This window comes from Antechinus flavipes, chromosome 3 (genome assembly GCF_016432865.1).
Source record: "Antechinus flavipes isolate AdamAnt ecotype Samford, QLD, Australia chromosome 3, AdamAnt_v2, whole genome shotgun sequence".
Classification (NCBI taxonomy): Eukaryota; Metazoa; Chordata; class Mammalia; order Dasyuromorphia; family Dasyuridae; genus Antechinus; species Antechinus flavipes.
In genome coordinates this window covers 602,158,319-602,230,407 of record NC_067400.1, presented here as the reverse complement: position 1 = coordinate 602,230,407, position 72,089 = coordinate 602,158,319, and the positions used below count along the sequence as shown (strand labels likewise).

Sequence of the window (72,089 nt, the reverse complement as noted above, 5' to 3'; positions counted from 1 at the left end):
AGTGTTATTTAATCCAAAATCCAATATTCTATTCACTGAACCACATCGCAAATCCAAAACTCCAGTAAATAACCCTTGCCTTTTCCCACTCCAGGATGTAAACAATATGAGGTAAGTAAGAGTCAATAAACAGATAATAAATAAATAAAAGCAAATGATTTTTTAAAAAAGACTAAAGATTGGTGAGTCCTGACAAAGAAGAAATTTAGTGGGAGATTTTTGGAGTTTGGAAGCCAATAGTCCCCACATATGTAAAATAAACACAATCAGAAAATATGAATTAGAAGTAAACTATTAGGCTTATGGATAATTCTCCCAAGAAAAAAGTTCTAGGGTTATTTTTTTTTTTTTATGTAGAGGTAGGGGTGACAGAGACACTAGAAGGATCTCAAGATATCTGTGTCATCTCTTCTTGTGAGACACTCTCAAGCTTTTCTTTGAAACTTAGATAACAAAGTCCAGATTCAATATATATATCATTTGTACATACTCTTTAATGGATGGACTTTCATCTTAAAATAACACTCACATGCACGTAAATGATGTACCTTTTCTCTGGAAGAAAGAGTTTTCTGTGTAAAGAGAGTAGTACTAAAGGAAGGGTATCAACACATTTTCAGTCTTTCCACTCCTATTAAATGGAGTTGTAATGTCATCACCATAACATTAGTGCTAGCTGCCAGAGGTAAGAATGAGGTCCATAACAAGCCAGGTATCAAATAGGCTTGGAGGAGGTAACAGACAAGGTGAAGAAAAGATACCAAAAAGATTTGATTTCTTGCTGAGCTAGATGGACTTGGTTTAGCTTGTTTTAAAAGGGAGGGGAAGGAAAAAAAGAAAGCTGAAGTTTTCTTAAGAAAATTACCACTTCTTAAAAGAGTAGCCCTAAGTAACAAGGAAAAAGTAGAATGTAAAAAGAAGTGAGGGAAAGAGGATGAAAAGTGGAGGAAGGGGAGTGTTGCAGAGTATATCTTGAGCATACTTGTACATAAACTTTGTTTACTAAGATTTTCCTTTGAGATAATTACTTAATATTTAATTTATGATTAGTCAAAGCTATGATTTTTCCAGTATCAATGTATGGTTGGGAGAGTTAGATTATAAGGAAAACTGAGTATTGTAGAATCTCAGATTCTGTAGAATTTCAAATTGTGATGCTGAAGAAGACTTTTGAGAGTCCTTGAATAACAAGGAGATCAAATTAGTCAGTACTTAAAAATGTTAATTCAGACTATTCACTCGAAGACCAAATATTAAAGTTGAAGCTTAAATACTTTAACCACGTGATGAGAACTCATTTGGGAAAACCCTGATCTTGAAAAAGATTGAAGGCAAAAGGAAAGGGTGAAGGCAGAGGATGAGATAGAGAGAAGCTGTCACGGAAGCTGTGATCATGAGCTTGGACAGATTTCAAGAAATAATAAAAGAGAGAAGGGCCTGGAGTTCTATGGTTCACCTGAACAATAACAAGAAGTTTTTATTCTGAAGATAGAAGAAGGTCTCTAGAAAAGTCCTTAGTAAAATCTTGATTTCCTGTTTCTTTCACTTAAATTAATATCTAGCCAGTATAGATTCTTACTCTATTTTGTGTACCAGGGTCCATAGTGTGAATGGGAGTTTAAAGAGTAATAATGTAATAATAATGATGATGATGATGATAGTCATGATAGTAATAATAATAACTACACTTATATAATTCTTTAAGATTTACACATCACTTTCCATAGATTAACCATTTTTGTCCTCAGAACAAGCCTATAGAAGAGATATTATTATCCCCATTTTACAGTTGAGGAAATTGAACAGAGTGAGGTTTAGAGATTCATCTAGGATCACTAACTAGCTCAAAGTAGTAGTAATAATAATAATTGCTTATTTATATAGCATTTACTATGTGTTCAGAACTTTACAATTATTATCTCGTCTGATTTTTACAATACTGGAAGGTAAGTACCATTAACATTCCTATTTTACAGATGAGGAAACTGAAGAATTCAAAGGTTAAATGAATTTCCCAGAATTATGCAACTAGTAAGTATCTGAGACAAGATTTACATTCAAATTTCCCTAATTCCAGACCAGAGCTCTATCCACTGAACTACCTAAAGCCATGTAGACAACAGGACTTGAAAAATGTGTAATTTATTAAATCAAAAAAAACAATCAAATTAGTAACAACCTCAAAAATCATCTCATCCAATTTGCTCATTACATAGAGGATAAAGATGTCTAGCTCACTCTTCAAATTAATTGCAAAAGTAGCAGAATAGATGCTGAGGAACTACAGTTGGAGTCTTAACCAACTTGCTAGGTGACCTTGATCTTTCTCTGAGCCTCCTTATCTGTCAAAGGAAAGAGGCATGAAGAATAAACTCAATGTTCTCTTTGATATCTTCCAGCTCTAAAACTTCTTCAACTGGAGCCAATCCAGTGATCTTTTCCACACTCCACTGTCTCTCCTATTTAATCCATTCTCTCCAAATAGGCTGATACTATGAAAAGTACAGAAAATATGACTCGCGTTCCCTGATTTTAAATGAAATTTAAACCATATTATGAGGATCATGTTTACTGCAGGCAGCTTTACTCAAATTCTAATATCATCCCTATTATCCTAATATTACTCTTCTTAAAAAGAAAAGTAGTAATTATCCTTTTCTTTAAAAAAAAAATAAAAGTAATAATGCTACTTTCTCTTTTGTTCTAATGCATATTATGTTTGTACTGCTCATGACAATTCAGAATAGAGGTTTCATCCATTGTCATCTGAAGAGAATTATGTAGGACACTAGATTTTGTATATACTTATGCAACTATCAATCAGTTGCTAAGCACTACTCAAGCATTTCAGATGTATTGGCCATTAGAAAGGGAATTAGAAGGAATTAAATAGGGAATTTCAAAGACAAAACAAATTCCTTACTCTCAAAGAGTTTATGTTCGATTTTGACATAGACATAGATATGTATACACACACACACACACACATACACACATATATATATATACATACATATATACATGAGAAGCTCTTTTTGTGTTGACAAAGAATTGGAAAATGAATATATTGGGAAATATCAATCAATTGGGGAATAGACGAATAAGTTATAATATATGAAGGTAATGGAATATTGTTGTTCTATTAAAAAATGATGAACAAGCTGATTTTAGAAAGGTCTGGAAATATTTACATGAATTGATGCTGACAAAACAAGTAAAACCAGGAGTACAGTTTACATAGTAACAGGAAATTTGTGTAATGATCAACTATGAAAGACTTGGTTCTTCTCAGCGGTTCAGTGATCCAAGGCATTTTGGATAGAAAATGCCATCCGCATCCAGAGAGAGAATTATGAAGAATGAATGTAAAGCAACACAAGTCATGTTCACTTTTTATTTTTCTTCTTTTTTTTCTCTCATGGTTTTCCCTTTTGTTCTAATTTTTTCTTTCAAAATGATTTATAAAGAAATATGAATTAAAAAATTAATATAGATGTGTAATCAGAAAAAGAAAACAACATATATACATATCTTTCAAAATATGTATATATACATATATATTATAGTAATACATAATTAAAATATATAGGATAAATACACATTATAGATGAGATATTTAATTATACAATTATGAGGGAGAAAGAACACTAACAATAGTTGGGAGGAGGGGAATTCAAGTAAGATTTCTTGAAGAACAGAGCTGTCAAACACTAACCAATAACATGCTCAAGCACTTCCTGAATGAGGTCAAAATATAGTTCCTATTTGATATTTGTGTGTTGCTGTATTGATTTTTAAAAATATATAAACATGAGTGATCTTCCAAGTCAATATGTGAACCATAGGCAACCTTATGTACAATTTAGTTGACTTTATTTCTATTTGAGTTTGATAGCACTGCTCTAGAAGATTATGTTAGAGGTGAAGAATATGGAAAGAAAGAATTCTGGGAATAAGGGACAATAAGTAATGAAAAAACAGAGATGGAAGATGGAATATTATGTAGGTGGACAAAAAAAGTGAGTAGAGTGAGTGAAGAGAGGAGTAATTTATAAAGAGACTGTTATGATTGGCTGAGGTAAGGTTGTAAAGTATTTCAAAATCTAAGCAATACACTCTTTAATGGATTTTAGAGATAATAAGAAGGTATCAGAGTTAACTGAGTTGATGACTGATATGGTCTAATCTGCACTTAAGGAAAATTGTTTTGGCAGCTGAGTACAGGACAGATTGAACTGGAGAGAGCTTAATGTGGTAAGACCAATTGGGAGGTCATACTTAGTCTACAGAAGAAGCAATGGTGACTGAACCATGACAATGAGTAGGAAAAAATGGCATCGATTCTAGAGATTCTGGCAAGATTTATCTACTGATGAGATAATTAGGATAAGGGAGAGTTGGGAATTGATAGTAACACTGAAGTTGACAATGTGGGAGACTGGAAGAATAATGGTGCCCTTAGAAGATATAAGTTTTATTGGTAGGGGAGTTTAGGAAACTAGATAATGAATTTTGTGTTAGATATGTTGAATCTATATCTCAGGCAGGACTTGAACCCATTCTGAGGCTAGGGCCCTATTTAGTATAAAACGTTGCCTCTGCTAATAAACCCTACTTCTAATAACTTGTAACTATGGATCTGGACATTCTCCAGGCCTGAGCTTCCTCATCTGTAAAACATGAGAATTAAACCAAGAGATTTCTTTCTGATTTTTGGATATAGTCCTAAGATCTTATACCTCTAGCTGATTCCACAGAACTTATCTCTTGGAGCCTAGGGAGCCGTGGTTTTCATTAGGAATGGGAAGTTGCCTCATAAGGAGCTCTCCATACTGACAAAATCAGAGATAAAAAATATGGACCCAAAGTATACACGAATGACATTTGCTGGCAGTTAATAGAAAAAGACAAAAACAGCAACAAATGGATTCATGGGAAGTCTGCTGGTTTGTTTCTGACTTGTCTCCTTGGAAATGATTATGACTGAAACATGGACCCTGAATTTGTCATCTTGCACACAATAGCAAAAACAATCCTTCTGCAGTTTACGGAAAGCCACCAATTTTAATCATCTTTTATGGCCCAACTTAATTGTATATCATGTTTAATGACAGTTTAAAAAATAAGTTATTCCCACTGACATCTTTATGACCTACTTAATATCACAGATCAGGAGTTTTATTGGGTTGCATTCTGGGTATCATATACAAACTTAGAAATCAAAAGGGGGAAAATTACCCCTATACAGCTATGGATTGTAGCATAGGAAAATGCTGATAATAGGCTTACAGGAGAATTGTTCCTGATTATATGGGTTAGCCTGGGCTTTTATTTCTGCATCTGGATAATAATTGCTGTTTTAATGCAAAAGCTGAGTGTTGGATAAAGACTTCCCTTAAGGAGTAATTTAATTTTACAATAAAAAAAAATAAAGCTCTGCCCAGGGTCAGTATTATGGAAGAGCAAGGAATATTTGGAGAAATTCTCTCCCACCTCCAACAGTCCCAGAGGGCTACTCTGCTGGATTCAGCCTTCTATTTGAGGATCTTATTTCTTAATACATTGTAGGAATAAAAGCTATGGGAGGGAGGCTATGAAAGGCTTGCTAATTATTAAATCAACAGTGCTATTGCACATGGTTTGAAAAATAAGTTACAAAACAAAGAAAAAAAGAAAGAAAGCTTAGAAATCACTTAATGAATGGTATATACACCATGAATCCAGTACTTATTCCAAAGCAATGTTCCTCTGGGAGTTGGAAAGGAAGCATGGGTCCTCAGTCAGAACACTTCCATTCCTTAAATATAATTTTAATTCATATATACATATATGTATGTATATATATATATATATATACAATATAAAAATAATTTACAATTTATATAAATAAAAATATAATTCAATTAAATTTAACAAATAATCATTAAATACCGGCTTGGGATACAAAGCCAAAAGAACATTGGCTCTAGACTTAGAAGTCCTAAATTCAAATCTTACCTTTGATGTTTCCTACCTGTGCAGCCCTGGCTATTTAGTCTCCCTGGGCTTCACTTTCCTCAACTACAAAATGGTATATTTAAATGGGATTTTCTCCAAGGTTCCTTCTAGCTCAAGAGTTAGTATCTTATGAAGAATCCCTGACTTCATGGAATTTACATTCTTTATAGAATATAAAGTGCAACCTTGAAACTTGGTACTCAGAGTTAATTGGCAAATCAGTTCCCTTTTTCAAGCCTGATTTACCTCTAAATAAAATGAGGAACTGAATGAAAAAATGTCAAAAATCCCCTGTATCTTTTAATTCCCTATCTGATAGTATCTTTTGAAGTTCACAGAACCTAGCTAAGCCCTTAGAACATAGCAGGCATTTAATGAATTCTAAGTGATTGCTTGAGGTTCCTTCCATTAAAAAAAAAATTCCATAAAAAGTTTCTTAAATTGTAGCTTGGGACCCAACATGGGGTTGTATAATTGAATATAAAGATCACAAAATTATGATTTATTATCAGGAAACATTTGATTTGTATGCCTGTTTTATAGATCTTTATACCTGGGGTTATGTAAAAATTTCTTGGGTGAAAAGGGGCAATGAGTGGAAAAAGTTTAAGAAGTCCTTTGTCCTCTATTTGGCTATTAGGGAACATGGCTGTTGAAGTTTGTACCATTCTGCAACTCACACTGTACTTATTAGCATAAGAAGTCCTACATTCAAAACCATACTTTATTACACTTAATTAGATACTCTCAGTTTAATAAACATTTATGAAGCATTCAACATATCCCTTATTTTAATGGTTGTTGTTGTTTATGAGGAACAATAATATTATGGGAGATGTCTCAATAACACCACAAATGATGTCTTGATTGGAGCATGAATTGGATTTACATAAGGCAGAGTTGCACTAAGTTGTCAGTTTTACTTTTCCAGAATCATTCAAGTCTAGTGTCAAAATAGTCAAGAGCTTGGGATTCAGTCCCTGACTTTGATTCTGGTACACACAACTCAAAGCCATGAAAAAGAACAAAAACAACTTACAATCCATTATATAGAAAAGCCTAGTGTGGTTGATAGAAACCAGAATCTGGGATCAAAATATACTGATGCTCAATTTTCATGTCTAATCCTTACTAAGTAAGAAAGGGGAAGTCATTACTTCTCTGTTCCTCAGTTTCATAATAAGTCAAATGAAGATAATAATGCCTGTAATGCTTGTTTCATGAAATTTTCCCAACCCATCACTGGAAGGAAACCAGAAGCTTCAGCCCTAGGGACGTATGAAGCCACTATCACCTATGAAGGAAGATTGGGACAATCTCCCTTTTGTTCTAAGAGCAGACCTCAACCTTTAAAAATGAGGGGAAAAAAAGCAAAACAAAAGCTCTGACCATGGATAGCTTTTATGGAAAAGGGGAAAAACAGAAGATGGCGGAGAGGAGGCTCACAGCTGTGTAGCTCCACACTTTCTCTCACTATCCATTTCATTACAAGCCTCTGAATTAATGCTTGACTGAAAAAAAACCCACAAATAGTTACCAAGAGAAGCCATCCTTGAGATTCGCCAAGAAAGGTCTGTCTTTACTGGAGGGCTGGGACGGTTTTAGATCGGGCGCAGGCGGCAGGCAGCAGCAGTGAGAGCACGGGAGCAGACTGGAGAGGGGGTGGGGAGTGATTGCAGCCGTCTCTGCAGGGAGAGCTTCGCTACAGGACTGGATACTTTGCTCCGGCAGCAAGTCAGCAGCCCAGCACAGAAGCTAAAAACACCGGGGGTGAAGAATACAACCCCAAACAGCTGGAGTCTCTAGGGACCTGGCCGCCTCCCCCTTCCCCTCCCCCCCCCACAGTGACTCAGCACGCTCTGGGATCTCAGAGCGCAGGCGCAGCACAGTAGGACTAGTGCCTCACTGCTGCCCCTCGCAGTCTGTAGAGAAAGCTCGGTAACACCACCCAGCCCCTCCCCCAAAGAAAGACTCCATTTTTTTCTGTTTTTCTTTGCTAGTTTGTCTTTGATTATTAGACAGAATGAGCAAGAAACTGAAGAGGACTTTAACCCTTGACAGCTTCTATACAGATAGAGAGCAAACTCTAAATCCTGAGGAGACTAAAAACAGACTCTCTCCAGGTGAATCCCCAAAGGAGGAGATCATCTGTTCCTCAGCACAGATGAACCTCATAGAAGTGATTAAAAAGGCTCTCACAAGGGAGCTAGAAGAAAAATGGGAAAAGCAGAGTGAGGCTTGGCAAAAGGAAAGGGAAGCTTAGGAAAAGGAGAGGGAGGTTTGGCAAAAGAGCCTGGAGAAGTCAGTTAAAGAGAGAGTGGATAAAGAAGTAAAATCCTTGAAAAATAGGATTGGTGAACTGGAAACAGAAAACAGCTCTCTAAAAAACAAAATTGGCGAAATGGAAAAAAATTCCACAGAACAAAAGAACTCAATGGGACAATTAGAAAAAGATTTTTAAAAAGTGAGTGAAGAAAATACTTCACTGAAAATCAGAATTGAACAATTGGAATTGAATGACTTGAGGAGACAAGAAGAATCAGTCAAGCAAATCCAAAAAAATCAAACAATGGAAAAGAATGTGAAATACCTTCTGGGGAAGACAACAGACCTGGAAAACAGATCCAGGAGAGATAATCTGAAAATCATTGGACTCCCAGAAAAGAATGATGAAAAAAAGAGCCTGGACACTATTTTCCAGGAAATTATCAAAGAGAACTGCCCAGAAGTCATAGGAACAGAGGAAAAAATAAACATTGCAAGGATTCATCGATCACCCCCTGAAAGGGATCCTAAAATCAAAACACCAAGGAATATAGTGGCCAAATGCCAGAACCCTCAGACGAAGGAAAAAATATTGCAAGTGGCTAGAAAAACCCAATTCAAGTATCGAGGAGCCACAATAAGGATCACCCAGGATCTGGCAGCATCCACATTAAAAGATCGAAGGGCCTGGAATATGATATTCCGAAAGGCTAAGGAACTTGGTATGCAACCAAAAATAACTTACCCAGCGAGAATGAGCATCTTTTTCCAGGGAAGAAGATGGACATTCAATGAAGTAAGCGAATTTCATCTATTTCTGATGAAAAAGCCAGAACTTAACAAAAAGTTTGATCTACAAATATAGAACTCAAGAGAAATCTAAAAAGGTAAAGATTAATCTTGGGAACTATATTTCGACTATATAGATGTATAAAGAATACATGTATACCTTGTTCTAGAAATTGATGTGGAAAGGACATTGTACCAGAAAAAGGGTAAAGTGGGGGTAGTACATCTCATGAAGAGGCATAGGAAACCTATTATATCTGAGAGAAAGAATGGAGGGGGATGAATATAGTGGGTATCTTACTGCCTTCAGAATTGGCTTTAAGTGAAAAATCTTAAGACGTATTCAATCTATGGTGAAACTTCTCCCACCTCATTGAAAAGTGAGAAGGGAAAAGTGAAAAGGGAAGCTAAGAGGAAGGGAATACGGAAACTGGGAGGGAAAGGGGTAAGATAGGAGGAGGAACTCTAAGGCGGGGGGAGGGATACTAAAAAGGGAAGGCTGTGAGAAGCAAGTGGTGCTCACAAGCTTAATACTGAAAAGGGGGGAAAGGGGAAAAAAGGGAGAAAAGCATAAACCGGGGTTAACAAGATGGCAAGTAATACAGAATTGGTCATTCTAACCATAAATGTGAACGGGGTAAACTCCCCCATAAAGAGGAAGCGATTAGCAGAATGGATTAAAAGCCAGAATCCTACAATATGTTGTTTACAGGAAACACACCTGAAGCGGGGAGATACATGCAGGTTAAAGGTAAAAGGTTGAAGCAAAATCTACTATGCTTCAGGTGAAGTCAAAAAAGCGGGGGTAGCCATCCTGATCTCAGATCAAGCTAAAGCAAAAATTGATCTAATCAAAAGAGATAAGGAAGGGCACTATATCTTGCTAAAGGGTAGCATGGATAATGAAGCACTATCTATATTAAACATATATGCACCAAGTGGTGTAGCATCTAAATTCTTAAAAGATAAATTAAGAGAACTGCAAGAAGAAATAGACAGTAAAACTATAATAGTGGGAGATCTTAACCTTGCACTCTCAGAATTAGATAAATCAAACCACAAAATAAATAAGAAAGAACTCAAAGAGGTAAAGAGAATACTAGAAAAGTTAGATATAATAGATCTCTGGAGAAAATGTAATGCTAGAAAAAAATGCTAGAAAAGGAACAAATTAAAAACCCCCAGTCAAACACTAAACTTGAAATTCTAAAAATAAAAGGAGAGATCAATAAAATTGAAAGTAAAAAAAACTATTGAATTGATTAATAAAACTAAGAGTTGGTTCTATGAAAAAACCAACAAAATAGACAAATCCTTAGTAAATCTGATTAAAAAAAGGAACGAGGAAAATCAAATTGTTAGTCTTAAAAATGAAAAGGGAGAACTCCCCACTAACGAAGAGGAAATTAGAGCAATAATTAGGAGTTACTTTGCCCAACTTTATGCCAATAAATTCGACAACTTAAATGAAATAGAAAAATACCTCCAAAAATATAGCTTGCCCAAACTAACAGAGGAAGAAGTAAATATCCTAAACAGTCCCATCTCAGAAAAAGAAATAGAACAAGCTATCAATCAACTCCCTAAGAAAAATCCCCAGGACTAGATGGATTTACATGTGAATTCTACCAAACATTTAAAGAACAATTAACTCCAATGCTAAATAAACTATTTGAAAAAATAGGGATCGAAGGAGTCCTACCAAACTCCTTTTATGACACAGACATGGTACTGATACCTAAACCAGGTAGGCTGAAAACAGAGAAAGAAAATTATAGACCAATCTCCCTAATGAATATTGATGCTAAAATCTTAAATAAAACATTAGCAAAAAGATTACAGAAAATCATCCCCAGGATAATACACTATGACCAAGTAGGATTTATACCAGGAATGCAAGGCTGGTTCAATATTAGGAAAACTTTTAGCATAATTGACTATATCAATAACCAAACAAACAAAAACCATATGATCATCTCAATAGATGCAGAAAAAGCATTTGATAAAATCCAACATCCATTCCTAATAAAAACACTTGAGAGCATAGGAATAAATGGACTTTTCCTTAAAATAGTCAGGAGCATATATTTAAAACCATCAGTAAGCATCATATGCAATGGGGAAAAACTGGAACCTTTCCCAGTAAGATCTGGAGTGAATCAAGGTTGCCCTCTATCACCATTATTATTTAATATCGTATTAGAAACACTAGCCTCGGCAATAAGAGTCGAGAAAGATATTAAAGGAATTAGAGTAGGCAATGAAGAAACCAAACTATCACTCTTTGCAGATGATATGATGGTATACCTAGAGAACCCCAGAGATTCTACTAAAAAGCTATTGGAAATAATTCATAATTTTAGCAAAGTAGCTGGCTACAAAATAAATCCCCATAAATCCTCAGCATTTTTATACATCACCAACAAAACCCAATAGCATGAGATACAAAGAGAAATTCCATTCAGAATAACTGTTGATACCATAAAATATTTGGGAATCTATCTACCAAAGGAAAGTCAGGAACTATATGAGCAAAATTATAAAAAAGTCTCCACACAAATAAAGTCAGACTTAAATAATTGGAAAAATATTAAGTGCTCTTGGATCGGCCGAGCGAACATAATAAAGATGACAATACTCCCTAAACTAATCTATTTATTTAGTGCTATACCAATCAGACTTCCAAGAAAATATTTTAATGATCTAGAAAAAATAACAACAAAATTCATATGGAACAATAAAAAGTCAAGAATCTCAAGGGAATTAATGAAAAAAAAAATCAAATGAAGGTGGCCTAGCTGTACCTGATCTCAAATTATATTATAAAGCAGCAGTCACCAAAACCATTGGTATTAGCTAAGAAATAGATTAGTGGATCAGTGGAAAAGGTTAGGTTCACAAGACAGAATAGTCAACTATAGCAATCTAGTGTTTGACAAACCCAAAGCCCCTAACTTCTGGGAAAAGAATTCATTATTTGATAAAAACTGCTGGGATAATTGGAAATTAGTATGGCAGAAATTAGGCATGGACCTACACTTAACACCACATACCAAGATAAGATCAAAATGGGTCCATGACCTAGGCATAAAGAACAAGATTATAAATAAATTAGAGGAACATAGAATAGTTTATCTCTCAGATTTGTGGAAGAGAAAGAAATTTGTGACCAAAGATGAACTAGAGACCATTACTGATCACAAAATAGAAAATTTTGATTACATCAAATTAAAAAGCCTTTGTACAAACAAAACTAATGCAAACAAGATTAGAAGGGAAGCAACAAACTGGGAAAACATCTTCACAGTTAAAGGTTCTGATAAAGGCCTCATTTCCAAAATATATAGAGAACTGACTCAAATTTATAAGAAATCAAGCCATTCTCCAATTGATAAATGGTCAAAGGATATGAACAGACAATTTTCAGAGGATGAAATTGAAACTATTACCACTCATATGAGTGTATGAAAGAGTGTTCCAAATCATTATTGATCAGAGAAATGCAAATTAAGACAACTCTGAGATATCACTACACACCTGTCAGATTGGCTAAGATGACAGGAAAAAATAATGATGAATGTTGGAGGGGATGCGGGAAAACTGGGACACTAATGCACTGTTGGTGGAGTTGTGAACGAATCCAACCATTCTGGAGAGCAATCTGGAATTATGCCCAAAAAATTATCAAATTGTGCATACCCTTTGATCCAGCAGTGTTTCTATTGGGCTTATATCCCAAAGAAATACTAAAGAAGGCAAAGGGACCTGTATGTGCCAAAATGTTTGTAGCAGCCCTATTTGTAGTGGCTAGAAACTGGAAAATGAATGGATGCCCATCAATTGGAGAATGGCTGGGTAAATTGTGGTATATGAATGTTATGGAATATTATTGTTCTGTAAGAAATGACCAGCAGGATTAATACAGAGAGGACTGGCGAGACTTACATGAACTGATGCTAAGTGAAATGAGCAGAACCAGGAGATCATTATACACTTCGACAACGATATTGTATGAGGACATGTTTTGATGGAAGTGGATTTCTTTGACAAAGAGACCTAACTGAGTTTCAATTGATAAATGACGGACAAAAGCAGCTACACCCAAAGAAAGAACACTGGGAAACGAATGTGAACTATCTGCATTTTTGTTTTTCTTCCCGGGTTATTTATACCTTCTGAATCCAATTCTCCCTATGCAACAAGAGAACTGTTCGGTTCTGCAAACATATATTGTATCTAGGATATACTGCAACATATCCAACATATAAAGGACTGCTTGCCATCTAGGGGAGGGGGTGGAGGGAGGGAGGGGAAAAAATTTGGAACAGAAATGAGTGCAAGGGATAATGTTGTAAAAAAATTACCCTGGCATGGATTCTGTCAATATAAAGTAATTATTAAATAAAAATTAAAAAAAAAAGAAAAAGGGAAAAACAAATCTCAAACCCTGAGGAAACTAAGGGCAAAAACCTCTCCAGATGAAGCCTCAAAGTGTGATATAATTTTGTCTCTATCTCAACAAGGCTGTCTGAGAAGAACTCAAAAAGGATGCTAAAAGAAATTTTTTTAAAATGGAGAAAGGAAAAGAGAGCTCAGAGAAAGGAAACACAAAAACTGTACAAAGAAAACCACTCCTTAAAGATTACTTTTGGTAAAATGGAAAAATAAAATTCCTTGAAAAACAAAATTTGTGAAATGGAAAAGAATTCATTTAACAAAATAATTCATTTAAAAGTTCAATTGGCCAAATCAAAAGGAGATAAAAAGCTAGCTGAAGAAAATAATTCACTAAAAATTAGAATTGAACAAATAGAAGTGAATGATTCAATAAGACATCATGAGTCAGTCAAACGAAATAAAACAAAAAGAAAAAAATAGAAGAAAATTAAAATACCTCCTTGGGGGGGGAAAAAAACTGACTTGCAAAATAGATTCAGGAGAGACAATTTAAGAATTATTGAACTACCTGAAAATGACACTAAAAAAAAAAGAACCTAAACAATATATTTCAAGAAATCATCAAGAAAAACTGCCCTACAGTCCTAGAACCAGAAGATAACAGAGTCATTGAAAGAATTGACTGATCACTTCCTGAAAGAGACCCCAAAAATAAAACTCCAAGAAATATTGTATCTAAATTTCAGAATTATTGGATCAAGAAGAAAATACTGCAAGCAGCCAGAAAGAAATAATTCAAATATTGATTAGCCATAATCAAGATTATCCAGGACCTAGCAGCTTTTACTTTAAAAGATCAAAGGACATGGGATATGATAATCCAGAGGGTAAAGGAAATTGGACTGTAGACAAGAATCAACTATTCAGCAAAATTAAGCATTATCTTTCGGGGGAAAAGATGGATATTCAATAAAATAAGGGATTTTCATTTATTTTTGATGAAAAGACCAAAGCTGAACAGAAAATTGGATCTTCAAATACAGAACTCAAGAGAAGCATAAAAAGGGAAAAAAAATTGAAGAAAAAACTATGTTTTTTAAAGGTTAAAATGTTTACATCCCTACATGGGAAGGTGTTCAACTCTTGAAAACTATATTTTTGTTAGGGCTATACTTAGCGAGTATAGGTATAATTTGATTTTATTTTGATGATAAAAAGAAAACTAGAGGAAGAAAAAGGATTGCATTGGAAGAAGAGGAAAGGGGAGGTAAAATGGGATAAATTACAGCACTTGAAGAGGCAAAAGAGGCCTATTACATTTGAGGAAAAAAAGTGAGGGGGATGACTATTGTGTGAAGTTTAATTTCATTGGATTTGGCTCAAAGAGAGAATGTCAAACATGTTTAGTTTAATATAGAAATGTCTCATTCTTTAGGGAAGTAGAAGGAACGGAGGGAAAGAAGAGGTATATAGAAGGGAGAACAAAAGTAGAAGGGGAAAAATAAGAAAAGGGGAGAGGCTGTAAAAAGGAAAGGCAGATTGAGGGAGGTGGTGGTCAGAAGCAAAACCCTGGGGAGGAGGGAAAGGGGGAAAGAAAAGAGAAAAATGTAACTTGAGGAAAATAAGATGGCAGGAGAACTGTTAATGTAAATTGGATGAACTCTACAATAAAATGGAAGCAGATAACAGACTGGGTTAAAAACCAGAATCCCACAATAGGCTATTTACAAGAGTGATACATACAGAATAAAGGTAAAAGGCTGGAGCAGAATCCATTATGCTTCAGCTGAAGTAAAAAAAAAAGAAATGCAAGAAGAGTGATCCTGATCTCAGGTAAAGCAAAAGTAAAAATAGATCTAATTGAAAGAGATAAAGAAGGAAACTACATGTTACTAATGTATACCATAGTTAATGAAGAGCTATCAATACTAAACATATATGTACCAAATGGCATAGCATCCAAATTCCTAAAGGAGAAGTTAAGAGAGCTGCCAGAAGAAATACACAGCAAAATTACTAGTGGGGGATCTCAACTTTGCTCTCTCTCAGAGTTAGATAAATCTAACTACAAAATAAATATGAAAGAAATTAAGGAGGTAAATAGAATTTTAGAATAATTAGGTATGATAGACTTTTGAGAAAATTGAATGGGGACAAAAAGAATATCCTTTTTTTTTCTTGGTGATACATGGACCCTACACAAAAATTGACCCTGTATAAGGACATAAAAACCTCAAAATCAAATGCAGAAAGGCAGAAATAGCAAGTGCATGATACAATTAAATTTTCAGATTTAATCAATTGGAAATATATCAAGTGCTCATGGGTAGGTTGAACTAATATAATAAAAATGACAATTCTACCTAAATTAATCTACTTATCCAGTGCCATACCAATTAAAGTTCCAAGAAAGTATCTTACAGATGCAGAAAAAAAAATAACAACAAAGTTCACCTGGAGGAACAAAAGGTAAAGAATTTCAAGGAAATTAATGAAAAAATGCAAATGAAGGTGGCCTAGTTGTACCAGACCTAAAACTATATTATATGTCAGGGGTCATCAAAACCATTTGATATTGGCTAAGAAATAGAAGAGTTGATCAGTGGTATAGTTTAGGTTCATAAGATACAGTAGTCAATGACTATAGTAATCTAGTTTGATAAACACAAAGACCCTAGCTTCTGGGATAAGAATTCAGTATGTGACAAAAATTGCTGGGGAAATTAGAAAATAGTATGGCAGAAACTAGGCACTGACTCATACTTAGCACACTATAACAAAATAAAGTTGAAATGGGGTTAATGCTTTAGACATAAAGAATGGTACTATAAGTAAATTAGAGAAACAAAGGATAGTTTTCCTCTCAGATCTGTGAAGAAGGAAGGAATTCGTGACCAATGAACTAGAGTATATTATGGAATGTAAAATGGATAATTTTGATTATGTTAAGATAAAAAAATTTGTACAAACAAAACCAATGCAGACAAATTTAGAAGGTAAGCAGTAAGCTGGGGGGAAATTATATCCAGGGGTTCTTATAAAGGTCTCATTTCTAAAATATATAGAGAATTTACTCAGATTTATAAGAATACAAGCCATTCTCTGTTGGAATCTTTACAAACTGCTAACTAATTAGAGTTGATCTGATCTTACAAGAAGATGTTTTGGGCCAGAACCTGAAACAAGGTACTAAGTAGAACTAATTAGTACAATGCTTGTGTTTACACCTTTACTCATCGGAGTTCACAAGTATGCCAGATTCACAAAGTAAACTTTGTAACTTTGTGAATTCACACCTCCCTTAAAGCTCTTAAGGCCAGAGAGCACTATGGGAGAAAACCCATAATCCCTCTCTCTCGTATCCCACAATTCCTCCCTCTTGTATAAAAGAAATAGACAGAGGCTCTCGAGGGGGTTTTCAGCAGAATTACACCAGAAGCCCTCTCTCCAAGGCAAGACAGATTCAACTTGGTGCTGGCTCTGGAGGCTGAAAAAAAGCAGAGGCAGAAGCAAAGGACAAAGTGGCAAGAGCTCTTGGAACCAAGCAGAGAGATAGACCTCTAAGTTAACTGGGCTATATTGGAGATAATAAAAGAACTGAACTTTTATCACCTGGCTGCATTTGGGGTAATTATTGATCCAAACTGATACTAAAGCTGCCTCCAAGAAAACCTCCCCCAGAGAGAACTGTTCTACTTATTTTAAAAGAAGAAGATCACCACAATTCTCCAATTGATAAATGGTCAAAAGATATGAACAAACAATTTTCAGATGAAGAAATTAAAACTATTTCTAGTCGTGAAAAATGCACCAAATCACTATTGATCAGAGAAATGCAAATAAAGACAACTCTGAGTTACCACTATACACCTCTCAAGATGGCAGAAAAAGATAATAATGAATGTTGGAGGGGATGTGCAAAAACTGGGACACTGATACATTGTTGGTGAAACTGTGAGTGGATTCAACCATTCTGGAGAGCAGTTTGGAACTGTGCTCAAAAGTTTATCTATCAAACTATGCTTATTCTTTGATCTAACAGTTTTTCTACTGGGCTTATATCCTAGAAATCTTAAAGGAGGGAAAGCGACCCACATTCATTTAAGGTCCTTTTTATCAAGGACAATGTTTACATACATCCCCAGTGCCCACTTCTGGTAAGGGATAAGTAGCCATGATTTGGTCCTTCCTTCTTTCTTCTGAGATAGCTTTAATAAAGCTAATTTTCAGGAAAATGTCTCTCCCCATTTAGGCCAAACTTGAGCTGAAGTTTAAGTCACCACCCCTTACTCCCATCCTGACCTCCAATAGATGGTATACAAATGGCAAATATAAAACTTTTATTTTATTTTATTTTATTTTTTGGTGAATCTGAGTTCCAAATACTCTGGACACTGGGAATCTAGATTATCTTCCCCAGACCTCCTTTCACAACAGCCCCCTAAGCTGACATAAATAAAGGTAATGGGGTGGGATGCTGAGTTCACTTTACAGTTACAAATTGCCCACTGAGTCAAAAAAAGTTGCAATGGAATATTTAATTGCAAAAGAGATTACAGGCTACTAGCAGTCCCTGCCTCAGCCAATCTTTGGACAACCTGAACACCAGAGAGGCTTTTTTGAAAAACAGGCCTTTAAGAAGTGGTAGCTCAAACGTTTCCCAAAGCTCCACGGGGAGGAACCAATTAGATCAAAGCTTACAAGTGGAGAAGACTGAATAACAGTTGACCTGAGTAGATTAAATTGACAGCTATTAATTATTCACTTTAAAACATGTGAACTTCAATGTCTAACTAGATACTAGACACTTAGAGTAGGTCTTTAGAGTGTTTTCAGCCATAAATGTGTTGCTTGAGGGAATGGAAGGTATGGCAGAAGAAAATTTGAGCTCAAAATCAGGAAGACCCTGATCCAAATTCAGACTCTCATTCTTACTATGTTTTTGACCACTTATTTATTCCCTATGTAATCCTGATAATTCCTCCCTTCAGAAGGGTAATTATTCAAAAAACATTAGGAAGTCATTGAGCCTTTGTTCTTTACTACCTGTGTGACTTTAGCAAGTCACTTAACTATCTGGTTCTCAGTTTCCCCGTCTGTGAAATGAATAGGTTAGCATATATGGTTTCAATAATTTCTTTCAGTGCTGAATTTGTAATCATATGGTATCTTCCAAGTCTTACAGGGAAATTGGAATTCCCAGATTAGCAGGTCCCATGCTGCTTAAGTCAAATAATGCAATTACTCCTTTGTGTTATCACACTCATCAAACTTTCAGTTGAAAGAGATCTTAGAGTTTAGGTAATTTGTGTTCTGATTTTACATATAAGTAAACTAAGAAGCAGAGAAAAAAGGGTCTTCCTAAAAGAGATAAAGAATAAAGATTGGGACTCTTTGTATGCTTCTCTCAAGTCTTATGGGGACCCCTTGAAGTAGAGCAAGTCTAATGATTGTAAACTAAAAAGGATAAAGAATAAAGATTAATCCTAGTATTTCATTTCTATAAGGATTTCTTAGATAAGGAAACTGTCTCTTCCAATTGAACTCAGTACCTTCTTTGAAGCTTATATTCTTAAAAAGTTACCTAGAGTGCTGATTATTTAAATGACTTGGTCAGAAACTGTGGTGTTCTTTTTCTTCTTTAAAATAATATAATAATAATAGTTCTCTCTGGGAGAAGGTAGGTTTCTCAGGGAGGTTTTCTGGAGGCAGCCTTAGTATGGTTCAGATCAATAATTACCCCAAATGCAGCCAGCTGGTAAAAATACAAATGTTTATTTCTCCTTCCAACTCTTGTCTCTTTCCTTGGGCCCGGATAGCTAGATTCTTAGAAGCCTATCTCTCTGCTTGGTTCCAAGAGCTCCTGCCGCTTTGTCCTTTGCCTCTGCTCCCTTCAGCCTCCAGCCAGCACAAAGATGAATCTGTCTCTCTTGCCTTCCGAAGCAATTCTCTCCGGCTCTAGCTCAACTCTGACTCGTAGCTTCTTCCTCTGAAAACTCTCCTGACTGGCCCCTTTGAAGCTCTATTTATTCGAGAGAGAGGAATTGTGGGATGCAAGAGAGAGGGATTATGGGTTTCTCCCATAGTGCTCTCTGGCCCTAAGAGCTTCAAGGGAGGTGTGAATTCACAAAGTTACACAGTTAACTTTGTGAATCTCCCATACTTCCAATGAGTAAAGGTGTAAACAAAAGCATTGTATTAATTAGTTCTACTTAGTACCTTGTTTCAGGTTCTGGCCCAAAACATCTTCTTGTAAGATCAGATCAATAATCTATCAACTCTAATGAGTTATCAGTTTGTAAAGATTCCAACAAGAAACAATCACTATTTGTCAAACATAGAACTTACATTCCAAGCTGACTCACTACACAGTATGGCACATTACCTCCATGGTAACCTAGAATGTATGCAAATATGCTTTATTTTCCTGCTCATCTACATAATATCCATCAGTGTTATTTTATGGGATTGTATATTTACAAGTCTTTTTTTTTTATTTTTTCCCCAATTACATGTAAAGAGAGTTCTTAACATTCATTTTTGTAAGATTTTGAGTTCTTTTTCCTCCTTTTTCCTTCCCTCCACTTTCCCCAAGAGAGCAAGCTATACATATACATAGGTTATACATATACAATCGTTTTAAACATATTTCTATATTTTTCTTGTTATAAAAGAAAAATAAGAACTAAAGAGAAAAACCATGAGAAAAAAGTACTATAGTTCTTTCAAGTGATATAGCTCATTGATCTGCATTCAGTCTCTATAATTCTTTCTTTCTCTGAATGTGGATTAAATTGTATTATGAAGTGGTAAATCCAGTACTAACTAAGAATGAAGTGGTGGTTCAGTGGAATAGATTAGATACACAAAAGACAGGAAGAAATGTCCATAGTAATCTAGTGTTTGATACACTGGAAGATTCAAGCTTTTGGGACAAGGGCTCACTATTTGACAAAAACTGCTGGAAAAAGTAGAAAACAGTTTGGCAGAATCTAGTTATAGATTAACATCTCATTCTATATACCAAGATAAGATCACATAATTTAGACATAAATGTTGGTACATGTGCAAATTAGGGGAAGATGGAGTAGTTTACTTGTCAGGTCTATGGATAAAGACATTATGAACAAACCACAGATAGTACTATAATATGTAAAATGAATAATTTTGATTATGTTGAATTGACAGGTTTTTATACAAACAAAACAAATGCAAAAAAAAAGGAAAGCAGAAAACTAGGACATTTTTAAAAATAAGTGTCTCTTGATAAAAGCCTCATTTCTCATATATACAGAGGAATGAGTCAAATTTACAAAAATGCAAGTCATTCCCCAATTGATAAATGGTCAAGGGATATATATAGGCAGTTTTTGGACCAAGAAATCAGAGCTGTAAATAGTTTGAAAAGATTCTCTAAATCACTATCAATTAGAAAAAATGCAAATTAAAACAATTCTGCAGTACCACCTCACATCTATCAAATAAGCAAATATAACAGAAAAGGAATATGATAAATGTCGAAGATTTAAACAAATCGGTGCATTAATGCATCTTTGATGTAATTGTGAATTCAACCATTTTGGAGAGTAATTAGAAACTATGTCCAAAGGGTGATATAATTGCATATACTTCTTCCTTTTGGGGGACAGAGGATACTTCTTCCGGTGATGCAGGTAATGAGCTTTGGGTTCATTGATCAATATTTGGTAAGCACACTACTATCTTCTTAATAAATAAGCACTATGTTATGTGTTAGGGATTCAAATCAGAAAAAGACAGTACCTATCTTCACAGCATTTACAATCTAATAAGAGAGAGATATTGCTTTCTGGATAACCAATCTGATAATCAGTCTCTTCCATACTTGGCCAGTCTCATCCCATGTTCAAAGGTTGGAAAGATCTGTGAGAGATCATATTTCATAAATCCATGCACATAGTTACCCAGAAATACCACAATACCACTATTAGGTAAGTATCCCCAAAAGATCCAAAATAAAAAAAAAAATGATGAGGAAGGATTTATTTTACAAAATGTTTATAGCAGTTCTTTTAGCAATGGCAAAGAATTGGAAATTGAAGAATTGTCTATCAATATGGGGAATAGCAAAGAAAGTAATGATATATGATTTTAATGAACTATAAGAAATTATGAATAATATGCTTTCAGAAAAACCTACAAAGACTTACAAGAACTGATGCAAAGTGAAGTGAGAAGAAACAGAAGAACATTCTCCCCATAACAGCAATGTTATATAATGATAAACTGTGAATGACAGTTATTTTCAATAATATGATTCAAGACAATTCCAAAGAACTCATGATAAAAATGTTATACACCTCCAAAGAAAAAACTGATGGAATATGAATACAAATAAAAAATAGTACTTTTCACTTTTTTTTTCATTTTTTCTTTTCTTTTTTTTTTTTACAACATGATTAACATGGAAATATGTTTTACATGATTGTACATGTATAATCTACATCAAATTATTTATTGTCCAGGTAGGAAACAAGGGATGAGTGGAGGTACAGAATTTAAACTCAAAAAAAAAATTAAAAGGCAATATCAAATATCAAATTTTGTTTTTATATGCAATGGGGAAAATATTATTTTTGTTTGTATTTTTTTGAAAATATTACTTTTAAAATTTATTTTCAATATTCAATATTTCACTATTCAACTTGACCACATTTGTGGGATCTATTTCAATCCCTGATTTTTACAGATGAGGAAACTGAGTCCCAAAAAGATTATATGACTAAATGAGAATGTCAGATAGGTAATAAAATGACAAAGTCAAGATCCAAGCTTGATTCTTAACTGTGTAGTGCAGGAACTGATTTTTTCTAAATAAGCCAATTTTACTTAATGAGGGTCTCCCATTAAGTAGCTTCCTTCTTGTGCTCCTCTTCCCTCAAGTTCAATCAGAAAATATCTCAAACATTTAATTATGCTATTTTGGTAATTCCCATTTCTTTTACTAGTATCTTTCTGGCTTCCACTTGTCAATATGGTCCAGCCTATCTGCATTATAGGGACATATCCTAAAATTAGTCTCAGGGGATATAGATATGTTTTATATTTCTCAGTCACAATCTCATTTTAGGCCAAGTGATTTCAAAAACTATGTGTCATAATTCATCAATATCACAAACTTCACAGGACTTAGAATTAGAGAAACTTAATAGCCAATCAATCTAATCCATTCCCAAAGTGAATCTCATAAACAATCAATCAATCAACAAACATTTATGAAGCTCTCACAAGGAACTCAACATAAGTAACAAGTGGTAATCTTGAAGACTTTCTATGATGGGAAACTCATTACCTCCTGAGATCATTCATTTCTTCCTTGGTAAGTTCTAATTATTTATATATATTAGACTCTATAAATAATGTGTTTAAATTGAAGCTTGATGTCAAGCTTTAATTTAAACACATTATTTATAGAGTCTAATCTTTCTTTCAGGTGGCAGCCCTTTGAATACATGAAGCTAGCTGTCATATTCCCTAGAATCTTCTCTAAGGAAATCTCCTTTTCTTTTATTCCATACATTCAAGTGGATCAGTGAATGGAATGCTGAGCCTGGAGTCCAGGAAATCTGCCCCAAAATCTAGTCTCAAACACATGTTGTCTGTGTGATTCTGGGCAAGGCATTTAACTTTTGTTTTCTTCAGTTTCATCAACTGTAAAATTGGAATACAAATAGCTCCTATTTCTCAGTATTTTTGTGAGGATCAATTGAGATATTTGTGAAGCATTTAACACAATGCCTGACACATAGTAGGTGCTTAATAAATTGTTGTTTCTTCTCCCTTCACCATGTTGGTTGAACCACTCTAGACATTCCAACCTATCAATGTCTTTTCTAAAAATGTGAATAATTTTGCAAAAGTCAATGTTGGAAAAATTGCCCATGAATGTGCTTAGTAAATAAAAAGCTTTAAACAAAAAAGAAAGAAAAGAAAAGAAAAAGAAAAAATGTGAGCAGAACTGAAACAATCACACAGATTTAAATTGAGTAGATCAGAGGCAAATAATATTAATAATATTAAGAAAATTCAGTATTCCACTATTGCAGGATGTCTACAATAAAAAAGGACTTTCGCTGGAACTAGAGGCTTTTATCTTTCTTTAAGAACTGCTGGATGTGGAACTATAAGAAATCTTAGAGATTATTTATACCAAATCTTATCTTCACCACTTAACTATTTGTGTGACCTGCAGGAAGTCATATCATCCCATTGGTTTCACTTTTGTCCCCAGAGGAATAAAAGGATCAGACTAAATGATCTTTGAGCTCCCTTCTAGCTCTAAATTCACAATCCCAGGATCCTTTGGTTTTTAGCAGTTTTATTTTGTTTATGAAAGGGAAATTGCTTTTTCATGGATACACTGATGATCTTGAAATAAAGAAGACATGGTTCAAATTTTGCCTTTTAATACTTAACTAACTGTGTGAATAACATTTCTGAGCTTTAGGAAATTTTAAGATTGTATCTACTAAATTATGTATAAGGTACTGTACCATTCTAAAACAGATATGTAGGTCTACATAGAAATAGAAATTGCTTTCTGTAGTGATAATTTGAGTCCCCACATCATAAAACTATGTGTCCTAACCCACCAACATCACAAACATCCTTCACATATTTATTGTCACATTTAACTTTGACGCAGCAAACATTTCCCAGAAAAAAACCTCCAAATTCAATATATCTTCCCAACCCACTAACCCCAAAATAGACAAAGCCACCTAAGTAATCATTATTGCTAATTCTGTTTGATTGCCTTCCTCTTGAATTTACAATTTGTTAACACAAAGGATAGACATGTCCTTTAAAAAAAATATGACATTAACATATTTTATAATTTATTTGCATTTTGCCCCCTTTGAATGTTTTTCTTTATATCTCTATGTTCAGCTGGCATACTACTGTCTTTTTTTATACTACATCGTTTCACACTATTCTTTCTGTATTTCTGTGCATTCTCCACATTTGTCTCTCTTTGCAGTGCAATCACATTCTATAATGTTCATTTTATAGCAATTTGTTCCACTATTTGTCACTGGGCACATATTTTGTTTCTAACTTTTTTTTTTGTTCTTACGCATGTCTTCACCATGATTGTGTGTGTGTGTGTGTGTGTGTGTGTGTGTGTGTGTGTGTTGTGTGCATGAATAGGAGGTGGGGGATATAATGGGTCTTTTCATTAATTAGTCTCCATGAGTAAGAGGTATAATAGTAGAATTCCTGCATTTACTTAAGTAAATAAGTTTTCTTTCATAAATCTACATTATTTTAGAAAATCTTGAAATAATTTAGTTTTTCCACAAGTGAATTAGTACAGCTATCTATAGCCTTACAATATCATTTTTATTCATTTGTTAAATATGTTTCCCTGTTTTATGAAGTGATTAGTAGAGATGTGAAAGATTTTTTTTTCAAATGGTCTGAATTTCATTTCTGTTTTTATCCTTTAACAACACTTGTCTACCAGGAGAATAACTCTTAATATTGATTTTCTCCAATCAAATTTGATATCTAAATTTTTCCGACTTAACATGATTTGTTTTCTAATCAATATATTTGTTTTAATTTGAGATACATGGATTTTATTCATGGAAAAATCATAAAACTATCTGTTTTGCATCTATAAATTTTTTTATACTTAATTACAATTTCTTCCTCTATCCACAATTCTGAAGTTCATAGCCTTTCATTATTCTAGAATATTTATGTTATACCATTAATAATGATTATATAAATTTAGAATTAACTGTATAAGTAGAATTTTGGCCTAAAATTCTTTCAGCAATATACCCCTTATTTTTGTTTCTCATTTTTCCAATATGGATTAAAATATTGGCATTGCCTTTCCAGGAAATGTGTGTTTTGGAATTTACTGAATATTTAACTACCGTGCATTTTGGGATCATGAGGTTACAGATTAGAGCTGGATGGGATCGTTCTTCATTTTATAGAAAAAGGAAGCAGATCCAAAAAATTTAGGAAATTTGCCCAATGTCACATAAGTAGCAGTCATTAGATGTGGTTCTCAAACATAGGCCACCAGAGTAGTGATTGATGGTCTTTGAGGTAGTCTTAAAAGAACTAATATTAATTGTCACTCCAATTAGTTATTTCTTCCTTGAGTTCTGTGAAAGCAAATTTTATTTGTAGAAGTCATGTGGATCTTAGTACATGAACTTCCAGACTTTCTGCATGTTATTATTTTAATTACTATTTTTCTTTTTCTTTTTTCCCCCTGGTTATGTTAATAATATAGAGAAATGCTAATAATTTTGTTTGTTTATTTTCAATTTTGCTAGTTTGGGAAAGCTATTATTAACATTAATTATTTTTGTAGATTCTGTAGAGTTTTTTTTTTTTTAAATAAATCATCATGTTAACTGAATATAAAAATGCATTTGACTCCTCTTTGCCAGAGCTTAGAAAAGATGATAAACATCTTTGCTCCTCCAGTGTGTGTATGATACTTTGGTCATATAATAAGAAACAAGACCCTGATGTTGGGAAAGATTGAAGGCAAAAGGAGAAAGGAAGAGCAAAAAGAGGAATAAATAGGTACTGTCATGGAATAATAAATATTAACTTGGATAATAATGGAATAATAAATATTAACTTGGATAGACTTCAAGAGATAGTGGAAGATAGAAGGGCTTGGAGTGCTGTGGTCCATGGGAGTCACAAAGAGTTGGACAGTACTGAATGACTGAATGGCAAATAAGTGTGTTTGTGTGTGTGTGTGTGTGTGTGTGTGTGTGTGTGTGTACACATAATGCATATTATATCTAATACTTGCATGTGAGATGATATATAGAGATATAATGTGTACGAATGTAATGTGTTTATGTGTATATATGTATATACACATACATATTGCACTCATACACACACACACACACTCCAGTGATTATCCTTGTGCCTGGAATCCTGCTTCATTTGACATTTCAACCATTCTCAGGGGTTCTCTGGTATTTCTAAGAGAATTGGGAATGTCTATAATTTTTGCCACTGACTCAAGCCCACCCATTGAATCTCCCCAACTGTAAGGGTTGTTTGAATTCCAGTTCTGTTTAACCATTTAAGAGTTAGATTAACTTTTACAAAGATATTTACCTCAAATTTGTAATAGAAAAAATATGCAAACATATCTGCCTCAAAAAGTGGAAATATGATCCTCCCTCTCTTTACCTCAGTTTCTAGAAAAAAAAAATGAGAGATCACAGATATAGTCTAACTCGCTTCTGATACAGCACAGTTTCACCAAGTTCCAAGTCAGAAATTTCTCTTGGATTCAAGCCCCAAGCACCCTGGTTTCTCAGGCTGGTTGACTGTATATAAGGCGCAAGATTCTGGTTCCAAATTCACCAAGGAATTCTATCCCTTGTGCCTAGAATTAAAAATGACAAATTAAATAGTTCAAAACAAAACCCCAAGTTCATTTCTCAGGGTTACAGGGGAGGAAGGAAAGATAGCCACTCTTACTAATTCAATTCATGTTGCCCAATCTGTAGGTAAACAGTATCTTTACCTTTTTTTTTTTTTTTTTTTTGAATACTGAAGAAGAGAGACTTTCCCAGTCTAGAAGTTTTAAAAGATGCAGACTGTTCTGGCTGCAGAGTTGTTATTTAAAAGAAGTTCCTTCTATTCACGTGATAAATGAATATAGAATATCTTTTCCTGGAGTTGGTCCCTCCATATCTTAGATGAATTGTTCCAAAACCCTATTACACACAAATATATGCAAAAGTTTCATTTTGTTTGGTGGCAGGTAAGAGACAGGTGGTGGGATAAGAAATAAATTCTATGATAGCATTTGGGGATCAGTAAAACATTTTTCTAGTTGACCAACTTTTCATTTATATGTTCTGTCTTTGCCATTTTCTTTTTCCTTCTATGAAATTTGGGTTCTAGCAAAGCAAATACTATATGTATATATGTATGTGAACATAAATACATGCATGTCTTTGTATATTATGTTGTGGATATACATGTATATATATAGATATGGCTATATACTCATCTGATCAATTTTATCAACTTTGCTAGTTATCTTCCTTTGAATGGTTCTTTAAGGGAACTGATTTTTTTCTGTTTATCATTTACATAATCTTTCTTTCTCTTATATAGCTTCTAAATCCCTTTTACATTTGAACCATTCTCACTTTTGGTGTTCAAATTATTCATTGCAAATATGCCCTTTACTGATGGAAATTTATCTTCATTTGTTTTACAGCTCAGTATTTATTTATTGAATTGAAGCCTCCTTTGTGTTTACTGATTTCTTCTCTCTATTGAATTTCCTGTGAGATTTTCCTGTCTCTGCCTCTTTGTCTTAGTCACTCTTTCTCAATATAGGGTTTTTCACTTCCTTTGTTTCATGTGTTTCCTGATGCTTTCATATTATGAGCATAAGGGCTTAAATGTAACCTTATGCTCAGGTACCTTACTAGAAAAAGTAATCCTCTCTTTTTACAGAGTAGGAACCTGAAACTCTAATAGAGCAAATGCTTTACCCAGGGAGTTACAAATAAAATTAGAGTTTGGACCACTTTACTTTTATTTCAAATATATCATTCTTTCCATTAAGGCACTTAATCTTTGTCTTCTTACCTTAACAAGATCTCTATAGAGAATCCCATTAACCTTCTCTCCCAATACACCTTTCTAACCTTCTTACACCTTACTCACCCCCATTTAAGCTGTGATTTGGTGAAACTGGTCATCCCCATTTCTGAAATGCTCTCTCTTTTCATCTCATCCTCTTGACTTCCCTTGCTTCCTTCAAATCCCTGCTAAAAAATCTACCTTCTGATGTCTTTTGCCATTCCCCTTAATTTTTGTACCTTTTCTCTACTGATTACCTCCTATTGACATTGTATATATGATGAGCCTGACTTTTATTCTAAAGAAAATATGGAGTCATTGCCTCCCACATTAGACCACAAACTCCATGAAGTCATGTATTGATTTGCCTTTCTCTGAGTTCACAATGCTTAGCACAGGTAGCAGATAATAAGTGTTTAATAAATACTTTTTGATGGAAACAATCTAGTGAACACAAAATGCCTAAAAACTTTAAAATGCTATATAAATGTCAGCCAACACTACCAGCAGCATGAAAGTTCCTTGAAGGCAAGTGCTGTTTCATTTCCATTTTTGTCTTTGTCCAGTACAGTGCTGGGCACATAGTAGGTCTTATTAAATGCTTAGTGATTAATTGGTGAATTACCATGAGCACAATCTCCATGCAAGTAGGCACTTCCTTTTCTCTTATTTAGCATGCCTAATACTTAACATAGAGACTGGCACATAGTAGGCACTTAATGAATACTTACTGGTTATTATTGATTTGACAGAATTTTATTTTCAAAGCAAGAATAACATTTTTAACCATTCTTTTGAGTGATGAGTTTCTACATTTTAGAGAAATTCATTGAACTACATGATTAATTTCCCCAAAATATTATAGACACTATATGTTAATGTCTAAAATTGCATAAATATGTGAAAAGAGAAGATTGAGAAATTCTTGATCTTGGGATTCAGTCCACCAATGCAGATTATAACTCAATCAAAGACTTAGTAAATAAGTCTGAAGGACTTGTTAGGGATAAGCGACTCACCTTGGGTCACACAGTTCAAAAATGTAGAGGTAGGGTTTTAACCCAGGTTTACCTGAGTGTAAGCCAAATGTTCTATCCATTACACCATACTGCCACCACTTGACAAAAGCTGCCAAAAAAAAAAAAAGGGGGGGGGATTCTAAAAATACCTCACGTTAGCAAACTTTCTTTCCCTGCCCTGAAAACAACAGCTTGTGTGAGCAGGAAAACATCACAAACATTTTACCAACATATTGCTGTTGGAATTTCTGTTCCCCTCATGACTTGCCTAACTCACGTTTGCCAGCATGGCACAGCCCATGTGCATTTGAGGAGCAGATGCAGGAATCAGCTTCAAAGAGAGAGGTACTCCTTATTTCTCTGAATCGCAGATCCCTGTGGAGCCAGGTGGTTTTCAGTCTGTGTGCCATGGCCCACTGATGTTTCTTACAAAACTTAGTGTCTGTCCATATGGGTGGCTTAGCACCAAATTGAGTTGTGAGTTAGTGTAGAACTTGCTATCCTTCACCCAGGTTGACAAAATGAAATGCTGGGTGAAGCCTTATAGATCACTTAGATGAACTCACTCATTTTATGAAAAAATAAAAATAATAACAAACAAACAAAAAAAAAGGGACTCAGAATTGTAAAGTAATAGCTCCAAAACTAGAAGAGTGAGGAGTGAAGCTGGATTTCAAACAAAAATCCCTGTTTTCTAAATTTAAGAAATCTTGCTTCTATTTCCCTGTTTTTCCTAATTGATTTCATCACCTCTATTGTTTTCCCATTTCAATCCATCTTATACCAAGCCACAAAAATAATAATCCTAAGGTACATTTCTGACTATGTCACTCTCTGGATAAATTTATTTTTTCCATGAGTTCATATTGTTTTTAGGATAAAAATCAGGCTCATAGGATAAACCCTTTCTCAATCCCTTGTGCTAAGCCATTTCAGATTTCTTTGACTGCTCACCTTCTGTGATTGGGCTAGCCATTGCATTCTACTCATTGTCCCTACTAAAAGACTTGATATGTCTTATCTCTGTTCCTTTGCCCAGTGTATTCCATGTATTTTATTTCTTACTCTTGAATCTTTCACTTAGCATCCTACATGAAGCTTCTCTCGACTTCTTCCAACAGTCACTCTATGTTTGCTTCATTTATATGTTCATTTGATGTGCATGCAAATCTTACAATCATGTTTGTATATGAATATAAATGCATTTAGGTGTTTATCTGTATGCACACATACATGCACATACAGACATACATATATGTGTATATACATGTATATGTATTTGTGTAAGTGTATGTAATATACACATGTGTGTGTGTATATATATATATACATATATATATACATATATATATATATATATATAATATATATATATATATATATATATATATATGTATGTATGTATAGGTAGAATACCCGAACTAGAGCCGGGAAGATAAGTTGAAAGCCAATCCCAGACACTTACTGTGACCCTGGGCAAAGAACTTACTTAATTTTGCCTCATTTCCTCATTTATAAATGAACTGGAGAAGAAAGTGGTAAATCACTCCAGCATCTTTACCAAGATAAGCTCAATGGAGAAGTCACAAAGAATCAGACTTAACTGAAAAAAAATGAATAACAACAATGATGACCTCCCAAATGGTTTTTATTAAATGTAACATTTTTAAATGAAACCCTCAATTCAGCAACTTCATATAGTAGAGAGAGTCAGAAGACATACATTCATTATTCTTCCTCTGCATTTATTACCAGAGACCACTGACATGTCAAGTCCTTTCTCTCTGCCTCCATTGCCTTATCATTGAAATATTTTAGGAATTGAACTAATGAGATCTGAGGTCCCTTCCTGTTACAGATTTGTGATTGTAAGAAATTACATATTTATAAAATAATATAGAACAAGACAACCTCAGCATTCAAGAGCTATCATCTGGACACCTTCCAGAGAGATTAGCAATGTTCTCCCTGAAAGATCATTTCTAAATGTGCCCAGGATACATAAGGTATGTCCATCTATTAATGAATTTAAATTTAGATTCTCAAATCTCTTACAGACAGGATACAGCCCCAAAGGAGTCTCTGGCCCCAAAGGTAGGGAATATTACACTTGGACCCCAGTTTTATATGTTTGGTGTTGCTCCACTGAAATGAGATGTGTGAAAACCACTTGTGTATTTCTTAAAGACACAATCACAATGAATTCGTTAATTATCACCATCAGTGAAGGTTTAATGGTTTCTTTAGCATGAGAAGTTTCTTGTTCAGGAACCCCTGTGCCAATATAGTAAAACAATCTAGAAACAACTTATAACTATCTACTTGAGGATCAAAAATGATATATACCTTGCTGAGAGTCACATACCTAGTATCAGAAACAAAACTGGAACCCAAGTCTTGTTTGCAGAGATAACTAGATGGTGCAGTGAGTAAAGTGCTGGGTCTGGAGTTGGGAAAGTCTTAGTTTAAATTTGGCCTTAATTACTAACTAGCTGTATGACCCTAAGTAAGTCACTTAACCTAGTCTTCCTCAGTCTTTTCATCAAAAAAAGAAGAAAAAGAATAGGATCTATCTTCTAGGGTTATTATGAGGATTAAATGAGATAACATATCAAAATGTTTAATATAGCACCTAGAATGTGATGGGTGCTTAATAAAAAACTTGTTTCTTTCCTCCAAGTCCTTCCCAGTATTATATTTACTGTGCTGGGGATTCTTAAATATTTGAACAATGAATTTCAATATAATCAATTTCCTTTGTAATGCTAGGTGATTATTTTATAATTTCAAAATATTATTTTGACTTTGCCAGATGACCCAAGAGATCTGTCACATAAACAACAACACCAACACCAACAACAACAACCCATATTCTGTCCTTATATTAACTCTTTGATGAATGTGGTGGTGATGACTATGGTGATAATAATAATGATGGTGGTGATCACTGTGATGGCGATAAAACACAAAATGATAATTGTGATAAAATTTAAGATTATGGTGATTTAATGATAGTGATGTTGTTGTTAAAGATGACCATGATGGTAAAACAACTATAAAGGAGAAGGACGAAGAGAAAAAGAGGAGGAGGAGGAGAAAAGGAGGAGAAGAAGGAGAAGGAGAAGGAGGAGGAAGAAGAGGAGGAAGAGGAGGAAGAGGAGGAGGAGGAGGAGGAGGAGGAGGAAGAGGAGGAGAATAAGAAAAAGAAGGAGGAGGAGGAGGAGGAAGAGGAGGAAGAGGAGGAGGAGGAGGAGGAGAAGGAGGAGATGACAATAAGAAAAGAGCAGTGGGGGAAAGAAGGAAGAAGAGGAGCATCAGGAAGAAAAAGAGGAATTTTCCCTCTCTCCCCATGGCTACACTATTTTGACCTTATCATGCCCTTCTCTTACTTGCCCACTATCCACTAAATACATTCCCTGTTTCCTTCTTTTCAGATTCCCTTTATATGTTATATTTCTCTATGAGACTTCAAGCTCCTTGAAGCCAGGGACTGTCTTTACTTTTTTGTATTTGTGTCCCCAATATCTATTACAGTTGATGAAATATAGTAGGTACTGAGTAAATTTACTTACTGTCAAGAGGAAAAAGAGAAGAGGAAAAGGTAGAATAAATGAAAGAAGATGAGATAAAACTTAATTAGTTCAATTTACACATTGCTAAACAATAATTTACAATAAACAATAATTCTGTAGCACTTGAAGGTACTCAAAGTACTTTTCTCACAACTCTCCTAGTAGGGTAGAAGTGTGGGAATTATACTCATCTTGAAAAAATTGTAAACTGAGTCTTTAAGAAGGAGAAGGGACTTAGTCAAGATGGCAAACCTTACAAGTGTCAGGAATGTTTCATAACTCCAGTTATTTGTCCAAGTCCAGAACTTTCCCCCAGAGCCACACTATCTTATATGTAAATAATAAATAATAGCTTAACATTATGAACTGAATAATCAGTTTAATAGAAAAAAAGCAAACACCAAAGAAAACAATTCTTGTGCTTTCAATCTTCACTTGCATACTTCCCAGTTCTTTAAAAATGGACTCATTCCAAAGAAAAGAGAGCTATTTTGGAAACATCTTCACAGAACAAGTAGCTATAATACAAGTAATACAAGAGAGATCTGCCACCTATGCATGTTGCTTTTTAAATCAGTTAAAATCTATTGTTCTTAAACTCATTATTCCTGAGAGTCATGACTCCCTTGTAGTGAATATCTTTACTTCTGACTACATTATCTGCAATTATTGGTAAGGTCGAGGGAGAAAAAAAGCCATGATTTGCTGGCTAACAATCCATTGGTGAAATTGTCTGTACTCAGTATCACAATATTATAAATGGTATCATAAAATGGATGGACCCTTAGAGGACTTCTAGTCCACAGAATTCTTATGTTTCAGAGAAGGAAAATGAGACTTGGAGACTTATCTAAAATAAAAATATAATAAGGAGCAGAAATGGGATTTGAATCAATCCTCTGACTCCAAATTTTCCACTATCACTTGATCTTTAAATGACTATCACCCAATCTTTCCTTTGGTCTATCTATAATTCATAGGATAATAGAAGGGATCTCAGAAGTCATCTTATCCAACCTTAACTTCCACCCCATCCTTTCAATTTTACGATATTTTACAAATAAACTTTTCATCTGACATCTAGGAAGCATTATGGGTGATCCATCAACTTTAATTGATTACACCTGAATGCAAATCCTGTTTCAAATATTTACTTAACTGGGCAATTCTGGGCAAGTCATTTGATATCTGCCTGCCTCAGTTTCCTCATCTCTAAAATTGGGATAGTAATAGCATCTATCTCAAGGATTGTTGTGAGGATCAAATACAATGATATATGTCAAATGGTTTTCAAATACTCATTCACTCTAGAAACACCAGCTGTGGTACTTAACATTTCCTGGTTTGATAAAATAAGCCAGGGTAAAGCATGTCACAATGAGGTATCAGTATAAGTTCAGGGACTCTATTATTCCTATGATGAGTCATTGATGATTCAGTAATGATGTGATGATGTGACATCAGACACACAAATGTATATATACATACATATGTATATATACATGTATTTCTATATAAACACATCTATATATTTACATGTATGCATTGGAAGCATATAGTTGGAAGCAATCTCAGAAATCAGTTAATCCAACAACCACCTTCCTTAGAAGAAGAAATTTAAGTTCAGATTAATTGATAGTGATGATATAATTATAATAAAGCAATAATAACAATAGTTAGCATTTTATAGTATTTTAAGGTTTGCAAGCATTTTATATATATTAACTCATTTGATCCTCACAACAGTCATGGGAAGTGAGTATATTTATTATCTCCATTTTACAAATGAGGGTGAATGAGTTTAAATAAATCACCAAGGGTCAAACAATCAGTAAGTGTATAAGGCTGGATTTGAAATCAGTTTTTCCTCATTCCAAGCTCTTTAAATACTCTGCCACCTCACTTTCTCTATCCATCACCCAGTTGTTACGTAGCATATCCTATATCCAAAACTCAAAGCTTTGGATCAAAATCCAGGACTCTTCCCCTGTAGTACCCAGCTACATCATAACCACCACCACCACCACCACCATCATCATCATCATCATATACATCTGTTGCTGTAATTGCAAAAATTATTAAAAGCACAATAATTAAAAACAATAACATAGTATTCTATTACTATTTCTACCATAGAAGTGATAGAAGAGCAAACTATATTTTACAACATTAAAATAAGCTCCGTGCCCTTTATTCTTTGGAAACCTCTTTACTGAACATCTGAGTGAATGTCTTTCAATTGGGCTCTGGTGTGTGAGGAGCTGAATTGGAAATAAAATGAACCAATCCCAGAGTTTTTGGAGGAAGTTCTTTGTACTTGCACAAAGCATAACTGGCATGTCAATATCAGGGCTGACATGAAATATGGGTGATTGAAAAATGTTAACCAGAGGCCAATTGCTGGCAATGTAAAGCATAGCCATGCATATCGAAGTCAGCAAAATACATCTATATCATTCATGAACATCTACATCTGTTTACATAGACTTCTATCTCTATATTGTACACAGTAAATAAAACTCAGAGGGACATAAAACCATGAACTTTGGAAATCTGAAGTGTACCCGTAGAATTCCAGTTGACAGGAAGCCATTAAAGTGTGTTTGTGAAAACCGTGATAAAGAGAAGGAAATAGTGCCTGAGGACAGGAGGTTGATTTCTAGATCATGGATTATAGGAAGGATGGCTGTTTGATCAGGGATGGAGGATATTTAACAAGGGCTTGTAAAGAATATGTGTGCTTGGAGTCTTGCAAATCCTAATGAAATGGACTTTAAAGTGAATTGAAAGAACAATGAGGAAAGCACCTATGTTTGCCCATTAAGATAGATCTTATAGACAGAGAACAATGTCAATTAGTGGAAAGTGGAAGTAAAAAGGAAGTAAACTTCACGTTAAAAAATTCAAGAAATGATCTAGAAATAAAACTCAAGTCATTAGATTTTGATGGAAAAATACATACATATGCATATATGTATATGTGTGATATACATATTCACATGTTATTGATTATTAAAGGGGAAGTGTGAAATAAACAAACCATGACAACAGCAAACAGCAAAGTATACTATGTATTCTAGTGCAAGTCAAATTTGACCTTATAGGTATCACTTGAGAATTGGCAGGATGAGACCCAAGAATAGTGTTGTAATGAAAGTATAAGTCTTACTTAAAAGGATTAGGGGAGAGGATGTTAAATGGCACTAGGGATGTTTATTTATGTAAGGAATTATAGAAATGAGGAGAGAGATAGTTAAAGAAGAGAAATCATAGAACAGTGAAAAGCAGACTGGATTTAGTCAAAGGACTTAGGTTCAAATTTTGCTTTGCACTGATTTCTATCTGAATCAGACACTGTTAATAGACTTAGTTTCTCTCCACTCTGGTTGTTCCTCTACTTAACTGTCACATTGATTTTCCTAAAACACAAATCTGATCATGTCAACCCTTCTGCTCCCCATTTAATAACCTCGAGTGGCTTTCTGTTACCTCTGGGATCCTCTTATTTGGCTTTTAAAGACCTTTATAACTGGCTTCTTTCTAGTCTTTGCTCTTGCCCAATATACTTACAAATGCTTTGACACTGGTCATCTTTACCTTATTTTTGATGGAATGAATGTTGGTTTAACCCATTCTCTGTTCCTTAGACTCTTAAAGAATTTCCTGTAACACTGAGAGGTTAACTAAATTGTCCAAAGTTAAAGAACCAGTATATTTCAGAAATAGAGTTTGAATTTAATTCTTCCTCACTTTGTCCTCTCCCTTGACCTTTTTGTGCCCTATTACACAAATCGCACTTTAGAGATCCTAAATATACAGTTTTTGCATGCCAATTTTTTCATAATAATAACTTATCAAGGGGTAAGAACATTGTTATTTTATTTTGTTTTCTTTTCTTTAGTCATTCATTTATTACTTGTTTGTTTATATGTTTTAATTTTAGCACAATGCCTTACTTAATTAGCACAGTCTTTAATTAATACTTGTGACTAACTGACTAGATGGGTTTTGAGGTTTCTTCCAGTTCTATGATCTTATAATGAAGGGAGAATAAAAATAACAAAGGCTTTGTGCAGAAAAAAACATAGATTGGGAAAACATCACAGACTGGCAGAGTTTTAATACACCACTGATGGCATCTTAGGTTATTTAGCTATAGGAGATCTCTAAAAAGAAAAAAAAAATGTAGACTTATGTGGCTGTATGAAACACCTATCAACCAATTTAGGTTTTTTAAAAAATGAATAGAAAATGGACACATAGACAGGTCAAGGATCACCTTCTAAAAGAGACTTTTCCAATTCTCCACCTTCCCTCTACTGCCAACACCCTTTTCCCCAAACTGCCTTTTATTTAACTTCTTTGTATTATTTTGCATTTATTTTCTTTATGTTTAGTCTATATACAAACACACATATGCAAATGTGTTTGTATGTGTGTGCATGTGTAGAAATATTAATTTTCTGCTCCATTAATAAATACAGGTTGGGGATAGATATTATTCAATTCTTTTTCTTTCTATTTCAAATGCCAGGCATATAATAGACCCTTTATATAAATGTTTGTTGAATAATTTTTGATTGGTTGATAGGAAATGGAACATGAACCTTAATGTTTTATATAGATTTAGAGAAATTTCTTCAAAAGTATTAAAGCTCGAGATGAATAGAGTTTGATTAGGAAAACAAAGGACATTCATACTTCCCTTAGGGCTATATTGGGAAAAGGAAGAGGATCAGAAAAAAAAAAAAAAACTGAAACTTTCTCTCAAGAGGAATGAGTTGAGGAGCATAGATGTTCAAGAAAGGGCAGAACTTCTTGGAAAGTCATTTTGTTTCTCTTATTTCTGCTGAAAAGAATAGTCTTTAAACTGAAAAGGAAAGAACAGAAAGTTGAAATACAAGATAAGTGGGGAGAAGAATTCAAGTCTCCAGACCCAAACAAAATAAAAGTAAAGATAATTGAAGAAGGAAGACTTTTTGTTGTTGCTTTTGTTACTGTTATTGTTTCCAAACAGATAAGAGAAAGGGGGTTTCGCAAATCATAATCCATTTGGTTGTAATTACTGGAAAATTATAATTCAGAGGATCTGTGAAATACATATGTGTATATTTTTAAGTGTCACACAAGGAAAAGAAAGGAATTTATGGCCAAAGAAAAACTAGACTACATTGAGGAATACAAAATGGATAATTTTGATTATATTAAGTTGAAAAGGTTTTATACAAACAAAAGCAATGTAGACAAGATTAGAAGGTTTAGAGGGCTGGAACTCTGAAAAGGTATACTTGAATCTAGGTCAGCAAGTACTTATAGTTAAGTATATACTTAGTACTTAATATGGTAATATAATGGTTGCTCTTGCTCAGCGTGTTGTAGTGATTACTGAGGCATAGAGAATTGACTCACATTTATAAGAATTCAAACCATTCTCCAATTGATAAATGGTCAGAGGGTATGAACAAACAATTTTCAGATGAAGAAATTAAAACCATTTGCAGTCATATAAAAATGCTCTAAATCATTATTGATCAGGGAAATGCAAATCAAGACAACTCTGAAGTACCACTACACACCTCTCATATTATCTAAGATGATCAAAAAGGATAATAAATGTTAGAGGGGATGTAGGAAAACTTGGACACTAATACATTGTTGGTGGAGTTGTGAACTGAGCCAAACATTCTGGAGAGCAATATGGAACTATGCCCCAAAAGCTATCAATCTGGGCAAATCCTTTAATCCAGCAGTGTCTCTAGTGGGCCTGTATTCCAAAGGGTTCATAAAAAAGGAGAAAGGACCTATGTATGCAAAAACGTTATAGCAGATCTTTTTGTAGTGGCAAGAAACTGGAAATTGAGTGGATGCCCATCAGTTGGGGAATGGCTAAATAAGTTATGATATATGATTGTTATGGAATAATATTGTTCTTTAAGAAACAATCAACAGGATGATTTCAGAAAGGCCTGGAGAGACTTAGATAAACTGATGATAAAGGAAGGGAAGAGAATCAAGAGAATACTGTACATGGCAACAACAAGATTAAACAATAATTAATTCTGATGGCCTTCATTCTTTTTAACAATGAGATGATTCAGGCTAGTTATAATGGTGTTGTGTTGGAGAGAATCATCTGTACCCAGAGAGAGGACTGTTGGGACTGAGTGTGGATCACAATCACAATATAATATTTTCACTTTTTTGTTGTTGTTTGCTTGCATTTTGTTTTCTTTCTCATTTTTTTTTCTTTTTTGATCTGATTTTTCTTATGCATCATAATTGTGGAACTACGTATAGAAGAATTGCACGTTTAACATATTGGATAACGTGCTTTCAAGGAGAGGGGGTGGGGGAACAGAGGGAAAAATTTTGGAAGGTAAGATTTCACAAAGGTAAAGTTTGACAATTATCAATGCACATGTTTTGAAAATAAACAACTTTAATCAAAAAATGTATCGCACAAGCTACAGAGAGCTTAAGGAGGACAAGCCTGAGAAAAATTCTTGAAATTTAATAATTGAGAAATCTCTGGCAAAGATGCAGTTTTAATGGACAGTTCCAATGAGTCATGTGATTACAAGGAGCTGAGAAGTGAATGAAAAATAAAGAGGTAGAGGTAACAAGTATAGATGACATGGATATAAGGTGTAGGCCATAGTGAGTGAAAAATGTTAGTATTCCCCCAAGCAAGCAAGCAATAATCCTGTTGTCCCTTTGGTCTGGTCAGACCACACACATGAAATACTTTCTTTTTTCTTTTCTATATACCAAAATTGAGAAGGGATGTTGAGGTAAAGAAATTTAACTAGGATGGTGAAGGATTCCAAGGGGATGCTCTAAAAGAATTGGTTCAAACAATTGGAAATAGTAAGCTTGGAAAAAAGAAAACTCCATAGAGAACTTTTTTGTCTCTCTTCAAGTATTTACAAGACTGTCAAGCAGGAAAAGAAAATCAAATTTATCCTACTTGGCCCAGAGCAAGAATGAGGAGCATTGAGGGAAAGTTGCAAAGCAATATACCTTTAGAATAGAGGCTAAGGCAAACTTCTTAGGTACAAAAGCTAATAAGTAAAAGGATTCTCCTGGGAGGCAAAGGATTTCCCCTTGGGGCAGGTTTTCAAGCAAATGCTGGATAATCATTTTCTAGGAATATGATAAAAGGTCTGGACTAATTAGCTTCTTAGATGCCTTTCTAACTCTGTATTACTAGTCTTGCAGTAAGTATGCTCTAGAATTAAACTGGTTTCAATACCTCCCTCAAATGCTTCCTCCCTGTGTAACACTGAGTAAGTCAGAAGCCTTTCAGATAGCCATCACTAATCATAGTGACCTTTGTCTTGCTCCTAAACTCTGATGAGTAAGAGAGAGTAAGGCTCACAACCTTGAGTAGCTCTGCATCACTTGAAATCCAACTCACAGGCTAGTCATCATGCTTGTGATGTCATTGATTTCTTTGGGGATGAAAAAACTTCATCTGTGAAATCAGAACTATTTTTCTATAGTGATTGTGTGGTTTTAACTCTTAGGTCATCGCCTCAGTAGAAGTTCAATTATTTTATATATTATATATATATTAGTTTATTTCATAACATTATATTAATATCACATATTAATATATATTAATATATTATATATATATAAATCAATATCACTTTTAAAAATTTATTTCCTCTAGTAAACAAATACTTACAATCAAGAATAAAAAAGAAAGAGAAAAAAAAATTCACTAAAACTAACCAACAAATCAATAAAATCTGATGATATACAAAATATTTCAGGCCCATAATCCCTCATCTCTGTAATGAAGGAGGAAGAGACATTTTCCCATTTCTATTTCTGAGACATATTTCTTCATTGTAATTTACAACATTCATTTTCTTTTCTTTTCTTTCTCTTTGGAATTTCCAATTACATTATTACAATATTGTGATTTCCTCCCAGTTCTTCATACTTTATTTAGCATCAGCTTGTAGTCTTGCCATCTTCTAGGAATTCCTAATATTCATCATCATTCATTCAATTATCATAATATCCCATTACATTCCTAGAACACATGTCCAACTATTCCCCAATCAATGAGCAACTAATTAATTTCCATTTTTGACTTTTTGACTTTTTTTTTTGCTATCACAAAAAGTGACTATCTCACATTCAAATACCAGTTTAAGATTTTCAAACTGCTTTGCTTGTTTACAGTAGTTATGTTCATATAAGTATGGCCCAATCAAAAGGCAGCTTGAAATTTTCATAGTTTAATGCTTTAGAGTTCTATAACTTTTATCAGTATTGACTATTCTACCCAGTGATGATTGGATAGATGGATGGATGTAAAGACATTTGTTAAGGGTGTAGTTAATTCTTGATATTGTTTAAGCTCTAGGTATAGAGACAGAGTCCCTAGTCTGAAATAATTTTATTGAATAAGACAATACATTATAAAGCTCACTTCTTTTCTAGATGAAAAGTCCTAGAAGGTTGAAGGATACAGTGATGAAGTGAATGGCAAGTCTTTGAGCACCCTTAGAATACAATGACAGGTCATGACAGTTTCTGAAGGATCTGGAGGGCATAAAGCAAGGTATATAGTAAAAAATGTATTCTTCCATCATCGCCAACTATGAGCAGAAAGTTGGATTTAGTGATCTGAGGTTCATCTAAGTGGAATGAATAACACATGACTTACTCCTCCCCTAATTGTGAGATATATCCAAGAATTTCTATGGCTAGAATGTTAATCCATAGCCAACTTTATGCATAGTCAAACTAGTCTTTAGACAACATCTCTGCAAATTGTTATTGATTATGAAAATTTGGTTGTATCTTTCAGAACCTGGTTCTGCGGCTATTGAATTGAAGAATATGGTGAAGTTACTTGAGAAGTCCAAAAGAAAATATCAAGAATACCCAAAGGGATTTTATTATCATCTGATGCCATGATATGAGGTGTGCACCTTTTATAATATCCATCAATTTTGCCATAGCACAAAGAGATATCTTCATATTAAAACCTGTGTAGCTACCTGGCACCGAGCCATCCTAAATGCTATCTATCTCTTAGAGCCAGTTAGGGCATAACATAACTGTTTTTCTCTCTTTTACGTCAAGCAGAAATGCTGCCTCTTTGGATTTAGATCTATTGATCAGTCGCCTTTAGCCAAGTCTTTGCTTTATTTTATTCCCCCCTACACTGTTTTTAATACGGTAATTGGAAACCACAACCCAAAGTGTTATTCCCTAACAGCATGGTAAACAAGTACTTGCTATGTACCTGGAGTGAGATGAAATTTATGCCAGAAGAATAGTAAAAAAGAAGGTTGAAATGAGATGATTCAGGCCAGTTCCAATGGACTTGTGATGGAGAGAGCCATCTGCACCTAAAAAGAGGACTGAATGTGAATCACAGCATAGTATTTGTACATTTTTCATTGTTGTTTTCTTGCTTTTTTCCTCTTCTTCCTCATATTTTTTCTCCTTTTTGATCTGATTTTTCTCATGCAGCATGATAAATGTGGAAATATGTATAGAAGAATTGTGTATGCTGAATATATACGGGATTACTTGCTGTCTAGGGGATGGAGGGAAGGAAGGCAGAAAAACTTGGAACATAGGGTTTTGCAAGGGTGAATGTTGAAAACTATCTTTGCATGTATTTAGAAAATAAAAAAAATTAAAAAGAAACATTAAAAAGGTTGATATGAAACATTTTTCCAGATATACAATTCTTGAAGAGGGAAAGAGAAGAATCATTTATTAAGCACCTACTATGTGCCAGGTACTATTCTAAGTGCTTTGTAAATATTATCTCATTTGATTCTTTAAGCAATTTATAAATTTTGGCTCATTTGATTTTGGTATATCTTCAAAAGACAATGCTAATAATGTTCCTATGGCACCCTTCTAGTGACCCTGGTAAATGTTGGTTTCAATTCCTTGTTAACAATATCAATTACTATTTTTAACTTCCTCTTTTTTTTTTCATGCCCCATGTATGTGTGTATGTGTATATATATATATATATATTATATATATATATATATATATATATATATATATATATGGTGAGATGATGAGGAGTGATTAAATGAGGCTGAGCTGAATGAAATCTTTTTCAAAATATGTAAAAAAAAAAAACGAACTCTTACTCTTTGGAAACAGAACTGCATATGGGTTAGTGAATAGGAAAAATCTATATTCAAGTCTGACCTCAGATACTTACTAGCTATGTGACTCTGGACAAGTCACTTAGCCCTGCTTGCCTAACTTCCCTCATCCACAAAATGAACTGCTGAAAAACACATCATTGTCTTTGTTAAGAAAACTTCCAAAGAAATGATAAAGTATCAAATGTAACTGAAAATGACAGCAAGTAAAGAGAAGGTTGAATGCAAAGTCTAAAAGATCTGGATTCAAATTATAACTCTGCCACAAAATGTCTCTGTGACCCATTCAGTATCAATTTACTTTTCTCAACTTTACTTACATGAAAAAGGGTATGGAATTATCTCCTTAAATGTGAGATCCCAATATATATGAAATTGCCATTTATTAAAAATATCCCACGTCACTTACAAGCCACTTCTAGTGAACTTTCTTTAGGTTCACTATTCCCTGCATGAGCAAGAAATAGTGCTTGTGTTTTCCCCTCCACTGCCCACCCCCTACCTCTATGTAGCCACCCTTGAATTAATTCTATGCCCCGTCTTGAGCAGACCTGTATTCAGAATGTTAAAGGCCTGGAGGGACATGGAGTGGAATGGGAAATTATTCTTTCTTCCATCCTCGCCAGCTAGCTATATTTACAACCATGACATCCCAGCCTGATTTACAGAGCCAGTTCTAGGAGAAGGGATGTAGAAGGAAACTCTATTAGCAAAGGGGTCAGAACAAAGGCCTTAAAGTTAACATAAGAACCCAGACGTTATTTCAAAGGAAGGGGAGAAGACCAGCCAGGTTATCAGAATGGATGTGTATGTGCATGTACCTGGATGCTTGCAAGAGAGGATGGCAATGAAATATCGAAATGGTCTCTACTTTATGTCAGCACATAAAAAGTAAATCAGCAAACACATTTTGAACTATGAAACCATTTAAGATCCCAGATCACCACCTGAATACACAGATAGAAGAGAGAAACTAAGAAAGGTAAATTTATTATTATTTTTTAAGACTATGAAGCCTTAAATTCAAGGTTCTCTTTTTCCTGGGTGACAGCCATAATGGTCCATGTCATAAGAAGTGTCTCGGGGATGTCTGGAACAGACAAAAAAGAAAGCAGACTCATTCTTCCCCCTTTTGTCCATTAAAAAGCCACACTGGTCAAAAGTGCTGACTTCCTGACCTTGATAGGCTCAATGATAATGGATAATCCTTTAGAAAGAACACTGGATTGATTATTAATAGTCCTGACTTCAAATCTAAACTGTTTCTTACCTGTAGTTATATTATTTCAATTCATCTCTAGTTTTCATCTCTATAAGGAATTAGACTAGATGACTTTGAAAGTTCCCCCTCAATTTATGATTCTAATATGAATTATTTTTAAGTTGTCAAAGCATTATCCGTTGTTTTTGGACAGCTAGATTGTGCAGTCTGATGTCAGAAAGATATGAGTCCAAATCCAGCCTCAGACACTTAGAATCTGACTAGACCATAGGCAAGTCACTTAATACTGATTTTCTCAGTTTCTTCATGTGTCAGATGAGTTGGAGAAAGAAATTGCAAACTGCTATAGTATCTTTGCCAAGAAAATCCTAAATGCAGTCATGAGGAGTCAGATAAAATTAAGACAGCAGAACAACAATGTAAAATGCTAAATTATCTCATTTGACCTTCACAATAACCATAGAAATCTGCAATATCTTCATCCTCATTATACAAATAAGAAAACTTTGCTGCAGTTCTTCACCCATTCTGTGTCGTGGAACATGAGGCACTAAAATCTATGTATCTCTTCCCAGAATCATGCTTTCAAATGAATGAAATACAGAGGGTTACAAAGAAAATGACAAAGAATTATAAAAGAAACTACAAAAGAAATTACTTAAATGGAAACAAATAAAACCTATTTACAGTCAAAGTTGCAAAGTTTTTTTAAAGTTCATAGACAACCCTCTTCCCTACTAAAATAAGGGGTCTGTGCACCCAAGATTAACAAACCCTACTTAATCCCCTCACTTCTGCCTCATAATTTACCTCAAATTTTATCAACTCTATGAGGCCTTTCTCAGTCTATTTTATATCTTAGATATATCTAATGTTTTACAAATAATCTTTCCCATTAAAAACATACTCTTTGACGGTTGGAACAAACTTTTTATAAACTTTCTTTGTATCCCCAAATCTGTTGATCCATAATAAACTCTCAATAAATTTCTTTGGATTTGAGTAAATTTGACTTAAAGCAGTCACGGAGCTCATTAGAAGCAAAAGTAACTTTTTGTAAGGAACTGGAAACTGAGTTGGGGAATGGTATATGTATATAATGGAATATTATTGTTCTATAAAAAATGATCAGCAGGGTGATTTCAGAAAAGCCTAAAAATGCTTACATAAACTAATCCTGAGTGAAGTGAGTGGAACCAGGTGATCATTGTGCTCAACAACAAGATTATATGATGATCAATTTAATGGACTTGGCTCTTTTCAACAATGAGGTGATTCAGGCCAGTTCTAATAGACTTGTGATGGAGAGAGCCATGGGCATCTAGAAAAAGACTATGGAGGCTGAATGTAGATCACAATGTAGTATTTTGACCTTCTTATTGTTATTGTTGTTTGCTTACTTGTTTTTTTTTTCTCTTTTTTTTCATTCAGAGGGGGGAAGGAAAAATTGGAATACAAGGTTTTGAAAAGGTGAATGTTTAAAATTATCCTTCTTTGTATTCTGGAGGAAAAAAAAAAGCAATCAAGAAATAAAATCAAGATGTGAATCCAAACCTATATGAGTTCAGCAACTCTATGTTATATATGCCATCTTTTTCTGGGTGTCTTCCAGGATCTAAAACTGAAAGGGAATTGAGAACTCTTCTATTCCAATCCCACAAGTTTATAAATGAGAAAAAAAAAAAACTATCTGAGGTCATACAACTAGAAAGCAAAACAAAACAAAGCAAACAGGTTTTCTGATGCTGACTACAAAATTAAGTGATTGTATCACCTCCCTTGTAGATACCCTTACATATCAATATGACATTGTCTTCTTACCCTTAAGTATGAATCTCATGATCATGGAAAATAGGAAAATGACTTTGAGTAATGATAGAGAAGACTCTCCAGATTAGTAAAGGGAGCTGACATCACCAGCAGAAACCTTGGACAAAATTGTGAGGGAGACAAAGATAGTTTTAATGTTCCCAGTATCTATCTCATTTTTGGGTCCTATTTTGCCTGACTCACTCAGATATAACCCTTTATCCTTCTTCAATCATCCGATTATCTTCTTTTAATCCAATCTAGAACAAAAACATAACAGAGCTGGTATAGACTATAGAGCATACCTAAAAAGGATTTAGGAATACAGAATATCAGAGTTGAAAAGGATTTTTAAATAGAGACTTGCAGAGATGGAAAGAACCCTAGTAATTGTTTAGTCCAACTTCCTCATTTTCAAGATGAAGCAACCAAGGCCTAGCTGTACCTGATCTAAAATTATATTATAAAGCAGCAGTCACCAAAACCATTTGGTATTGGCTAAGAAATAGATTAGTGGATCAGTGGAAAAGGCTAGGCTCACAAGACAGAATAGTCAATTATAGCAATCTAGTGTTTGACAAACCCAAAGCCCCTAACTTCTGGGAAAAGAATTCATTATTTGATAAAAACTGCTGGGATAATTGGAAATTAGTATGGCAGAAATTAGGCATGGACCCACACTTAACACCATATACCAAGATAAGATCAAAATGGGTCTATGACCTAGGCATAAAGAACGAGATTATAAATAAATTAGAGGAACATAGAATAGTTTATCTCTCAGACTTGTGGAGGAGAAAGAAATTTGTGACCAAAGATGAACTAGAGACCATTACTGATCACAGAATAGAAAATTTCGATTACATCAAATTAAAAAGCCTTTGTACAAATAAAACTAATGCAAACAAGATTAGAAGGGAAGCAACAAACTGGGAAAACATTTTCACAGTTAAAGGTTCTGATAAAGGCCTCATTTCCAAAATATATAGAGAACTGACTCAAATTTATAAGAAATCAAGCCATTCTCCAATTGATAAATGGTCAAAGGATATGAACAGACAATTTTCAGAGGATGAGATTGAAACTATTACCACTCATATGAAAGAGTGTTCCAAATCATTATTGATCAGAGAAATGCAAATTAAGACAACTCTGAGATACCACTACACACCTGTCAGATTGGCTAAGATGACAGGAAAAAATAATGATGAATGTTGGAGGGGATGCGGGAAACGGGGACACTAATGCATTGTTGGTGGAGTTGTGAACGAATCCAACCATTCTGGAGAGCAATCTGGAATTATGCCCAAAAAACTATCAAAATGTGCATATCCTTTGATCCAGCAGTGTTTCTATTGGGCTTATATCCCAAAGAAATACTAAAGAAGGGAAAGGGACCTGTATGTGCCAAAATGTTTGTAGCAGCCCTGTTTGTAGTGGCTAGAAACTGGAAAATGAATGGATGCCCATCAATTGGAGAATGGCTGGGTAAATTGTGGTATATGAATGTTATGGAATATTATTGTTCTGTAAGAAATGACCAGCAGGATGAATACAGAGAGGCTTGGAGAGACCTACATGAACTGATGCTAAGTGAAATGAGCAGAACCAGGAGATCATTATACACTTCGACAACGATATTGTATGAGGACATATTTTGATGGAAGTGGATTTCTTTGACAAAGAGACCTGAGTTTCAATTGATAAATGACGGACAAAAGCAGCTACACCCAAAGAAAGAACACTGGGAAACGAATGTGAACTATCTGCATTTTTGTTTTTCTTCCCGGATTATTTATACCTTCTGAATCCAATTCTCCCTACGCAACAAGAGAACTGTTCAGTTCTGCAAACATATATTGTATCTAGGATATACTGCAACATATCCAACATATAAAGGACTGCTTGCCATCTAGGGGAGGGGGTGGAGGGAGGGAGGGGAAAAAAAATCGGAACAGAAATGAGTGTCAATATAATGTAATTATTAAATAAAAAATTAAAAAAAAAATTAAGATGAAGCAACCAAGACCCAGAGAGATGAGGTGATTAATTTGAAGTCACACAATTAGTCATTTGCATATTTGGACCCCAGTGCTCAATTCAGAATTAGACCTGCTATGATGTATTTATGCTTTTCCGTGTAGTCATTTTTACTCATGTTCAACTCTACCCTGTTTGGCATTTTCTTAGCAGCAATACTGAAGTGGTTTACCATCTCTTTCTCCAGTTCATTTTTACTGATATGTAACTGAGGTAAATTTAAGTGACTTGACCAGGGTTACACTGAGGCTGGATTTGAACTCAGAAAGATGAGTCTTCCTGATAATAAGTTCAGTATTCTATCCACTGCATTACCCAGTCACTTATTATTTAGTTTGAATTTAAACTACTTGGTTCCATTTCCAAGTTACCCTTGCTTTTGAAGTTTTGGTTCTCCTGATATAAAGACTCTGGTTCCATTAATGGAATTTGATACTTAAGTGAAATAAATATTTCCAACCCAAAATTAACTGCCTACATAAAAGATTATTATTGGTCATAGAGAGAATTATTCAGTAGCACAAGCAACATATGAATAGAAAAAATTTCTCCAACAAAGAGTAGTTGAGGATCAAATCCTTCATGGCTTAGAAAGCCCTTTGTAAACAAATGTTCTCTAAGAAAGTAATTTATTTCAGATCCTGTTCAAGTACTCATTGAAAAAAACTCTCTCCTCCATCACAGATCAGCACCAGTCCCACAATTTATTGCCTCAGAGAGTTATCTGGGGTCACACAGCCAGCATTTGTCAGAGACAGGGCTTGAACCCAGACTTTTTCTGAATTCTGAGGCCAGCTTGCTAATGATTGATATTATTGTTGACATCCTTGCATTTTGAAGTCACGGATAAGAAGGATAAAGTGAAGTCTCCAAAGCCTGTATGTAAGTCTAGAGAATGCACAGAGTTTCAAAAATCATTTGAAAACCATGAAGCACTGAGCAGTGGCAAAGAGTGAGACCCTGTGAGGGCAGAAGGTGACAGAGAAAACAAGAATTACATTGAATAAATCATCTTACATACATGTCAACAGTTAGATCATATTCTCATTTCATATACAGCATATCCCAAAAGTCTTAGTGGAGATCCCTTTGGTAAATGATTTGCATATAATAGGTATATAATAAAGGCTTGCTAAATTTAAATAAATTGAACGACCTGAGGGACAGAAGAGAAAAGGGAATTACCTTAATCAAGTGACAGTAAAAGATGAAGCAAAACTAATTCCTGTGATTTCTAATGAAGAGGTCCAACGGCAATTTGGGTGAGCTGGCAAGGGAAGATACTGAAACAGACTCTAAGAAAGAGAGGAATCTTGATTTAGAAGCAAGAAAAAGAACTTGCTTTCCTACCACTACTCACATAGGAGAAGATAACTTCCATAAAGGAAAGTTTGGGAGGTGGGGAAGCTAACGATGATTATAACCTGCAATAATTTAATCTGGAGAGAGAGCACTCCTTCTAAAAGTGTTTACAAGTCCAGGGATAACTTTCTGCCTTAGGAGAAGGAGAATCAGGTTTTCTTGTATAGCTTGACAAATGTGGAATGATGTATGGAAGAACTGCACATATTTAACCACTATATCAGATTGTTTTTTATCCTGGTGAAGGGTTGGGGAGAAAGGGAGAAAAATTTGAAATGCAATATTTTGTAAAGGGGAATTTTGAAAATTATCTTTGGATGTACTTAGGAAAATAAAATACTATTTAAAAATTAAAAATAAAATTTTAGAAAAAGGAGAATCAGAGCACCAAGGTGGGGGGAGAGAAAAGGGGTGGTTACAATTGACATGTATAAGGGTGGGAAGATATTGGCCCAGAAAGAAGATTTTCTGGCAAATTAGGGAAAAAAATATGATTTTTCAGAGGTGGACAATTGCCACCATAGGCTGGTACTTCTCTCTGTCCCTTGAAGGATACATCAAAAAGTAGAGAACAATAGATTTTATAAGGGAATGAAAGAGTTGAGATTTATTAGTCAATAACAGAAGCTGTTCAGAAGGGGTCTCAAATCAGATGTTTTAGAAGTTCAAGTCACCTGAGGAATATACAGAGTAAAGGAAGAAGAAATAGACCTTAAAAAAATAGGAGAAATTTTATGAAGGAAATAAGGACATAAATCTTGGGGAGTTTTAATATATAAATTTAGGAAATTTTAAAAGTTGAAAGTAGAGATAAGGGGTTTTGGATAACTACTTAATTGAAAGGAATGAAAACGAAGGCTAAGTAAATAAATAGGTAAAAAGAGAGGGTAGGGAAGGAAGGGAAGAAAATAAAAAGCATGTTGATCTTTCTTCTACTTGCTCACACTGAATTTCATATTAAAATCAGATTTCAGACACACTGAGAAATTGAGAGATCATGTTGCCTAAAGGTTAGAGAGTTAGACTTACAATCAGGAAATTCCAATGGGAATCCTGTCTCTGAGACTTATTAACTGTTTTGCCATGAGAGAATCATTTGAACTTTCAGTGGCCCAAGGCAGTTCTCTGAGACCATAAATTGATGAACAGCTATAAATCTGCTTGAAGAGACAGCTTCTATCCTGGGGGGTTCCCCAGATCAATGAAACAAGTCAAGAAATAATACGCATGATACTTACCTCACAAGGTAATTGGAAAAGTTAAATAAGATAATGTATATAAATGGAAGGCAGAATGGTGCCATAGAAAAAGCACCAACTTTGTCTTTTTATCTTCTATTCATTTATTTAAGTGCATAATGTCTTCTTCCTTTAGAATGTAAGCACCGCAAGTGAAGGGATCATTTATTCTATTTATTGTATTCCTAGGATTAATACAGGGTCTGGCACATTAATCCATCCAATTCTTGATAGATGGATTGATTGACTTGGAGTATCATTAACACTAATAATTGAATATGTGAGGCTGATAGCTTTGTGCAACTCTGCCTCATTTAAATCCAATTCATGCTCAAGTCAAGAAGCCATTCCATAGAATTACAAAACTTAAATTAGAGAAATGCAGAGAAATGAAACTTTAATCAGAAAAATGAAATTAAAAACTAAGAAAGGGAATCAAAATGTTAGGCTGAAGTGGAACAAGAAGAAACAAAACTTTTGGAAGGAAGCCATAAATTAGAATAAGAAACACATTTTGAGTTGTAATCAGAGGTAGACTCATACTCACATGGGGGAATTAGGCATTTCCAATAGATTGTAACCTCTGTATCAATGGGGAGGGAATGGGGAATCAGGGAAGGAATTGAACTATGTCCAAAAATGATGAACACCAAAGGGATATATAATTAGGGGTGTAGTCTAATGGAGGAAGTAAATTCTCCGGATAGTTTGTAATATCTGTAGTATCCAGCTAATGGAGAAAACAAGAGAGGGACTTGCATTTGGGGATAAGGAATAAAAGGCTGTATTTTTATGCTTCAAGGGCATGCCTCCTAGTTTAGCTACCTTCTGTTGTAAGAATGTAAAATAAAGTCTTTTTCTGGATTCCTCAGCAAGTCAGTGCAGTTCTTGGTAAGGCATTTTGTCTCTGACACAGAGGACTCATGGTGAAACATGCTACATTTCCAAATTAGTGAGATGATGGATTAAAAATACACATTTGACTTGACTAATGTAGATTTATTTGCTTAATTAGATATGTTTGCAATTTTTATTTTTTGCTTTTTCACTAGTTTAGGGAAGGAACATGTAGAGAGAATTCAGAGCTGAAAATAAAATTGAAAGTTTAAAAAAATTGGCACAAATAAGGTGGGGAGAAAAATGGGATGGATAATAACAATTAAATATGTGGCTTATTCCCTTAAATAACAAACTATTACTCATTTGTTTGGAAAAGTACCAGCAGTTAACATTTCTAGAGGTTCCAAAATCTATGTGATTTTTAGGATCCCACTCTCTTTATTATTGTTTTAATTATTGAAGCAGAAGTGGAGGTCAAACAAGTAAGGAGAATTTAGTAGATATATTTATTTCATGAACTTGCCTGGAGCCAAAAAATTCATTCTCTAATGGTCACTTTGCTAGAGGAAATGAGTCTCTCTTTAATTCTTATGTAGGCTGATCTTTTGCCATAACCATATACAAAACCTTTCTAGATTGGTAGCATTTGTCTCCACCTTAGATTTTGCTGGTATAGTCTTTTCACTTTATAACACAATAAAGTGTGACAGTTTTACTTTTGACTTTGTCTTTCCCTCAACAGTTCCTTTGGTATAATAATCATTAAAATTAATATTCACATTCTTCTATCACTTTAAGAAGTGCAGAGGACTTTCTCAAGAAATTCCTGGAAATTTTATAGCATGGCTTATAATCTCTCAACCTCAATTTGGAGTAGAGCATTAATCTTAAAATTATTTTTTTAAAGCTACCTTTGGTTTAATTGTCTTTGCCCAGTTTGAAAACTAGGCACATGAAATCAATGCAAGTTTATGTATTCAGTCATCCAGTGCTGAAATAACATTAGATTTGGACGGGAATGAATAATAAAACAATAGAAAACAATATCAGGCATAATCTTGAATGAGTTCATGTTAATCTACTCCTTTTCTTCCCCAAAGCAATCTTGGGAAAACTACTCTTCCAAAAGACCAGGTATAGCTAATATCCTTTCTACTGGAAGCTAAAATGAAAGTGAAATCCCAATATGAAGAGCTATCCAAACTATTTCAATAGAGTCAGCAGCTCAACAATTCTGCTGCTTCTGACTTCCAGTGAATTTCTCTTGTCTCAAATAGCACTGACCCTTTACCACAGTCAATTCCATGCTCATGACCTAGTTATTCTAAACCAAGGCTTCTTAAACTTTTTCCACTTACCATGTTTTTCACTCCAAGAAATCTTTATGTGACCCTGAATATAAGTAAATAATATAGAAATACAAATCAAACATTTACTGGTAATAAATCACAATTTGATCTCCACATTCAATTATAAAACTCCATATAGAGTTACAAACCACAATTTAAGAAGCTGGATTCTTAAACCACTTCTTGGTCATAAACCTTGCTAGAACATGCTGATGGGATGAAGGGAGGAAAGGATATAGGATTGGTTGGTTGTTGTCTTGTTCATGCTCAAAGAACCTGAGAAGTATCACTCTGTTTACGTCAAGGTATTTTGGATCAGATTGTGGCTAATCAGATCAGTGAATTCAGAAAACTCTCGATCAGACACAAATAGTTCACATGAATATTTGGAGGGGAGATGTCTCTAAATTTGTGCTTTTCAGCTGCGGCAAACATGCTTTCTTAATAGGGCACAGTGCCTTCTTTGATGCAGGAATGCCATACTGGCTGTCCTTTGCCAATTTCTCCCATGACACATAATTGATTCTGAAGTTCTTTAAAGAGACCTTGAGAGTGTCCTTGTATTGCTTCTTCTGACTACTAAATGAATGCCTGCTTTGCGTGAGTTCTTGATAAAATAATCTTTTAGGTGAACATGCCAAATGCATTTGGCATTCAAACATTGTAGTTAGTCCATCAGAGTTGGGCTTTCTTTATACATACTTCATACATGCATACATACATACATACATATGTGTGTATATAAATTTAGATAGATAGATATAGATATAGATCTCACAACTTGGCTCTCTTCAACAATGAGATGATTCAGGCCAGTTGCAATGATCTTGTGATGGAGAGAGCCAACTGCCCCCAGAGAGAAAACTGTGGATCACAATATAGTATTTTCTCTTTTGTTGTTGTTGTTGTTTGCTTCCATTTTGTTTTCCTTTTTTCAATCTGAATTTTCTTGTGCCACATGATATTTGTGGAAAGATATATAGAAGAATTGCACGTTTAGCATATATTGAATTACTTGCCATCTAGGGATGAGGTGGAGTGAAAAAAATCGGAAAATAAGGTTTTGCAAGGATGAATATTGAAAATTATCCATGTATATGTTTTGAAAATGAAAAGCTTTAATAAAAAACAACAATAAGAGCTGTTCCTCTTCAGTTGTGTTGTCTTTTAGCATGTGTACATTTCATTTACTTGCAGTGAATAAAATCATCTAAGTTTTATAAAGTTTCATAGAGAAGATGGAGCAAATAAGTAAAGTGAGTGCAACCAAGAGAACATTGAACAGCAACAACAAGATTATGTAATGATCAACTATGATGGATGTGGCTCTTTTCAGCAGTGAGGTGATTTGGGCCAATTCCACGAAACTTGGGATAGAGAGAGCCATCTGTATCCAGAAAGAGGATTATGGGGATTAAATGTAGATCACAATATAGTATTTTCACCTTTTGTTGTTGTTTTTTTCTTTTTCATTTTTCTCTTTTGATCTGATTTTTCTTATGTAGCATAACTGTGAAATATGTATCGAAGAATTGTACATGATTAACATATATTGCATTACTTGCTGTCTAGAAGAGTGGGGAGGGAGGAAAAAAAATTTGGAACACAAGGTTTTCAAGGGTGAATGTTGAAAATTATCTTTTCATGTAGTTTGAAAAATAAAAAAGCTATTATAAAAAAGAAAGAAAAAGAGAAAATGGACCAGAGAACAACTATCTTCCTCAGTCACTTGAAGGTGCAATAAAGTCTACATTTCTAATACATTCATGTCCAATAACCCTTCTTCTGGCTAAAAGAGAAAGGAGGGCTTGAATAAAGACTCATCCTGTATTTCAGAGTCAAGGGCTACAGCATTATAAATACTATTATTATTCTCATTTTACAGATGAGAAAATCAAGGCTGAACAAAATAATAATAATAATAACTATAGGAAACAGAAATCTACCCAAGTTTCTTGATTTCTAAACTGAACTTTTTTTTTTATCAAATTCCAATTTTGGAAGAACATTTTAAGATAAAGACAATAACAAGAACAACAACAACAAAAGTTGAAAAGCTCTTCCACCTGCCTCTAGTACACATTCTTTTCCAAACTTTGCTCCTGGACTCTAAACTTTCACCATGTTTCAGAGATAAGCTATCAGTCTAAGAATGTTTCTAACAAGGTTAATGTACATTACTTGAGAAGGGTAATGTATGAGAACCAGAGCAAAAAAAAAAAAAAAATAGAAGCTACAGCTTTTATTCCTACTTTTCATGTGTCTACCCTGCTCCATTACTTTTCATAAGACCATCGATTTATAGTTGAAGGGCTATTTATAATGCATCAAGTTCCCTATATAAGAAATCTGAGACACAGAGAAGTTATTGACTTGTCCAAAGACACAGAGTTAATAGATGCAAGAGGTGAGATTTGAACCCAGTACTAAATGACTCCAAATTCATTCTATTCACTGTAACAGGAAATATCTCTATAATGTTGTCTGGCAAAAATTCTGAAAGGGATGCATTGTATAAATGTGATGTGTAGAGTAGTGACGATGATAGTAGTATTTTAATGAAGTTACTCACATAAAATGTGAATGAAGTAATATATTAATGAAATTACCCATGTAGAAAAATAGAAAATGCATTTCCTTGAGATAGAGACATCTTTAATCAAACATAGCCAGCCAGACAGAACTTTTTATTCCACCCTCCATCCCTCTGCCCTTGGATTCACCATTACCCAAATATGAATAGGATTTGGTGGTAGAAAATAAAATATATTTTCAAATTATTAATTCAAGTGGAAGAGGGAAACCCTAGAAGAATTTTTTTTTACATAAAATAAAACTGTCTTCTAAAGGTCAAACATTTTTTCTCTCTTTGCTAAGCCTGTGGTTTTTGATTCCTCAGTGGACAGCTAATTCACTTTCAGACTGCCCTTATACTTGTAAAATTCCTATCAAGAGACAAGAAAGACGGTTTCCATTTTTATTAGAATTAATGCCCTTCTTCAGTGGAAATGGCATGTCCAAAGCCTTCCTAAATTGTTAAGACTAATGTTCACCCAGTGTGCTAATCATATGGGACTTAGGAATTCATGGTCTAAGTATACTTATGAGGAAGAATGCCTGACTTTCATTCTTGGGTTCTAAAAATGCAAGTTTTGTGTCTTGTCTAAAGTAGCTTCAAGTTCTACAATTCATGAATCCCTTCCTGCTTCCATATATACTGAAAAGACACCTGAGAAGTTGATGAGATCCTGGACACATAGGTAGGCATTAGCAGAGAAAGTCTAAAGTACTGGTAAGATTATAATATTTTCTGTGGTAAGCTGGGAATGACACTGACAGGATCAACATAGTCTTATATAAGCCTTTTGTTCTTAAGTAGGCCTTTTGTTCAAGTTCACTTTTATTACAGTCCCATTCCAGGTGGAGATCTTTAGAAATCTCACCTTACTGTATCTAATCAGAAAGCCAAGTTAGGATATCAAATCCCTAGGTCATAGTTTCTCTATAAAGATCTGTTCTTGATGTAGATCTTGGTTAAATCCCTTTTAAGGTTAGCCTGCCCAATCGCTTCAAGCCTCAAGTCTTTTTTCTTCCCTGTCCCACTCATCACTTCTTAGTACCTTTCTCCTAGTTATAGCTAGCTCATTTAGTGTGTAAATCCCTTTTAGGGTTAACTTGACAATGCATGTTGTAATCCCCTCCCTTGCTAAACCCTTTTCTGGGTCAGTTTGCTTAAACACTCTTTCAATTTAGACTGCCAGTCAATGGCTTATTCTGTCCTCATGATGTATTCCCTTTAATGGCTTTTTCCACTAGGAAATTTGACTTTCCCTTTTTAATTGATAAAATATCTTTTCTTGCAAACTCTTGAGTGTTAATTCATATAACAAATAGCACTCCTTTATACTTCTAATAGATGTTTTGTCATGGTTGCTCTACATCTACAAAGTGAATATCTGTTATGCTATTTTTATATAATATTATTTTTACAATCAATTGTTCTCCCAAAACTATTTCATATTTACCACTCTTGTTGCCAATATACCTCTTGAAAGTTATAAAAACATTTTCATAAAACTCATGTTATGGGGGGGAAAAAAGAAAAATGTAGATTCTTCCCCCTCCAAAAAAAAAATCCTCAAGAAAAATAAAGTAAAATTTAAAAAAAAGAAGATTTTGATGTGCATTCAGACACAATTTTTTCTCTGAGCATGGATCATGGTATTTCTGAGAACAGCAGTTGTTCACAACTGATCATCTCATAACATTGTCATTATTATGAACCTAGTACAGTCTAATTTTGCATAAGTTCAAGAATTTTCCAGGTTTTTCTGAGAGCATCCCACTCATCATTTCCCATAGAATAATAGTATTCCACCATAATTACATACGACAATTTATTCATCCATCCCCCAAATGATGAGCATCCCTTCAGTTTCTATTTTTTTTTGCTCTGAGAAAAGAGCTGTTATAAATAATTTTGTGCCTATAAGTCATTTCCTTTTTTTAAATCTCTTTTAGGATACATATTTAGTAGTGATATTGTTAAGTCAAAGAGTATGCATGATTTGATAGCCCTTTGGACATAGTTCATATCTTTTGGTCATTTATCATTTGGGAAGTGATTCTTTTTTTAAATAAATTTTGCTCAGTTCCCTATATATTTGAGAAATAAGTTCTTCATCAAAGAAACTTACCTCAAAATCCTTTTGACAATTACTATTGCTAAATGTATATTTTTCCCCATTTATTCTATTTTCTGTCTTCTTTCACCCTGTCCCTCCTTAAAAGTGTTTTGCTTCTGACCCCTGCCTCCCCTAATATTCCCTCTCTTCTATCACTCTCTCCTTTTTTCGTATCTTCTTGCCCTCTTATATTGCTGTGGTGTGTATGTTATTTCCTCTGAATTAATTCTGGTAAGACTAAAGTTCACCTACTCCCCCTCACCCCTCCTTCCTCTGTACTTTTTTTTCATTCTTTTGCCTAGAGCTATTGTCCAGGTCAGTTGTTTTTTTAATGAGATATTTCACATTGTTTTATATTATTTATTCTTTTGGTTTTGTTTCATTTTTTCCTTGATTTTTCATAAAGTAATTATCTTCTATTTTGTGCATTTCTAATTTTTAAGGAATTATTTTCCTCAGTGAGCTTTTTTATCATTTGACCCATTTTGCTTTTTAAGTCACTCTTGTCTTTATATGTATTTACTTTTCAATCAATCTCATTTCTTTTCCAAATTTTTCCTCTACCTCTCTCAACTGATTTTCAAAATCTTTTTTGCAATTTTCCATAACCTGAAACCAATTCTTATATTTCTTGGAGGTTTCAGATATAGTAACTTTGATTTTGTTATCTTCTTCTGGATGCGTGTTTTGATCTTCCTTGTCACCATAGTAACTTTCTATGATCAGAATCTTTTTTTTTTCTTTTTGTTTTTTTGATCATTTTCCCAACCTATTACTTGATTTTTAACACTGTTCAAGTAGAAGTCTGTTTTCAGGTTTGAGGATGCTTCTAGGGACCTGATTAAAGTTTTTGTTCTTGCAAAGTGATATGAGTCATGAAGAAGTGTGTTCATTACTCAAGTCCTATTCACTGCAAGCACACTTTTCTGTCCTAGAACTATGAGGAGGGTATCTGATTGATTCTATTATTTATCATTATCTATGGGATATTATAGATATCGTTATCTATGGGATTGTGAGCAAACACTGAAACCTAGATCTGAGTATGGACAAAGCAAGAGAGTCTTGATTCTTGCTAGCAAAGAGATGACAATAATCTCCTTCTCATCAGCTCTTCTACCTCTTTACTGTCTTTGGGCAGAAGCCTTCATCCCTACTGCTGCCATCACTTTTAATTCTGTGGGTTCCAATGACTGCTCCTGGTTTTCTAGGGTTAGGCCTGTACTGGCACACCCTGTGTCAGGACTGCACTCCAGTCCCACTTTGGTTCAATAGACCTTTTCTGCTGACCTTCTAAATTGTCTTTTTCTGGAAAATTGTTCTGTCTTTTTGTGGACTTTGATACTCTAAAATGTCTTACTATTTAAAAGTATTTAAAGGGGGTTGGGGGAGAGCTCTTGCCTTTACTTTGCCATCTTGAATTCACCTTCCAAGGGAGGGAACTTGTAAAAAAAATATTCACATATCATCAAATTCTTGGAGTCCCATGAACATATATTAAAACACTTGACTTCAAGAAATCTGCCTTTTAGTCCTGGTTCTGCTGCTGTTTGGCCACCTGAAAGCAAGACCCTTTTTTTTTCTGGACCTCAGTTTTCTCAGCAGAAGAATAAGCATGTTTGTGGTGCTTTCTTCTTTTATATAATATAATGGTTCTCTCTGTGAGCAGGTTTCTTGGGGAGGTTTTCTGGAGGCAGCCTTAGTTTCAGTTCCAAGTAATAGTCACCTCAAATACAGCCAGTTGATAAAACTCAAACATTTATTTCTTATCTCTTTCCAATCCCAGTTAGCTTTCTTAGAGGCCTCTCTCTCTCTCCTGGGTTCTAAGAGCTCTTGCAGCTTTGTCCTTTGCTTCTGCTTCTGCTCTCTTCAGCCTCCAGCCAGCACAAAAATGGAAGATGGAATGAATCTGACTTCGCCTCCGAGAGTGGGCTTGCGGGCTTCTGTATCTCCCAGAGTACTCTTCTCTGACTCCTGGCAATGTTCAAAACTAACTAATTGACTGAGCTTCTGTCAGCTTCTTATATATAATCTCTTAAAGGTTGACTCCTCCTCTGAGGGAGGGATTAAGGGAGGTGTGAATTCAAAGTTACAAAGTTAACTTTGTGAATCTCCCATACTTGTGAATTCCAATGAGTACTTAAATACATTAGTAAGCTAGAGAATTTGCTAAGTACCATGCTAAATTAGGTAACTGATTTATCACTTGGTAAAGATTTGCCTGTGAACCAATAAGCATTATATGTATTCCATTGAGTTAACACTAGGATTCTTACATCTCCCTTGAGTTATCAACTTGTTTCAAGTTTTGGCTCATAACAGATGTTGAAATTGATGAACTTTAATATTCCTTCCAGTGCTAAAATCTATGATTACATGGGATCAAAAGCTCTTAAAATTAAAAAATATTCAGCATCATGTGGCTCAGTGACTTTTGAGCAAAAATCCTTTACATTATCCCTAACGATTTTTAATCCAACCTCCAGTGAGAGGAGAAATCCAGTGAGGGGAAACCCTACTACTTCTTGGAGGAGAAGCCTATTCCAGTTTTATCTAACTCTAATTGAAACCTTTTCCCTGACATAAAAGTAACTCTGTCCTATCTATTTGATATTCCTATCTATTGTTTCTAGTATGAATCTCTGAAGTCAAAAATAATGAGTCAGATCTTCTTCTGCTTCATTATCATCATCATCATCATCACCTTCTCCCCTTCTTTTCTTCTTCTTCTTCTTCTTCTTCTTCTTCTTCTTCTTCTTCTTCTCCTCCTCCTCCTCCTCCTCTTCCTCCTCCTCTTCTTTCTTCTTCTTCTTCTTCTTCTTCTTCTTCTTCTTCTTCTCTTCTTCTTCTTCTTCTTCTTCTTCTTCTTCTTCTTCTTCTTCTTCTTCTTCTTCCTTCTTCTTCTTTTCTCTGTCTCTTCCTGTCTGCTTTTCTTCAATCTGTCTGTCATTCCCTTTCCTTCTTTGCAACTGTCCTTCCATTAATTTGAAATCTTGGGAAGCCACTACTGTAAATATCAAGTCCTCATAATGCCATTGGCATCTCCAATAAATTCTGGGGAATATTTTTCATACCATAAAGGTTGTGTCATGAAGGCTGCCTTGCCTGATTGCCAACTTAGAGCATTTGCCAGGCAAGAAAGGAAAAGATAAATCTGTAAAGATGCAGCCTCATTATCTAAGTGACATTTAAACCTAATTTATGTTCAACATCTTACCAGTTCTCTTGGTGGGAAATGGTATTGTTGGTTGTCTAAGTCAGAGTCACTACTATAGCTATGTCAAAAGTATTGAAATAAATTGATCTTACTTGAGTTGTCTGTGCATTTTTATTGCCTATTTATCAATGAAAGTGAAATATAATACACATTGAATTACTTATATATCCCAAAATAGGGCAGGCAGGTGGGAAAGAGTAGGGGAGGGGACACATCCACTGCAAATTCTAAGAAAAGGTATGCTTTCAGCAAAAGTGAACAAAGCCCTGGATCAAATATTAGACCCAATTCTCACTTGGCATGGAAATCTCTAAGAAAGTTAAGAAAGAGCTTCAGCAACAAACTGGGAAAACATCTTCACAGTTAAAGGTTCTGATAAAGGCCTCATTTCTAAAATATATAGAGAACTGACTCAAATTTATAAGAAATCAAGCCATTCTCCAATTGATAAATGGTCAAAGGATATGAACAGACAATTTTCAGAGGATGAAATTGAAACTATTACCACTCATATGAAAGAGTGTTCCAAATCATTATTGATCAGAGAAATGCAAATTAAGACAACTCTGAGATACCACCACACACCTGTCAGATTGGCTAAGATGACAGGAAAAAATAATGATGAATGTTGGAGAGGATGCGGGAAAACTGGGACACTAATGCATTGTTGGTGGAGTTGTGAACGAATCCAACCATTCTGGAGAGCAATCTGGAATTATGCCCAAAAAATTATCAAATTGTGCATACCTTTGATCCAGCAGTGTTTCTATTGGGCTTATATCCCAAAGAAATACTAAAGAAGGGAAAGGGACCTGTATGTGCCAAAATGTTTGTAGCAGCCCTGTTTGTAGTGGCTAGAAACTGGAAAATGAAAGGATGCCCATCAATTGGAGAATGGCTGGGTAAATTGTGGTATATGAATGTTATGGAATATTATTGTTCTGTAAGAAATGACCAGCAAGATGAATACAGAGAGGACTGGCAAGACTTACATGAACTGATGCTAAGTGAAATGAGCAGAACCAGGAGATCATTATATACTTCGTCAACGATATTGTATGAGGACATATTTTGATGGAAGTGGATTTCTTTGACAAAAAGACCTAACTAAGTTTCAATTGATAAATGACGGACATAAGCAGCTACACCCAAAGAACGAACACTGGGAAACGAATGTAAACTATCTGCATTTTAGTTTTTCTTCCCGGGTTATTTATACCTTCTAAATCCAATTCTCCCTATGCAACAAGAGAACTGTTCGGTTCTGCAAACATATATTGTATCTAGGATATACTGCAACATATCCAACATATAAAGGACTACTTGCCATCTAGGGGAGGGGGTGGAGGGAGGGAGGGGGAAAAAAATCGGAAAAGAAATGAGTGCAAGGAATAATGTTTTCAATATAAAGTAATCATTAAATAAAAAATAAAAATTTAAAAAAAAAGAAAGAGCTTCAGTCAGATAGACTAGAGAATTGACATCATAGAGCAATTTTGGACATTTACTGTTTATCTGATATTTTAGGAGTCTCTTTTATGAGTTCCAATTCTTTATAATAATCATGACTTTTATTCTTCCTCTTTCAAGAAAAAAAAACTTGTTTTGTAAATCTCAAGGTACTAACAAAATGTGAATTATTAATATGGGTCAGAAAATATCTGAGTTGTCATAATTTTTATTCCCTGGGTCCCTGAGAATTTTCTTTCATGGATTCTGATGTTAAGTTCATTTTTTCTCTTGATTAGCCCCTTCTTCCATACATCCCAACACCACTCATCCTTTAAAGCTTATTCCTATTCTACTTCCCTTCCAACTAGTCCACTTAGGTTCACAGGGTCATCAAAGAATCAATTTAAAGATGGGATGAGTCTCAGAGCCTATCTCATTCAAGCTCCTTATTTTATAGATAAGGGAATGTCATAAAGGAATGAAGAAGGCTCAGAGAAGTCTCAGAATCATAGATTGAGAGTTAGAAAAGAACCACTTAGAGCTCAGTTTTACAGATAAGAAAAATGAAGGCACAGGATCATACATCTAGGGAAGCAAGAAACTTCTGAGGGCATCTGATTTTTTTTTTTTTTTTTTTTTTTTGCTTTGCTTTCTAGATAAAACAACCAAGGTCCAGGAAGTTAAATGCCTAATCTCCGGTCTTATAGGCTTATAGGAAACCCAGGTTATCTGATTTCCAATGTTCTTTGTAGTATCCCATTCTTTATTTTGCCTTGTTTTATTTGTCATTGCTACCTGTGTGTTAATTTTGATCCCCCAATTAAATGTTAAGGGTTGCCAGACAACTCAGTGGATAAAGTACTGAGTCTAGAGTTAGGAAGACTCATCTCTCAGAGTTCAAATCTGGCCTCTGACACCTAATAGCTGAGTGATCCTGAGCAAATCACTTCACTCTGTTTGCCTCAATTCCTCAATGTACAAAATGAGCTGGAGAAGGAAATGGCAAACCACTCCAGTGTGTTTACCAATTGAACTCAAAATGGAATCACAAAGTGTTGAACATGACTGAAAAACAAATGAACAACTAAATAGCAAACTGACTAACTAACTGAGGACTTTCTGTACATAGACGAGGAGACAGAAGTTAACCAAAAGAGTCTGGGCATCTGCTAGCTTGTTTGTTTGACTGGAACGTAGATGATGTGAAGGGGAAGTGATAGAAAATGAAATAAATTAGCAAAGCTACCTTTAAGACAGATTGTAGCTGGCTTCAAATGCCAGACTGAAATTTTTGTCTTTTTTCTAGGGACAACAGAGAGCAGGGGAAAGGCATAGTCTTCACTCTTTCTTGAGAATCTTTACTTGGCAATTTTGTGGGAAATAAATTAGAGCTGGGCAGAAGTATGAGGGAAGGAGATCAATTAGAAGGTTTTTAAAACTGTTCAGGGGGCAACAAGGTAGAGCAATCGATAGAGTGTAAGACCTAGGGTCAAGAAAGGAAGTCTCATCTTTTTTTTTTTTATTTAAATCTAGCCTCAAACTTTTACAAGCTGTATTTCCCTGTGCAACTTCCCCTTGTTTGCCTCAATTTCCTCATCTGTAAAATGAACTGGAGGAGGAAATGGCGAACCACTCTAGTCAGTCTCTCTCTCTCTCTCTCTCTCTCTCTCTCTCTCTCTCGGAAGGAATCTTTTTTTTATTTAATTTTATTTTATAATAACTTTTTATTGATAGGGTAATTTTTTTTACAACATTATTCCTTGCACTCGGTTCTGTTCTGATTTTTCCCCTCCCTCCCTCCATCCCCTCCTCTAGATGGCAAGCAGTCCTATATATGTTAAATATGTTGCAGTATATCCTAGATACAATATATGTTTGCAGAACCGAACAGTTCTCTTGTTGCACAGGGAGAATTGGATTCAGAAGGTAAAAATAACCCGGGAAGAAAAACAAAAATGCAAATAGTTTACATTCATTTCCCAGTATTCTTTCTTTGGGTGGAGCTGCTTCTGTCCATCATTTATCAATTGAAACTGAGTTAGGCTCTTTGTCAAAGAAATTTACTTTCATCAGAATACATCCTCATACAGTATTGTTGTTGAAGTGTATAATATCTCCTGGTTCTGGGCTTATTTCACTTAGCATCAGTTCATGTAAGTCTCTCCAAGCCTCTCTATATTCATCCTGCTGGTCATTTCTTACAGAACAATAATATTCCATAACGTTCATATACCACAATTTACCCAGCCATTCTCCAATTGATGGGCATCCATTCATTTTCCAGCTTCTAGCCACTACAAACAGGGCTGCCACAAACATTTTGGCACATAGAGGTCCCTTTCCCTTCTTTAGTATCTCTTTGGGGTATAAGCCCAGTAGTAGCACTGCTGGATCAAAGAGTATGCATAGTCTGATAACTTTTTGGGCATAATTCCAGATTGCTCTCCAGAATGGTTGGATTTGTTCACAACTCCACCAACAATGCATCAGTGTCCCAGTTTTCCTGCATCCCCTCCAACATTCATCATTATTTTTTCCTGTCATCTTAGCCAATCTGACAGGCCACTCTAGTCTCTTTGCCAGCACAACTCTAAATGGAGTCACAAAGAGTCAGTGACAACTGAAAAATGACTGAACAACATGAAAAACTGTTCAAAAAAGAGGTAGTAATGGCTCCAACAACATGTTATGAGGTAGAGTGGATGAGACTTATTTTTTTTTTTTTTGCTTCTGTGGAATATAAAGAAGACTGAGTCAAGGAAAACTTTAAAGTTACATTTCTTAATGACTTGAAGTCTCCCTCAACAAAAATAGGAAAGTCAGGCCCAGGGAAAGATAGTAAGTTCTATTTTCTATGTGTTGAGTTTGAGATGACTATTGGATACCAGTTTGACATATTCATAAATAGTGTGGAACTAGATCTCAGGAAACTCCTACACTACATATCTATTTCTAAGAGTCAATTGTATAGAGATGTTATGAATGAATGAAATCACTAAGAGATAACTTGTATGGGAAGAAGAATATAGGTCATATAATAGATCCCTGTGGGATACTAATAATTTGTTGACAAGAAATAAAGGAAGATCCACAAAAGGAGACTGAGAATGATTAGAAAAATACTGGTAATTTCAACTTATTATTCATCTTAAATAGGTGCTAAGCTCAATTGTCTCTAGCTGCTAAGGAATCCAATCCTCTAAATTTTGGTTACTTAAAATAGTATTTAAAAAAATATTGTACATAAAATTGCAAACGTACTTCTTGTTTTATTCTATAAATTTAAAAAATAAAATAAATTTTGAAAAATGCATTTCATCCTCTTCTAGAAGAATCTTGATTCTATTCTAGTTATTACTTTACTCTAAAGCTGAGGGACCCCGAGTCTCACATACATAAAGGCAAGATTAGGAAGGAAGACCAAAATTTCAAATAGTCCATAATCAGGCCACATGCAATAGGGACGACAAAGTAATGAGAAAACAGGAAAAAAAAAAGACTTAGAATGTTTAAAGTCATGGGGAAACTCCAACCAAGAGGTTAAGTGCAGAAAACTGATTGCAAAGAGAAAAATTAGGTTATGCCTGAGGCTCCCAAATTCAAAACTGGCAAGGGGGTAAATTAGAGAAATTTCAAACTTCTTAAATGAGAATCAGCAGACTAAGAGGCCAAAGAGGATAACAGCAGGGAGACAAGGGAAGGAAGACCCAGATCAGCACAAACAATAATTCTGTTTGGAGGCTGCAAAGGCCCATATTAGAGAAAGATCTATATAACCCAAGTATGTCAAGTTCCATGAATGTGCTGGACAACTTTGGGGCTTTGTATTTCCAATGGAGAAATTAGAAAGTGAATTCAACCAAGAGAAATTACTCAAATTAGCAAATCCTTAAGTATGTCTATATATTTTCTGTTTAAATGCAATCCAAAGCCAGGGAGCAATGAAGTTATAGACAATTACATTGAGGGGATGAAGAGGACATGTAATTTAATGAGGGGAATGTGGAATGGGAATGTGGAAGAGCACAGGACCAAAGGAACACAAATACCAAGGAAATCCCATGATGGGGGAAGGTGGGGACTTTCAGAGACAGAAGGAGACAGAAATTTAAAAAATTGCATAATGGACTAATTTAGAAGACACTGAAAATTATATCAACAATGACTTATTTGTAGAACATTAAGTGGTTATCAGAGGACAAGGCCCAAATGAATTTTTTTTTCTAACTTGCAAGATTTGTCCCTCTGCTGACATGATCAACATTTAATTAGCTTGTGTCTAAATCCATGGTGTCAGTCTGACTTTCTATGAATTTAATTTCAATTCCTGCTCCAGCATCTCCAATGTCTCCCTATTGAATCTAGGATGGAATACAAAGTCATCACTTAGTAATATATTGTCCTTCATAGTTTAACTGCTGCCTCACTTTTCATAATTTCCACATTATTCTCCTTCTCACACTCTACCTTCCAACAAAACTGACTTGCTTGCTATTTCCCAAACCCAACATTTTTAACCACATTTTTTGGTGCTTTTAAATATGATCTCTTTCATTACTCCTATGGATTTCAGCTTCCTTCAAAGTTCCTGTTCAGTGTCAACTTCTATGAGAAACCTTTCCTGATCTCCCTGTATTTATATTGTTTCTCTTTCTAATGTGTATTTGCTTATCTGTGTATGTGTTTTTTTTCTTCTTTTAAATAGTAGTTTATTTTTTTCCAGTTTTACATGAAGAAAATTTTTAGCATTCACTTTCACATGATTTTGAATTCCAATTTTTTTCCCTTTCTTCCCTCCCCTCCCCTCATCTGAAGATAGTAGACAATTTGATATAGTTAATGCATGTGCTATTGTGTAAAATATATTTCCAATTAGTCATAGTTGTTAAAGAAGAAACAGATCAGAGAGAAAAAAAAACTATGATAAAGAGCAAAGGTAAGTAGAAAAAAGTATGCTTTGATCTCAGAGTCCATCAATTCTTTCTCTGGATATGGAGAACATTTTCCTTTATGAGTCTTTAGTACTTGTCTTGAATCATTGTGGTGGTGACAAGAGCTGAGTCATTCATAGTTAATCATCATACAATGTTGCTGAGACTGAGTACAATGTTTTCCTGGTTCTGATCATTTCTTGCATCATGGGAGTTTTCTTTTCTGAAATTTGCCTGTTTATCATTTCTTCTTGCAAAACACAAGCACAGAATGGAAATAATGAGCCCCTGAATCCTAGCATAACAAGAGGGACTTGGCCAAAACCATTCATCCCAGGAAGAAAGCCAACAGACTGGGCCCAGGACATTATAAAGCTCCCATCTTTGTCCTAAGAGCAGACCTCAACCTTTAAAAATGAGCAAAAGAAGCAAAAAGAGCTCTATTGATGACCATCAAGGAAACAGGGAATAACAGACTTCAAACACTGAGAATACTAAAGTCAAAACACAATGAAAACTCATAGAGTGAAAAGCCTGGTCTCTATCTCACAAGGCTCTCTTGGAAGAATTCAAAAAAGATCTTAAAAGAGAATCAGAACAAAAGTGAGAAAAGGAAATGAGAGCTCTAGAAAAGAAAGCAAAGAAATTATTTAAAGAAAATAACTTTTTAAAAAATCCAAATGGTGAAATGGAAAAAAAAAGTGGAAAACCACTTCTTAAAAATAAACTTGGCTAGATGGAAAAAAGAAAATAACTCCTTGAAAAACATAATTGGGGAACTGGGGGAAAAATCCAATGAACAAAACAATCCACTTAAAAATTCAATTGACTAAATGCAAAAGGAGGTTAAAAAAAAAAGCAAAGAAAATAATTCATTAAAAACTAGAATTGAACAAATGGAAATGAATGACTCAATGAGACTTCAAGAATCAATCAAACAAAACAAAAAAAAATGAAAAAAAAAGAAGAAAATGTAAAATATTGCATTGGAAAAACAACTGACCTGGAAAGTAGATCCAGAAGAGAAAATGTAAGGATTATTGGACTAGGTGAAAACCATGTTGAAAAAAGAAAAGAGTCTAGACAACATCTTTGAAGAAATCATCAAGGAAAACTACCCTGATATGCTACAATCAGAAAGTAAAATATTTATCAAAATAATTCACTGATCACTTCCTGAAAGAGACTCTAAAATGAAAACTCCAAGGAATATTATATTAATAATAAATTACAGAAATATCAGATCAATGAGAACATACTGTAATCAGCCAGAAATAATCAATTCAAATATTGAGGAGCCACAATCAGGATTGTCCAGGAACTAGCAGTTTCCAAATAAAAAGGATCAAAAGCCCTGGAATAGGATATTCTAGAGGGCAAAGCAGCTCAAACTGCAACCAAGAAACAACTATCCAGCAACATTAAGCATTATCTTTCAAAGAAAATTATGGACATTCAATGAAATAGGTGATTTTCATTTATTTTTGCTGAAAAGACCAGAGCTGAACAGAAAATTTAATCTTCAAATATAGAACTTAAGAGAAGTATATAAAGGTAAAAAGGGAAGAAAAAAATCTGTTTTTTAAAAGATTAAAATGTATATATCCCTATATGAGCAAAAGATATGTTTAACTCTTGAAAACTGTGTGTCTTTATTAGGCATCTTTGTTAGGGGTAGGTATAATTTGACTTTACTATGATGATATAAAAACTAAACTGGGGGAAAAGGCATTGTACTGGAAAAGACAAAAGGGAAGTAAGTAGGATAAATTACATCACATGAAAAGACAAAAAAAGACCTATTACAATTAAGGGAAAGAAGGGGGAGGGATGAGTATTATATGAACCTTAATCTCATCAGATTTGCCTCAAAGAGAGAATATCAGATATATTTAGTTTAATACAGAAACTTGTCTCATGCCATAAGAAAATAAAAGGAGAAAGGAGAAAGAAAAGGGGGAGGCTAATAGAAAGGATAGCAAAAAAGGGATAAGAAAGGAGGGAAGAGTTGTAAAAGGAGAGAAAAATTGAAGGAGCTGGTGATCAGAAGCCAAACACTGGTGAAGAGAGAAAGGGGGAAAGATGGGAACTTGGAAAACTTGGAAAAATAGGAGGACAGAAAATACAAGGTTAGTAATTTTTAACTCTGAATGTGAATGGGATAAACTCTCACATAAAACGGAAGCAGTTAGCACATAGGATCAAAATCCAGAATTCCAAAATATGTTATTTACACGAACACATTTGAATGCAAATTAAGGCAACACTGAGGCACCACTACATACCTCTCAGATTAGCTAAAATAACAGAAAAAGATAATGACAAATATTGCAGGGAATGTGGGAAAACTTGAATGATAATACATTATTGGTGGAGTTGTGAACTGATCAAAACATTATGGAGAGCAATTTGGAATTATGTCCAAAGAGCTATCAAATGATCCATACTCTTTGATCCAGCGGTATTTCTCCTGGTCTGAATCCCAAAAAGATCATAAAGGAAGAAAAGAGTCCCACATGTGTAAAAATCTTTGTGGCAACCCTGTTTGTAGTGACAAGAAACTGGAAACTGAGTGGATGTTCATGAGTTGGAGAATGGTTGAATAAGTTAGGATATATGAATGTTATGTAATATTGTTGCACAAGAAAAGATCAATAGGATGATTTCAGAGAGGTGTGGAGAGATTTATATGAACTGATGCTAAGTGAAGCAATCAGAATCAGGAAATCATTGTCCATGGCAGCAAAATTATACAATCAATTCTGATAGATTTTGCCCTTTTCAACAATGAAATGATTCAGGCCAATTCCAATGATCTTGTGATGGAGCGAGCCTTCTGCACCTAAAGAGAGGAAAGTAGGAACTATGTGTGGATCACAACATAATATTTTCACTGCTTTTGTTGTTTGCTTACATTTGTTTTCTTTCTTATTCTTTCCTTTTTGATCTGATTTTTCTTGTGGGGCATGATAATTATGGAAATATGTGTAGAAGAATTACATATATTTAATATGTATTGTATTACTTGCCATCTAAGGAAGGCATTTTGGAACACAAGATTTTGCAAGGGTGAATGTTAAAAAATTATCTATGTACATAGATTGAAAATAAAAAGCTTTAATTATATAATAAAAGAAACACATTTGAAGCAGAGAGTTACATACAGAAAAAAAGGTAAAAGACTGGAGCAGAATCTACTATGCTTCAGCTGAAGTAAAAATAAAATAGGGGTAGTGATCCTGATTGCAGATCAAGCAAAAAGAAAAATAGATAAAATTAAAAGAGATAAAAAAGGAAACTACATCTGGCTAAGGGGCACCATAAACGATGGAGTAATGTGAACTCCATGACTAAACACATGCATCAAGTGGTATAGCATCCAAATTCCTAGAGAAGTTAATAGAGTTGCAAGAAAAAATAGACAGTAAAATTATACTAGGGGAATTTCTCAATTTCATTCTAAAAGAACTAGATAATTGAAACAACAAAATAAACAAGAAAGAAGTTAAGTAGGTAAACAAAATTTTAGAAAAGTTGGATATGATAGAACTTTGGTGAAAATGTAATCAGGACAGTAAGGAATATACTTTTTTTCTTAGTGGTACATGGAACTACATAAAAATTGACCATGCATATAAAAATCAAAATCAAATGCAGAAAGGTAGAAATAGCAAATACATCTTTTTCAGATCATGATACAATAAAAATTACATGTAATAAAGAATCAGGGGAAATATTCCAGAAATTAATTGGAAACTAAATATCTAATCCTAAAAGATGAATGGATGCTACAACAAATCGTAGAAGAAATTGATCATTTCATCTAAGAAAATGACAATAACGAAACAACATAGCAAAATTTATGAGATGCACCCAAAGCAGTTTTTAGGGGAATTTTTATAACTCTAGATGCTTACTTATATAAAAAAGAGAAAGAGAAGATCAATGAATTGGGCATGCAACTAAAAAAACAACAACAACAACAACAAAAAAAACTAGAAAAAGAACAAATTAAAAACCCCCAATTACATACCAAATTTGAAATTCTGAAAATAAATGGGCAGATTAATAAAATTGAACATAGGAAAACCATTGAACTAATAATAAACAAAACTAAGAGTTCATTTTATGAAAAAAACCAACAAAATATATAAACCTTTAGTCAATTTGGTGGATGCTCACATCTACCCAGAGGCACAAAGTCCATGAGAGTTCAAAATCCGGGATCATCACTTTGGGCAGAGAAATTAGAAAAATCTTCATTAAAAGGAGGAGAGGGTGGGCATCTGAGCTGGACTTTAAAGGCAAGGCAATCAAATCTTTTAATACTAAAATTGTTTTGAATATATACACATATATACATATACGCATGTGTTTACATGGGCATATACATAAACATAAACAATATATACATACATTGTGTATATACATAGTACATGTACATACACATATATGTGTATTTCTCTCATAGATGTAAGCTCCTTTCAACTATTTAATTTTTGTCTTTATATTTATAATAAATAGCACTTAGTGGGTACTCAATAAACAGTGGTTGATGCATTTCTAACCATAAATAAATCTTCTTTCCAACAGTAGAATATTAAAGTTTAGATATGAAAATGAGAGATTCCAAAAACTTTTAAGTTTTTTTCCCTAAATCTATGTCAGACTCTAGAAAAATTATATCTCTGCTCCTTCTGTTGTCCTTAACTATGTAGTAAACTGAGGATAACAGCAATAGCATCAAAAGTGAAAATGGATAGGGAATTCAAAGGAATGGAGATAAGTTTAAGAAAGACTTTCTGTCTTATCGTGCTTTTTCTATAATCTGTGTCTAAAATAGACTCACTACTTTGTGTGTGTGTGTGTGTGTGTGTGTGTGAGAGAGAGAGAGAGAGAGAGAGAGAGAAAGAGAGACAGACAGACAGAGACTGACACAGAGACAGAGACACATAAAGAGTGAGTCAGAGTACAGATATTGATAGAGACAGATGCAGCTGGAGAAAGACAGAGAGACAGAGACAGAAAGACAAAGAAAATCAGATAAGATGGAAAGAGAGAAAAACAAGAAAGAAGGAAAGAAAGAAAACAGGAAAGAAGGAGA

The 72,089-nt window shown here is 34.4% G+C and overlaps 1 long non-coding RNA gene across 1 annotated transcript; it reads right to left on the bottom strand.

Moving 5' to 3' along the window:
- Nucleotides 1-13,008: 13,008 nt before the first annotated feature.
- Nucleotides 13,009-61,926, bottom strand: LOC127555949 (uncharacterized). Its single transcript, XR_007952313.1, has 2 exons — nucleotides 61,706-61,926; nucleotides 13,009-13,107 (listed from the first exon to the last, which is right to left on the bottom strand). It is a non-coding gene; the product is annotated as an uncharacterized LOC127555949 (long non-coding RNA).
- Nucleotides 61,927-72,089: the final 10,163 nt, after the last annotated feature.